This window comes from Protopterus annectens, chromosome 1.part0 (genome assembly GCF_019279795.1).
Source record: "Protopterus annectens isolate FY-2018-M chromosome 1.part0, PAN1.0, whole genome shotgun sequence".
NCBI classification, from domain to species: Eukaryota; Metazoa; Chordata; order Ceratodontiformes; family Protopteridae; genus Protopterus; species Protopterus annectens.
In genome coordinates, this window is record NC_056725.1 from 1,626,360,055 (window position 1) to 1,626,432,143 (window position 72,089).

Consider the following 72,089-nt stretch of genomic DNA (forward strand, 5'->3'; position numbering starts at 1 on the left):
CAACCGAATAATTTCTTAAATTCCACAGAGTAAAAACAAACTGTAATCCTTCTTTTGCAACTGTACATCTGTTCCAGGAAAACATGATGCCTAAAACTACAGCAGCAACTGGAAAATAAGAAAAAATAGCATTTCAACAATAAAATAAACAGCCAGAATACTAGCATTAATTCCTACAACACACTGATAAGGTTTGAAGAAAAGATGCCCAGTTCTATTTTGTCAAATGCCACATCTCAAAACCAGCCTAAACTAGAATGTGGTAAGATGGGACATTTTGCCTTTGGGTGGTCTGGAATTCTAAAAGCACTTAAGTGACGAAATATATTAAACAATAAACCAAAGACTGGCAGTGACTGAAGTTATAATAGTACATTTGAAAAAAAATGCATGCAGTTATAGTCGAGTGATGTTAAAAGAAAATGGCACATAAATCCCTAGAGGTTCAAGGATTAGAACAGAACAAGGTAAAGGGAATTGTGGCACCAATCCTGCAACAGATTTTATTTTGATGGACTTTTAAATTGGTTGTTTGAATTGCTAGCTTGTACATGCTACATCAGCCAAATAATATAAGTTTATAGGCCGTTTGGGCATTTTTTTCCATCTCTTTCAACTTTCAGGTTTAAAAGCCCACATTTGCGCTTGTTTCTCACCTTTCCTGTAACTAGTCTAGTCCAGATACAGATTTGTTGCAGCAACAGGCTAGAAAGTATGTAAAACATAAAAAATAGACAGAAATCAATATAACTAAAAAAATGCACCAAGCAGTTAAAATGGCATTTGCCCACAGCCATATTTGCTAACACTAGTAATTCAAATACTGAGAATGATGCCTATCTCAAGATAACGTTTTTGAAGTTTCTAACTAAATACTTTAACCTTCTGAGGTTTTAAAGTATTACGATAGCAGCACTGATACTACCATGTGATACTACATGCATATCTGTATCTATAGCGTCAGTAATGTGTGTACATGCCCCATATAGTGCTGGTGAGTACTTTTATGTAAAATGTCAGAAGCATCATGTTACACCTCTTCGGTTTGTGTCAAGAACCTTTTAATTTACAAAAAAAAATTCTCAGAGAAGGATAGTCCTGGGGTCATTTTTGGAGCAAGAAAGTTTCATAACAGTATTTATAGGTGCTGATTTACCATTCTAACAGACCACAAGCCACTCATTATACAGTGAAATGAGATGTAAGCTATAGTACAAATTTGGATTCCAAGAATTCAGAGATGGTCAATACTGCAGAAAGCATATAATATGAAATACTTTATATACCAGGCACAGACTGTGGTGATTCAGAGATCTTAAACAGATTATTACTCTCATGGTGTTGAATCAGTTGTATATTATTTCAGTGACAGTTGCACTATTTTTATTTCAAACGAATACAAATAAAAAGACAGTTATGTTCGGATTTTAATTTTTAAAAACAACACAGAGAAAAATCAAGAAATTTACTAAGCTTATCTTCTGCTTTTACTACAAAATACGTCAAAGATCCAGTGATGCTCAGATATTACTTTCTGAAAATGATACAGTTAAATACCGGATTGTCAATACTGAGATGTTATAGGACAGAAAAAACGATATAGTCACTGGATCACTGGACTTATTTTCCCTGCTTTCAATACAAAATAAGTCAAAAAAAGAAGTGCTAAGCTGCATCTCAGATGGTGTAGTGGTAAATTGCTCTAAGTATGGTCTACAGGGTCCTGGGTTCAAGACTTAGCAGGGCTGATTATTAACAGCTCAGATGGCTTAGTGGTAATTTGTTGTGGCTATGGTGCACAGGGTCCTGGTTTCAAAACTTAGCAGGGCTGATTATTTTCAAAATACATTTTGAATAAATTGCATTTATTTAAACTGTATTTGCTTTAATACTGCTACACACTCAAGTGTGCTAGCTTGCACTGCACTTTAATTGTTTTAGTGCTGTTTTAGCTGGTTTCTGGAAAAAAAATTCTAAGCTTGTTTCCTGCCTTTCCTGTAACTAGTCTAGTCCAGATACAGATTTTCTGTATCCAGGACTGTTAGTAAGCTTCTGAGCCCCCCAAGCCTTTCTGTGTTGGAGGGAAGCCTTCTAGCTGATCAGTGGGAGTGGTAAGCACTAGGTAGCCTATCTACCACAAGAGGAGTGGTTTCTGGCCCAGAAATTGTAGTTTATTGGCCGTTTGGGCAGTTGTTCCATCTCTTTCAACTTTCTGGTTTAAAAGCCTGTGTTTGCACTTGTTTCCCGCCTTTCCTGTAACTAGTCTAGTCCAGATACAGATTTGCTATATCCAGGACTGTTTGTAAGCTTCTGAGCCCCCCAAGGCTTTCTGGTTGGAGGGCAGCCTTCTAGCTTGTCAGTGGGAGTGGTAAGTACTAGGTAGCCTAGCTACCACAAGAGGAGTAGTTTCTGGCCCAGAAATTGTAGTTTATAGGCCGTTTGGGCATTTTTTTCCATCTCTTTCAACTTTCAGGTTTAAAAGCCCACATTTGCGCTTGTTTCTCACCTTTCCTGTAACTAGTCTAGTCCAGATACAGATTTGCTGTATCCAGGACTGTTTGTAAGCTTCTGAGAGGTGCCAAAGTCTGCTCTTCAATTTTTGCCTTAGATCTGCTAGTTCTCTCAATTCCTTTCCCTTTTACTAGCTTATTAGTTTAGCACTCTATAAGACTTCTTCTAGCAATTATTGTAGCAGAAAAAAGTGTTACCAGCACTAAACGTTCTACAAGGAAACAGCTCCAATACTTATTATTAATGCCCACCCCTCCAGGCATGTCTAAAGGTCAGTTCCCTGTGCTTTCTCCTATTAACCTGGTGAACTTGGGCATCCTGCGGCAATGTAGCAACTGCCACATGTACACTGACAACCCTCTCCTCTTATCTTCCAATACTCAGACTTGCGAGAGATGCACTTATATATTCAAATTGGAAGCCACACACTCTCCAGCCAAGACTGGAATAGCTGGTCAAGAGAAGGTCAACACTTGCACCACACCACATGGAACACATAGCCCTCCAGAACACACACCAGCACTGTCTTCACATAAAAGCACAAACTACACACCCACCTTTGCTGAGGTTCTCAATAAAAATCTACCCAAACAGCAGAGACCTCCAAGGCAGAAATGCACTCGACCACAACACAACACTAATCATGACACACATAACTCTCCTAAACAGTGTGCCATTCAACCAAAGCCCCTAAGGCAAAACAGCATGCCCAACACACTAGTCATAGGTGACTTGATAGTGAGGCACACTGATGTCCCACTCGCTAGGTTGAATAAGGAGAAAGTAACAGTCAGCTGCCTGTCAGGCACCAGGATCTGCCACATAACCCACGCACTCCGGTCCCTCAACAACAGATACAAATATGACTCTGTCATTGTACATGAGGGTGTGAATTACCTAAGATGTTCCTCCCTGGACTACATGAAAAGAGACATGGAGAATCTCTCAGATTATGTAGCCCAGGTGGATATGACCCTAGCCCTGAGCAGCATCCTACCATCACCCAGAATGATACTACAGTACAAGCAGAAAATGATTGAGTTCAACAATTGGCTAAGTTTCTGGTGTCATTCTAAGGGGATCCAGTATCTGTCTGCCTGGGATGACATGACTGACAGACCTTGATGCTTTGCCAGAGATGGCCTGTATTTGTCACCCCTGGGCTTCCGGATACCAGCTAAGGCTCTTGCCATCCCTATAGTGCCTTTTTTTAGGCGGTGTTCCAAAGACCAAATTACCACCATAACAGCTACAAACAAATGCAATCTGAGGGTCATGCTGCTCAATGCTAGAAGTCTAAATCTCAAAATGCACTCACTCGAAGCACTCCTTAAAATGGAGGACACCGACATTTGTGCTGTAACAGAGACCTGGTTCAAGGAAGCAAAAAGCACCCCTGCACTACCAGGCTATAACTCATTACACACATTTTGGCCCCAGAACCTGGACCAAAGCTCCAAAGGCAGTGGTGTTTCCATATTCATACAGGATACACACACCTCCAGACTGGTAGCCTAACATAATGCATCTGAGATACTTCAGGTGCAGCTAGCTTTGGGTAAGACAGTGATTTAGGTCATAGCCTGTTATAGGTCCTCAACCATGTCCCAAGACTCACACTCCATGTTCCTAAGCTCCCTGGAGAGTATTAGGGTTCAACCTAACACTCTTATATTGGGCGACTTCAACTACCCCTCCATTAACTGGGAAAACTACTCATGTACCAATACACTTGCCCAACGCTTTCTGGAATTCATTAATTCCAATGCCCTGGACCAGCTCGTTCTTATGCTCACTAGAGGTAGCAACATCCTTGACCTGGTCATTACTAACATGAGCGACCGTTAATCTACACCAATAGTCAACTCCTCCCTGGTTAGATCCGACCACAAACGAATCATCTTGGAAATCCACATCCCTCCCACCCACCCCCCACAAAGGTAACCACCACAAAAAACTTCTCCAAAGTTAACTTTGGGCTCCTAAAAACAGAGGTGGCTAACTTCACAATACCCATGTAAATGGAGAACAGTTGCATGACTGCCGAATCATAAACCAATGCACTGTATGAATACATACACAAATGCATGGATCTCACCATACCCAATAGAACCAAGCCACTCTCCTCAAAAAAAAGGAAGATAATATGGTGGTCCCCTGCCATAAACAAATTTTACAACAGAAGGAGGAAACTGATGCAAAACAAGGTGAAGTCCCAAGACTGGAAAAACTACCTTATCAGCCTCAACAAAAGGCTAAGATCTCTCATCAAATCCTAGCTAGCTATGAAAACAGAATTGCAGCAGATAGTAAAGACAACCATAAGGCCTTCTACAGTTATGTAAAGAATATCTACGGCAATACCCAGATTTGCTCTGAGCTACTGCACAATGGTACCTCCAATACTGAGCCAACAGATATTGCCAATATACAGGCCGACAGATTCAGTGTCAACTTTACCCCCTCAAAAGACCAATCGCAATATCAGTAAATTGCCAGGCACCCAGTATTACTGCTGCACTGGTTAAAACAGCACTGTCCACGGCCAAGAATACAGCTTCTGTGGACCTAACAATATCCTGTTGTTCTACATGAAGTACAGAGTGAACTGGTACCTCACCTGTGTGCCCTGTTCAATCACAGCCTCACCTCAGGCTTTGTCCCTACTGAACGGCGCACTGCTACAGTCATCCCTCTTCACAAGGGAGGAGCAATTACAGACCCCATGAACTATCACCCCATCAGCCTGATGAGTCTGATATGCAAAGCTATGAAACTCGTTATGGACCTAATAAACAAGGATATAGGGAATCTCCAAACTCTGGATCCTACACAGTTTGGTTTTGTGAAGGGTAGATCATGCCTGCTCAACTTGGTGGACTACTTTGAGTCAGTCACCAGAGCTGTGGATGGAGGCAAGGTGATTCATACAGCCTACCTTGATTTGGCCAAGGCCTTTGATACCATTCCCCACTCAGGAATCATAGAAAAACTCACTAAGCTAGGCATCAACCCCTATATCACTAGGTGGGTTGCAAACTGGCTCACAGCTAGAACCAACAGTGATGGTTTGGTCCTGGGTCCTCTCCTGTTTGGTATCTACTTCTCTGACGTCCAGGCCAACATGAAGGGACTCTGGCTGACAAAGTTCACAGAAAATTGCAAGTTGGGAGCTGTTATTAACTCCCCAAGCAATGCTAACATCCTACAGAAGGGCCTCAATGAGACCAACAACTGGTGCCAGAACCATGGCCTTAAGCTCAATGCCAAAAAATGTGTCATCATCCCCCTTGGGAAAAACCTGGTTCCCTTGAATTACCACATCAATGCTAGTCCATGGAACACAGAAGGTGTTATAAGAGATCCAGGAACACAGGTTGACAGCAACCTCTCTTTTGACCACCACATTGCCACTATGGTCAGAAAGTCCTTCTATGTGGCACATCTCATTCCTAAGGGTTTTGCATCCAGGAAGAAAGAGGTCATTGTCTCCCTCTCCTCTTCCCTCATTAGGCCAGTCATCGAGGACAATGCCCTATTTGGCATGTACCTCACTAGACACCTGCAACAACTGGAGAGGCCACAAAAGTACCTCACAAAGAGGATCCTAGGCCTTAAACAATTGTCTTATATGGACAGGCTGAATAAACTCCAACTATTCTCTGTCTCATCTCACCTACTTAGAGGCGATCTCTGCTTGACTTACAAAGCCATGTCAGACCCAGCTCTGTTAGAAATGCTACATCTAAAGAAATCCCAATCCCTTTGCACCACACTCTCCAAAGACCTCAATCTCATTACCCCAATCAACAGAACATCCTGGAGGGACAGGTTCATAACTCAGAGACTGCCCATGCTATGGAATAGACTTCCCATACATGTCAAGGAGAGCACCTCACTGGCCCTCTTCAAGAGGAACCTTGATGAGTGTATGGGAAATAGAAAATTCACCCCAGGAATCACTCCAGTGGCTCTACTTGACAGAGGCACTAGGAACTAAGGTCATGTGGCATGATGCCAGGGTAATCCTATGGGCTAGACTTGTAAAGGCTCCAGGGTCATTAGCCTAGTACACACCTATGAACCTATAATACATGATGAAACCGTGTTCTACAGTGAAACAGTGTGCTTTTGAGATCAGTGACTTAGTAGTGAATAATGGAAAAATATGACGAAAATTCACTTATAGGAGAAATGACAGAAGAGCTCTTTATCTAAGAGTCATCAAAGATGAAACCCCCGATGATCAAAATCCACAAACTTTAATCCCTGAAAAAACACCCACCAACAAAACGTTGTTTTTTTTTTTTTTGAAGGAGGCAAGCCTCCCTGCACTCCCCAGTGTGAGGGGCAACTATATACCAACTCCATGGCCACACCAACTCACAGAAGGGGGAAATTACCCCAAAAAGACATCACTGCTGGCACATCTCGCCAATGTTTTTTTTCTATGGAGCCAATCAGAACCTCAGGGAACTGAACCTTTGGCATTTGACACTCGAGATCTGAAACTTTATCCATCATTAAGAGTAATAATGAATACCTGTTCATAAAATACTGGAAAGAAATAAAAGATTGATGACACTACTAATGCTCTGTCTAAAACTACGTATATACATAAGGCTATAAACATTACCAATAATCTAAGGGAAGTTAGTCATGGTGGTGTTTAGCACTCCACTGAATACAACAGTGCAGACATGACTATGCTTGAATCATATGTGGTCTTCCAATTTTTAGGGGTTTAAGGAATGCTGAAAGATGTTTTATAAAAGAACAGTTGTGACTCCATTAAACTAAAGTTCTTTTATTTTCCTCTTCTAAGACTGTTTCCAGATATGCACATATGAATAATCAGTATTAGTTGGTCTCAGCCAGTTATACAGTCTGTTATATGGTCTCAGCCTGTTATACAGTTTGTTATAAGAGGTATTACTTTCCTGCGTCCAAGCTGAAGTGTGCAGATGCAGTTGCTGACTGGAAAAAAACATTCACATTTGATCATCTTCATGACAACTCTAGTTTATGAGACAAGTTAAAATCTAGAGATATTTCTTCCTGGACAACTGGTATTTTCATCTTTGTAAATCAACCCCACAGGAAAAAGTGTAATGGGCTAGACACTAGAATGCCTTTATTTCAATGCACATTCCTGATGCCATCCTGCTGCATTCTGCTTTAGGGTGTCTGTTAAGTGCTTTAGCACCAGTCTCCTTGTCGTTGGCATACATTAAGCAGGCCATCCTCTCCCTAAAGTGAAAACAGAAAACCATTGCATGCTTGATGCCAACATAAAAAACACACCATATGCACTCCAAATTCACCCCTATGTAGTTAAGTGGACTACAAATTGGCTAAAGGACAGAACCAACACAATGCATATGGTGAGTGCTTCTTCAGAGAGTATGAAGTTGACCAGTGGAGGAGTTCCCTAGGGGAACTTCTGTTACTCGGCATCTACTTCTCTGAATCACAGACGATTATCTCTGATTAAATAGGTTTCCCAATGATTGTAAACTGAGTGTTTTCTGCAAGTTTCCCTCTGAGACACAGGCACTCTAACATGAGCTACATTTGTTAATAAATGGTGTACTAAAGCAGACATTAAATGCTAAAAAGCGCAGTACTGTTGCATTGAGTAAACAAGTCCTCCCTCCAGATTATAGTATAGACAACACCCAACTTCAAAATAAGAATGTATTGAGTGATCTTGTAACATGGTAGATAGCTCCCTCTTGCTTGACCATCATCTTGGAACATGGTAGACAGTTCCCTCTTGCTTGACCATCATGTTGCAGTGGTGGTTAAAAAGTCATTTTACTTTTAAAAACTACTTTTTTCACCTTCTCAGGTTACTGCTTTACCACTTTGAACAAAAACTTCATACAATGACATTGCTGTCATTGTAGTATTAAAATGCCATTTTACCTTGCACAACACATTACAATAGGCATATGATCAAATCCTTACTCCGTTGTATTCCACACAGATAAGGCCCATCACAGAACTGAATGCCCCCTTTGGGATGTATCTCACTAGGCACGTAAGATACCTGGAAAGACCACAGAGGTTACTAACTAAAATCACCAAGGACTTAAAAAACTAAGCTACCTGGATAGACTGGAAGATTTATCCCTCTATTTGGTAGCTTGTAGATTCCTTAGTGGTGATGTGTGCCTTACTTAATGGACCATAACGAATCCAATAGTACAAGACCTCTTATACCCGAGTTCAAGCCAGACAAAAGAATTTTGAGTGCCTTTTGGCTGTCCTAGCATATAAAAGAGAAAAGTCAAGTTTAACTGCTAATTCTAATTCCTAGAGTCCTAGTGTCAGAGATGTTATCTTAGAATGTAAGCTTGCAACTTCTGGGTAGCGAAACAACAGAGCAAAGAATAATGCTGGTAATATTGCAAATAAATGTGTGTGTGTGTGTGTGTGTGTGTGTGTGTGTGTGTGTGTGTGTGTGTGTGTGTGTGTGTGTGTGTGTGTGTGTGTGTGTGTGTGTGCTTGCATTTGCACGTGTGTGTGTGTGTGTGTGTGTGTGTGTGTGTGTGTGTGTGTGTGTGTGTGTGTGTGTGTGTGTGTGTGTGTGTGTGTGTGTGTGTGTGTGTGTGTGTGTGTGTGTGTGTGTGTGTGTGTGTGTGTGTGTGTGTGTGTGTTTTTTGTACTCATTTGCTGATAACTGTTCTACAGGTATTTGGACTCAAGATGCCATAAATCTAAATAACTAAAAGATAACTTACCATGCAAACAGTGCATTTCTGATACCTCATAGGCCAGGCAAGATTTGCTGCCAAGCTCAGAAAGAATTACAACTCACTTGTAGAGCACAGTACTTTTGTACAACTGGCCATCGTAGTATTCTTTACAGTTTATTGCTACTATAAAGTAGCTTCTCAGTATCTAAATTGCATTTTTTGACAGGACAACAGTTTAATATTTTAGCATCATCAAAGGCACGTACTCAAGAAGGTTTAATACATTGCCTTTTTGAATGTTGCTGTTTCATTTGCTTAATATTGTCATGTCAGAGACAATTACTGTACACAAGTAAACTCCCAGTAAGTGTCATTTTCAAAGGAAAGAAATGGGCCTTCCTTCTGCCTGGTTACTCTGACATTTTCCATTTAATAAAGCATGATTTGTGTTGAAACAAAAGTCATCCACTCACTTGTATGGAGTGTATGTGTAGACTAGTGTTCTGAAACATAGACAGACACACTGAACACAAACAGTCATCCACTCACTTGTATGGAGTGTATGTGTAGACTAGTGTTCTGAAACATAGACAGACACACTGAACACAAACTGCATGCTCATTAAGCATCCTTTATCTCTTTAAATACCCAGTTTCATTTCAAATTCATTCCAGTATACCAGAAGGAAAAGGTTTACTGGCATGGATGCCAGCAAAGGACTTGTGACCTTTCTACATTCTAAGCCACTACCTTTTTAGAGACATAATATTCTCCAAGCCAGAGTTAGCTGCACCATTATGAAAGTCTTGCATTGACCAGGAAAACATATATTTCCGTGTGAGATTCAAGACACACCAAGGCGATAAAGTCTAACTTTGACATAACAATCAGTGGAGGTGTTCTCCCTGGGTCTCTGCTGAAAAAGGGTTTTATTCTTGTCGGACTTTTCCAGTAAACAAAGATAATAAATAAATAAATAACTAGAAAATCTAATTTCACTTTGTGAGGCTCAGCATTAGATGTTGCTGCTAGCTCTGTGGAAGATGTGGATTCTGCAAAGGCTGGCAATACATATGTTATATGAAATATGTGAATAAGTTTCTATGCTGAGTACAGTTAAAAGCATCTCATATAATAATGTGACATTTTGAGTATGTTGATATTGTTAATTATTACATACAACTTATATATTTAGAGTTGCTTGGGAAGACTGGATCTGGGCCAAGTGTTCTCTGAGCCAGTAAACGACAATCATGGCAACATCATAATCCTAACACTCAAGGAGCTGCCTTCATTTCAGACTCTGGAAAATTTACGATGGATGACCTTGTCAAAGTTCATGAGTTATAGGAGATCATTTATGCTGCAAGATGATGACAGTGCTCTTGATATTCTCTGCAAAACATTAAAGGTACAGTATTGCAGTGTATCATCAAATGTGGCTTGCAGTTACAATCACTTATACTTCTAAGCACTGTGTCTTAATTTATTACTGCTATTTGCTGTTATTTTGCCTTGAATGAAACTGACTTCCTTAAGATATGTTAACTGATGTATATGTATAATATTAAATATATGTTAACTGATAAGTCTGAATAAACTATATCTCTATATGAACCTTGTCAGAAATGTTTGAGGAGCTGGATTTCAGTTTGCATTGTCTAAAGGAGTCTTACCTTCATATTTTCTCTTTAGGGTTTGCTTGTTGACTTGTTGGCTTGGAAAAGTTTTGATTTGCTAGTAGCAGTAACTAGTACAAGTTTGCCTCGTGACAGTAACTCCACAGACAAATGGAATACACTAATGTAGCAGATGCGATTCATGCCATTTCATGGTTTCTGAAAAGAAATAAAATGAGCCCTTACATTACTGATTTTTACCACTTTTACACAGCAAATTTGATTTGAATATTTCCCTGTCTGTGCTGAATGGCCATATAATCCCACCTGCTACTACCAGTTAATATGTGACAGCCAAGGGCAACAATCTCATGATCTACACCATTGACCAGCAAATAATATCACTGGGCAAATGCCCTTAACAGCATTTGGTAAATGTGCTCAGCTGTTTCAGGTAATAGGTAATACCTGACACACCTAAATAAGTTATACATTGTACAGCTGTAGATCACCTGTCTCTGACTGAGCCCACTGCCCACAAGTGCAGTATTAACAAACATAATCCAACAGTAATTTAAACATGTCCAATATTATTTGGCTCACAAACACACAGAATATTTTCACAAAAAGAATGACTGGTATCTGTCCAGTAAAGATCCCATCTCTGTATTTACAGGAATGCTGCCAACAGTTACATTCTTCTGGCACGCCAAGAGCACAATTTTTTACCCTTAAAATAATCCAACCATTAAATATGTGTAATATAGCAACAGTTGGACACCTCATGAAAAAGGGGAAGTCAACAGTTGAGTTAAACTAGTTCATTACACATATCCTTCAGCTAACAATAAACCACAGCCACAAGCATTTACAATTAAATAATAAACTAATTTCCTTGAAATAAAATTAAGCAATGCACATAACATTAAATATAAAATCAGCTTTTTAGTTGTGCAAGGAAATATCAAAAAATGACTTTAAATAGGCTGATAGCATATAGAGCTCTAAAACTTACTTGGGCTAGTCACTGCAACTGACTCAAAATACACTTAATTTTCTATCTGAAAATTGAGGGTAACAACAGAAAAACAGAGTGTAGTCTTTCTGGATAATCATGTTTAGTCTTTTTGAATATAGCAACAATTTATATTTGAATCCACTCCATACCTGAGCAGCAACTCATTATAGTCTAGTAAACAAAATATCCTGCATACCGAAGTTAGCCAAACCAAAGAATAAAAAGACCACACAGACAAGCAATTCAATACAACTGCAAGAAAAGATGCACCCAGACTAGAGTCCTCACCGTGTAATTCCAGAAAACTCTTGTAGTAGAGTCTTATGGGATATATGGAAATGACTCCTTAAAGAATTAAAAAGCAAAAAGTCAAGGACATATCAGGGTATGGCTTATGAATGCCCACAACCTTTTACTTTTTAACTCTTTTTGGGTACATTCAGGCCACTAAAAACAATTCCCATTAGCAAACAGACATGTCATGTTTTACCCTTTTTCTAACCTCATCAGTTCAGCATAAGTTGGTCATTAAGGTATAATTACTGAACACAGTGATTAAAATCAACCCTGAGTTCCATAAGCATTAAGGTGAGTGCAAAATATTTCAACTTACATCTAGAGCACAGAGTAAAGAGGTCACATAGACAAAACTTTCATTAAAACTGTAAGAAAGATGCAGACAAGCTAGAGTATTTAGATGTAATACCTTAAACCTCTTATATATGCAAATGACTCCTTAAGGACATAACAGTGTTTCAGCTATATGGCTTCTGAATGCGCGAGACTTTTTACTTTTACGTCTTTACAGGTACATTCAGGCCAATAAATCAAGGTTTAGGGCATTGCACAGTAAAGGCTCTAACATGGCAGGGTCTTTGCAGTTTGACTGAATGTACCACAGCTTCATCCTTTGTCAACATAACTGACAAAATTATTATAAGCATGACATTTTGAATTATCTCTAAAGCTTATTACATCACCATAGATTGCTGAAATAGAATATGTATGATTTGTTGAAAATCTGTAATCCAGATAGGTAATTTATTATGCAACACTTCAATATGTCCAGAGAAAAGAAGTACCTTGTTAAATGGGCATCTTATAGTAAATAATTAGCTTTGGTAATTTAAGACCTCCTTTATTATTAGGACCCATTAGTTTGACTGAAGCTATCCTATTCCAAATAAAGGAATATAGTAATATGTTAAATCTCTTGAAGTAGTCCATAGATACTCTTGAAACTGTTCTATTAAGAATGTAAACATTTTTGGAATGGTATTCATTCTGATAATAGAAACTTTTTTAGAGAAGGTCAAGCTTCATTTTATTTCATTTATCTGTATATTGTTTTGTATAATTTATACTATTCAAAAGATTAAGACTAAAAACAACTTTTTGTCTGAACTGAATTTAATTCTTAAGTACTTGATATCCAGTTGAGAGATTGCAACCTGACAGGCAAAACAAATTATTGTTATTACTTTTTCATTTGGGACTAAGATGATAAAGAACAGACTTGTCTAATTTCAGTTTGTAGTTTAAGACTAAACTATAGTTATCAGTCAGTTTTAATATGTATTTGAAAGAGCAACACCTCAGGTTTGTCTGATTAGATTAATATGTCATCAATAAGCTACGCCACAGACATACAGGGATACAGCTCTGAGTATGGCCCAAGTGACCTGGGTTTGCAATGATCCCTAGTGGAGACTGGGAACATTGTGGAGTGGAAGGCATGGTCCCAATAGGTGGTGGAAGGAAAGGCATGACTAAGCTGCTGTGGAGACAGGTTGATATGGATCAACATCCGTCATTGGACATCCATTCATGTGGACACAACCAGATTCATCAGGGAGTGGAAGAGACATTTGGGTAGGGCATAACAGAGGAAAATACTGGCTTGGATGAAAGCATGACCTCCAGGATGTGCTTAGATATCTATATATCTATATATATCTATATATATATATATATATATTAATATCTCACCCTAACCTAATCTCAAGATTAGCCATCCTCCCAGACTCTATCAGTGACCATCTACCTGCCTTCGCTGACTGGCACCCATCTTTACTTCAAAAACAACACCACTATATTCCGACTCGCAACTTGTCTAATTTCAACCCACAAATTTTCTCTGACTGTCTAAAAGTAATTGACTCGACCCCCTTAAAAACCCTACCCCTAGACAATGCCATCAGCCACTTTAACAATACCTTTCTCAACCTACTCGACCATCAGATCCAAAATCTCCCCCTGGCTATCAAAAGAAACCATACTAACCATGCGCCTAAGAGACAAAAAGTAGAAACAATACCAAAACAATAAACTACACAGTACTCTACTAGAATACAAACAACTTCACAACAACGTAAAGAAATTAATAACTAGAGACCACAAGTCCTATTACACAAAGCTTCAATCTGAACACTTTGCCAACCCAAAAAAGTTCTGGAGTACTATGTCCTCCCTCCTCCATCCCAGTAACAAGAACAACCCATGTCCCAACTCTAACCTTTCCGACCTAGATACAGCCACATCATTCAACTCCTTCTTTGTGGACTGTCTATCCAAACTAACCTCCAGCTTCCCACACCCCCCTCATAGTACATCCCCCCATCCACCACCCTCTCTTCAGACAACACACACCACCCCCCCACTTTCACACTTAACCCCATCCCCACTAGGACAATAAAAAAAATACTCCTCCAGCTAAAACCTTGCCATAATGCACCAGATAATTTACCCACATCCTTCCTCAAATTATCAGCCAACAGTTTAGCCCTGCCAGTTGCCATTCTAATAAACAGATGTGTACAAGAATCCTACGCCCCTTAAATTTGGAAACATGCTTTCATTCTTCCACTCCACAAGGGAGGTAAAAATAATGACATTACCAGCTTCAGCCCATTGCCATCCTTTCACCACTCTCAAAAATCCTTGAGAAATGTATTCATGCACAACTCATGCCATACCTAGCTAACAATAACCTCCTTACCCCCACCAAACATGGCTTCCGCCCAGGCCACAGTACCCATCACTGCCCTTCTCTCCTTCCTAGAATGCAACATCCATGCTCGTGACTCTGGCAAACTCATATCTACCCTCTTCCTAGACCTATCCAAAGCCTTTGACACTGTCTCCCACCCCATTCTCCTCTCCCAACTCTACCATCTCAACCTGTTCTGTTCTACAACATCCTGGTTCTGTAACTACCTCTCCGAAAGCCTGCAAGCTGTAAAATGGAAATCATCCACCTCCCCCTTCCTACACACCCTCACCGGCATTCCCCAAGGCTTTGTCCTTGACCCCTTACTCTTCAACATATTCATTAATAACTTTCACCACTCCATCCCTGAGTCCTCCCTGATCCAGGACGCAGATGACTCTACCATCATCTGCACTGCTGACTCCCCCTCTGACCTGCAACTAAAGACCCAATCTGCTTTCACTAAAACAGAAAATTGGATACAGAACACTATCTTGCCCTGAATGCAAATAAAATAAAACTAATGATCTTTACTCCCTCCAGACACTCAGCAATTGATAACACTTCCTTTTCGATAATTAGCCAAAATAACACCCCCACTGAGATTGTGCCACACACCAAACTCCTTGGCATCATCATTGATGAGCACCTGAAATTCGACATCCATATTCAAACTGCCATTAAAAAACCCACCAAAGGCTAGGACACCTATACTGACACAACCGTTACCTGACTCCCTCCACCAGAAAGAGCTTAGCCTCCAACTACCTTCTCCCCTCTTTAATATATGGGGCACCCTACTCACCAACCTCCAACTTAGCTTACAATCCAAACTGGACTCCTACTACAACAAAATCTGCAAATTTGCTACGAACTCCAAAAACTCAGCCCACCATTGCAACTCCCTCTAATCTCTACAGTGGCTAGAACTTCCTAACTACCTGAACTTTCTTAAGCTCACCACTGCCCATAAACTTGTGCTCAAGCCATCCAACTGCCCCACACTCTCCTCCTTCTTAACTCCCTACATAACTAACCGCTCACTCCGATCAGAAAATTAAAATCTCCTACAAATCTACAAACCCAAGTCCCCTGGACAACTTCTGCTATCATACTCCACAGCCAGACTATGGAACTCTCTCCCCCCCTCCCTTCATAATACCCCTAAGCACACCAACTTCAAATCCCTCCTACACTCCTACCTATCCTAAAATTGGATATGTTCCTGTTCGTCTCCTACTTGAGTCCTCCCTTTACCATCCATTCAGCAGCCCAACCTCTTCTCACCACCTAGCAGCCTTCCACTCAACTAAACCACTAACTCCACTGCTAAACTACTATTTTATTTTTCTTTTAACCTTTTCCCATATTACACCTTCTTAGACAGCTGTACTTTGGAAATGGTTACTACCACATTTCTGTGAAGAGCAACTAGCCGTATTGCCACTCTAAAACATACTTACAGCCACTCTGTAACACAATGACTTCATCCTATATGCTTGCCTACTATCTACTAGACATACTTATCTTCTGCTAAATCTTTCTTTGCTTCAATCTACTTCGGAAATTTAGAAATCCAAATGTTTAATTAGCTGCAGACTGAACATATAATGTTTTGTCCACTGGTGCTACAGCTACTCTGTATTCAAATGAAATCATTTTCACCCTTTGTTTCTTCATCTTACTCTGTGCATATTGTATATACCATGCTTGATATTCATGACTATAATTGTCTATGAACATATATATTGTATTGTATTGTATTGTCTGTGGAGATTTTCTATCTGGGCCTCCGATGAAAACGGGCTCTTCTTGGCCCAGTGGACTTCCCTGGTCATCAAACTGAAATAAAATAATAACTATAAATAAATTTAAAAAAATTCACAGACACACACACACACACACACACACACACACACACACACACACACACACACACACACACACACACACACACACACACTGTGACCCCACTCACCATTTCATAGCTTTTTCATGTGCCATAGGCTGTTCCTGACATGCAAACAGCATACAGAATCAATCAGCTGCTATGCCTTAGCATCATCCAGGCACAGTCAGCTGCTATCTATTCCACCATGGACCTCACTGTTGTATTACCTGGCATCTAAGAAGACATGGAGGTGAGGGACACCATAAAAACTGGTATCTTGTACTCTGTGGTGGTATAGGTTCATAGGTAAGTACTAGGCTATCTGCCCAAGGGCATCTATAAGCCTAGCCAGAATGTGCTGGCTTTCACCGCCCCCTTAGATTAGTTCCCTGTGCCTCAGTCCAGCAGAGCCATTAGTTCCCTGTGCCTCTGTCCAGCAGAGCCACTGCAGTGATCCCTGGGGTAAATTTTCTGTTTCCCATCCACTCGTCAAGGTTTCTCTTGAAGAGTGTTAGTGAGGGACTCTGCCTAATATAGATTGAAATCCTGTTCCAAAGCATGGGGAGTCTATGGGACAGGAATCTATCCCTCCAGAACGTCATAGTTATCGTTGTTGTGAGGTTTAGATCCCTAGAGCATGTGGCTCTTGGGGATTTTTTTTTTAGGTGGAGCATGTCCATCAATTCTGGGTTGGACATGGCCTTGCATGTCAGGCAGAGATCACCTCTGAGTAAGCGGAATGCAACCAAGTACAGCTGGAGTTTCTTCAGTCAGGCGGCATATGGCATATGTTTGAGGCTAGTAATCCTCTTGGTGAGGTACCTCTGTGGTCCTTCCAGCTGCTGCAGGTGTCTTGTAAGGTACATCTCAAATGGGGAGTTGTACTCTATGATGGGTCTGATGAGTGATGAGTAGAGGGGCACAACAACCTCTTTTGTTCTAGATGCAAACCCTTTTGTGATTAGGTGGGCCGCATAGAAGGATTTTCTAACCACTTTGGCAATATGATTATCAAAGGAGAGATTACTATCTACATGGGTCCCCAGATCCCTTATTACATTTTCTGTATTTAGGGGACTACCACTTATGTGGTAGTTTGTGGGTACTTCATTTTTTCCAAAGGGGATGACTTTGCATTGTTTGCCATTTAGCTTGAGGCCATGATTTTGACACCAGGTGTCTGTCTCAGTGAGACCCTTCTGGAGGATGTCTGTATCAGCTGGAGAGTCAATTATGGGCCCCAGTTTGCAGTCGTCTGCGAACTTAGTCAGCTATAGTCCTCCTGTGCTTGCCTGTACCTCTGAGAAGTATATACCGAACAGGAGGTGTCCCAGGACTGAGCCCTGGGGGACGCCACTTGTAACTGGTTTAGAGTTGGACCTAGAGCCCACAACTCTCACCGTGTGAGTTCTATCAATGAGCCAATTTGGCAACCCATCTCGTGACATAGGGGTTTATGTTCAGGCTGGTGAGCTTGTCTACAATACCAGAATGACGAATAGTGTTGAAAGCCTTTGCGAGGTCTAGGTAGGCCGTGTGGACTTCCTTTCCCTCATCTAAACCCTTGGTAACTGTCTCAAAGAAGTCCACCAGGTTTAGGAGGCATGATCTGCCCTTAACAAAGCCAAACTGGGTAGGGCCCAATGTTTGAAGGTTCCCAATTTCTCTGTTAATGAATTCCATGATGATGCACTCCATAGCCTTGCAGACCAGGCTAGTCAGGCTTATAGGGCGATAGTTCCCGGGGTCCATTGTGGCTCCACCTTTGTGGAGTGGGATAACTGTTGCTGTGCGCCACTCTATGGGTACGTAGCCTTTAGAGAGGCTGAGTTTGAACAGTGTGTTTAGGTGAGGGGTTAGTTCATTTTTGAGCTCGTGTAAGACACAGCCTGGGACACTGTCTGGTCCCATTGAAGCTGTATTTTTGGCTTTGGATAGGGCTGTTTTAACCTGTGTGTCAGTGATTGCTGGGGCACTCCATTCTTCTGGTATGGTTATGGGCCCTTTAGAAGGTGAGAGGGGAGTGAAGTTTGCACTAAACCTGTCTGCCAGAATGTTGGCAATATCAGTCAGTTCATTGTATTTTGTGCCATTCTGCACTAACTCAGAGCAGATCTGAGAGTTTCCACTTAGGTTCTTGACATAGCTGAAGAGCGCTTTGTGGTTATCTTTGGAGTCCGTGGCAATTTTTCTTTTGAAGCTAGCCTTGGATGATTTTATGAGGGATCGTAGTTTCTTGCTGATACTAATCAGGGATGCCTTTCCTTCTTAGGATTTTACTCTTTTCTGCACTAGTTTCCTCCTTCTATATTGTATAGCTTGTTTATAGCAGGGGTCCACCAGACTGGTTTCCTTTTCTTGGAGGAGTGAGTCTTGGTTTTGCTTGGGATAGCACGATCCATGCATTCTTACAGGTGCTCATAGAGTGCATTTTTTAAGGGATTCAGCAGCTTGGACAGCATTGTCCTTTAGCATGGGGGCTGTGAACTTTTCCACCTCGGTCTTAAGTAACATGAAGTTTGCTTTTGAAAGGTTTTTCATAGTGGTTTCCTTGATTGGGGGTGGGGGCGGAATGTGGATATCCGGATATCCAGAGTAATTAGTTTATGGTCTGATCTAACCAGCGAGGGTTTGACCTCCGGTGTAGAACATGTATACATCACTTCCATGTCCACATATATGCAGATGACTGTCAAAGGCACTGTCACTGCACCCACTAGCAGTACTGTCTGAGGCTGGGGAAGGGCATGTATTGGGAGGGTCTTTGGTGGGACCTCATGGGATACACTGTCCTGAACTACATCTGGATTTGTACCACACTCCATCACTCCTTGTCAAGGCAGGCCATGACTCTCATGCTCAAATGGCAGGACATCTCTATGTGGATAGCCTGCAGACCACAGTTTTACAGTTGTACAACATTGCTGTTGAGGGTGACCACATGTCCTAGTGCAACAAGCCAAAATAGTGGCAACAGATCATGGTCATGTAGTGGCATGCCAAACAAATCACAAGAGGAAATTGTGTAGGACACAGAATACTCTTCATCTCAGAATACCTCCCTCTGCATCAGGCCATGGTGACATAATAGGAACCCATAACTTCACAGGAGGACATAGCATATGACAAAGAATGCCCACCACCTCAAGATCCTAATCTCAGACTCCTATGAAATGCACCCAACCAATGTTTATAAAACAGACACATGTTACTGTGTCCCTATTTCCCTGTACACACAATGATGACGATGACCCACCCAACATTCCCTCCTGTCTGGTAAATATGGGAATGTGTGATGTACATTGTGGCTTGACCATGAACTGATCAGCATAATCTGATTTGTCACTGTACGTATTATGGATGATCTATATAATCCTGCACTGTCTCTTTTATGCTCATCAGGCCCATGTATTTGAATTAGAAGTTGTCTTCACTACTGTGTAATGCACCTTTCACTGTCTGGGGTTTGATTATGAGGTTGCCAGTTGTCACTGCTCCACCAACCTCTTGTCAGATGATTATGTTGGTATGTCCACCCTGTTGGCTCTGGGTGTGTGATTAATTTGACTATATCAATATTTTGGGCTGGTCTGCCTGTCTCCTCACCACCATATTATGGTACATGCAACATATCTAGTAGATCATACTGAGGCTGCTGTTCCCACCCAGATATGTTGAGGCAGCAGGAGCTGGCTTTGAAAAAGCTGAAAATATGCAATGTGATGCTGTGATTTAAAACTAATGATTCTCAATGTCAATGTATTTAAATGTCTGAAAACAGTGAAATAATAAGGATATGATGTACTAGATGCAATCAGCAGTTAACATGGTCTCAGTCCTCTGCATTTAAATTTGTTTATATTACTAAAAATAACATTTGGTGTATGATGTAAGCTCAGTTAATATATATGATGCAAAGGCTCTGACAACTAGAATTACACTACCATGTATGAGAAGAGTAATGTAATTATATCCATTAGTTATTGTACTTGGAGATTTTTGTCAATGAGCATCTATTTACTATAGTACTAATTTTTAAGAAAATATTTTTGTACTTTTGTAACACAGTATGAATTTATGTTTAGGCAAGGAATCCTATTTCTTAACGTATGATATAACTGTAAGCATTTACAATACCTAATTTAGCTGATAAAAACAATAAAATGAACTTTTAGAGATAAGGATGACAGGAGACTGGGGCTGTTCTGTTTGATAACTAGTAAGGAATTTGCATTTTTCCTTTATTTGTCAATCAAATCAACAATTTTGCAAGCATGGATCTGCCTGCAGCACTGGAAGATCTGTGCATGGTTATACAACTTAATGTTTTATTATTAGTGTTACACATGGGTGGTTATTTTGGAGTTTATTATGCTGTAAATATTTCCACGAACAGAAAAAAAGAAGTTATATCTTACCAAAACATTCCATCTGTGTTGTTCATCTTCTTTCATTCATCACTGATGGGTTCGGTTCCAAGTCCTCGGAACCGAGTCGGCCTAATGCCAAGCTTGCGACAGCCAAAAACTCTTAAGCTAAGCTTATACCCACAATGCCCTTCTCCCTGTTACCTCAGATCGAGTTTGCCCATGTTGTATAAGTAAAGCAGAGGCCATTTCTGCACAAATGCCCGGGGGGCGGGAAGTGATGAATGAAAGAAGATGAACAACCCAGATGGAACGTTATGGTAAGACATAACTTCTTTATCTGATGTTGTTAATCTTCTTTCCATGCATCACTGATGGGGCAGAATCTCCAGCTACCTTGTGATCCTTGAGCAGCCCTTATGGAAGAATGTTCCTGAGTACCACTGAGCTGAAGGCAGCTCTCCCTCTGGAGACCACATCCAATTTGTAAAGATTGATAAAAATGTGGGGTTTAGTCTAAGTGGCTGCTGCACAGATATCATCCATAGAAGCTCTGGAATGGAAGGCTACAGATGTAGCCATACATCTAGTAGAATGGGCTTTAATATTTTTTGGCATAGGTTCTTTTGCAAGTGAATAAATGAAACGTATGTAATCCCTTAACCATTTAGATAACGTGACCTTGGAGACAGAATTTCCCATTCTAGGCCCAGAAAAACAAATGAAAAGTTGTTTAGTGTTACGAATTGCTTTGGTCCTCTCTAAATAAAATCTCAGTTGTCTGTGCTCATCCAAGGAATGCAAGCAGTATTCCCCATTATTAGAAAAATTCGGGAAAAATACTGGTAAGTCAATAGTATGATGGAAAATTCAGAAACAACTTTGGGGAGGAAAGATGGATTTGTCTGGAGTGATACTCTGTCCTTATGGAAGATTAGATAGGGTCTTTTGGTGCATAATGCCTTGAAGCTCAGAAATTTGTCTGGTTGACATGATGGCTAAAGGAAGAGGGATTTCCATGACAAGAATATGAGATCACATTTCACAACAGGCTCAAAAGGAGGTTGAGTCAAAGACTGGAAAACTAATGTGAGGTTCCATAGCTCTATAGGCTGTCTGACTGGAGGTCTAATATGTGAAACTCCTTTGAGGAAAGTTTTACATAAATACAGTGAAAGTAGGGGGGTACCATCCAATCCATTATGATAGTTTGAAATAGCCGCTAGATGTACTTGTATGGTAGAGGCTGCTGCTCCATCTTTGAAAAACATAGACAGGTATTGTAAAACTGCTGTGACTGGAGCTGAATACAGGTCTGGCATCTTTTCCTTAGACCAAATAGAGAATCTTTTCCATTTGTCCAGATACACTCTTCTGGTGGATGGTTTATGAGAGGCCAGAATAATGTCACGAACAGATGAGGACAGGTCATCCTGCCTGGCAATCAACGGAAGTGGAGAAACCAAGCTGTCAGCTTGAGACTGGACAGGTTCGGATGACTCAACACTTGGGGTGAGAAATTAGGTCTGGAAGAGGGTCCAGAATCCATGGTCGACATAGATGAGGCCGAAGAAAGGGGAACCAAATTTGTTGAGGCCAAAAAGGGGCTATGAAGATCACTTTGCATTTCAACCGAATGGCTTTCTTTATGAATTGGGGTATCAGAGGAATGGGAGGGTAGGCATATAGTAGTCCTGTGGACCAATCATGGATCAGAGCATCCCTCGGAGGCTCCCCCACTGGGGGCAATAGGGCAAAATAGCTGATGCATTTGTTGTTTGACGGGGAGCCAAATAGGTCGCAGCAAGGCTGATCCCAACGGCTGAAGATTTCTGCCGCTACTTCGGGATTGAGAGACCACTCGTGAGGCAATAGGATAAATCTGCTCAACTTGTCTGCAGTCATGTTTGAAGTCCCTGGGATATGTGTTGCTATCAGAAAGCAGTTGGAAGCTACCGCCCACTGCCAAACTCTCATGGACTCTTGACACAGGGGATAGGACTTGGTTCCCCCTTCCTTGTTGATATACCAGACTACTGACTTGTTGTTTGACTGAACTGCAGTCATTCCAGAAAGAAGAACAGGGTGAACTGCTTGCAATGCTAACAGTACCGCTCTCGGTTCTAGAAAGATGATATGCAAGTTGGCATCTAACGTAGACCATGTGACTTGGACTGTCTTTCCCTGGAAATGCCCTCCCCACCCCCACCCCATCAGGGAAGCATCCGTGGTCACAATGGCTTTGGGCTGAAGGGTTTGGAATGGGTGGCTCCAAAGTTCTGTGTCTGGCCTCATCCACCAAAGACGGTCCTGTTTGCAAGAATTGGTTATCTGAATCTGAAAGCATAGAGGATGGTAATGTGGAATCGATTGAGAGAGAAGAATCCATTGAAGTATTTGCATGTGCAGTTTCACCTGAGGTACTATTGGTATGGAAGCTGCCATGGATTCTAGAACCTAAATAACCTCTCCTGCTGAGACTTTGTTTTGACAGAATATCACCCAGAGTTGAAGCCTCAATCTCTGAAGCCTGTGAGCTGGGAGAGACACCAAACAAGAGCGGGTGTCGAAGACTGCTCCAATAAATTCTATCTTCTGGGCCGGAGCCAGATTGGATTTCTCCCAGTTTACACATATCCCCAAGAATTTTGCCAGTGTAAGGGTGTAATGCAGGGCTGTTACCAGAAGATGCTTGGTGGGGATGGTAAGGAGCCAATTGTCCAAATGTGGAAACACCAGGAATCCTTGTAGTCTCAAGTGAGCTGTAACCACCACCATGCACTTTGTGAACACTCTGGGGGGCTGTAGAGAGTCCGAACGGCAGGACACAAAAATGGTAATGATTGGCTCCCAGCCAGAAGTGAAGGAGGCTCCTGCTGAGTTTGTCCATTTTGATGTGGTAATACATGTCTTGGAGATCTGTCGAGCACATCCAATCATCCTCCCTTAGAAAAGGGAGAATTGACTGAACCGTGACCATCCAGAATTTGGTTTGGGTAACAAATTTGTTTAGATTGCTGAGATCCAGAATGGGTCTCCAGCCCCCTGTCTTTTTTGGCACCAAAAAGAATCTTGAGTAAAATCCGGATCCGCATTGGTCTGGTGGGACTAATTGGATGACTCTTTTTTAATACAGCTTGTTTATTTCTGCAGTTGCTTCTTCCCTTTAACTGGGTGGAATGTCAGGAAGTTTTGATGGAAGCTTTGGATAAGAGATGAGGGGAATAGTGTAGCCTCTGGTTATGATCTTCTGCACCCAATGATCAGTGGTTATTGAAAGCCAGGCAGCTTGGTGCAGAGAGAAACGACCCCCGACTGCTTTCAGAGGAAAGCAATTGGGCCGCTGTTCAGGGGCACTGAGAAGGCTGCCCAGAGAAAGAATCCCCGGGTCCCTGATTACGTGGACCCCCTCTGCCTTGATCGGGGCGTCTTCCAGAATCGTTACCCCCACTGCCCCTGGGGGTATCACCATGACCCATGGCACAGAAAGGACCCTGAGATTTTTTTGTGACACATTTTGCCACTCCTCTGATTCCTGGAAAAGGAACGTTGAGGGTTGGAAAAATGTAGACCTATGGCAGACAGGGTGTTACCATCCTGCTCCCACCTGGCCAGAGTGTCGTTCACCTTAGGGCCAAAAAGGGAAGATGCTTCAATGGGAGCATTTAGGAATGAAGACTTAAAAGGGTCCGTGAGGTCACAAAGGCACATCCAGGCATGGCATTTCATAACTATGCTTAAACCCGCAGCTATAGCCTCCCCCTCAGTTGCATGGGAGAGCAACCTCATGGACGAATTGCAGATCAATTCCAGGGTTTGCGAGCTGCAAAGCAAATTTATCCCTTGCCTCGTCAGACACCTGCTCTGCGAGTGTTCTAGAGAGTTCGGAGATCAAATCTCTTTGGAGTCTCGTAAAATGTGCCAAGTAGTTCAGGGACCATATGGTGAAGGGCGATGAAGCAAAGACTCGCTTCCCCAATCTGTCCACAGCCTGGGTCTCTCTGTTGGGTGGGTGGACAGTAGGACTCTCCTCAGTGAGATCCTTTTTCGTGGCCGCTGCCACCACCATAGCATCGACTGGTAAACCTCTGGACCAATGCAGGTTTTCCTCAGGTGGAGAAAGAATCTTGTCTGGTCTCCGAGGGATCCCCTCAACAGAATCAGGGTTGGGGGCCTCTGTGGCGGACTCGAAAGAGAGGGCATGCTGCAATGGGGGATCCTGCGGCTTGCCTGCTTGGTGTCGTGGGGAGGTGGCCTGTGACAGCTGTAGCTCAGGGGGAGAAGTCTGGGATTCTGACATTGGCGGAATGCTACCAGAAACAAGGACCCTCTCCATAGCACGGAAAGCAGGTCCGTCCAAAGAAGGATGGGAGTCCAGAACTGAGAAGAACAACCTCGGAACCAGGGTCACACCCTGCTCCATTGAACCTGCCCCCTAGTATGGAGCCTCAAGCAGGATCAGTGCAGACAGAACTCCTGGTACTGAGGATGGAGCCGAAGAAACATTCGGGGCCGTGCCACGAATCAAGGAGCCTGCAGCCCAATCACAGGCCTGAGGAAGGAACGGTTCAGCGGGAACTGAAGACCAAAGGGACAGTTCTGGAGCCCCAGTGAGATCCACTACAGGCACCGACATGGGGGGGTTCCGAAAACAATGAAGGCTTTGGAACTGGTGTGGTCAAAGGAGGAAAATAGGACAGAGTCCGTGAACAAGTCAACCCAAGTCTCGCAGGGGGATGGGTCCTGGAAGGAGTGGGTATCCCCCTAGCTGTCAGCAGCTCATCCACAAGACGCACCAAATCAAGTTCTGAAAGACTCCTGGTGGATCTAGTGGATACTCTCTGTGGGAAGTCAGGTCACTCTAGGAATGGACTGTACACCTGCCCTAGAAATGGGTCTATAGATGGAGAGTATCGGGTCTGTGGTGCGGAATCTGCCGGCACCAATGTCTCAGGTTTGGAGACCAGAAGTTGTGGAGTCAACATCGTAGTTATCGAAACCGTAAAAGGGCTCAGCGCTGAAGGGGCACTCGGAGCCGACATGGAAGGTTCAGCCATAATTGCAGAGATAGGCATCGAAGGCATGCACTGAGCCGAAGTGGCACTCGGTGCCAAAGTCATAGTTGTCGTTGTAAGGTCAATAGTCGGTGTCGGAGACAGTATTGGAACCAAAGCTGGCTCCAATATAGTAATGATCATAGCTGAAGCAGAAATGGTCGGTGCTGATGAGGCAGACTTAAGCTCCAAAGATAGTTTTGGCACTTTAGATTTCACAGGTTTGCCCTGGTCACCTGATGATGAAGAGGGAACTGAATGGGACCTTTTCTTGTCCTTAATTGGAGGGGTTGAGACCTCCGTCGCTGAAGGGGCATCTGAAAAAGGTGACTTAAGTAGGCCTTTCCAGATCAACTTATTCTTGCCCGTGTTCAAAGTGCGCTGACTGAAACTTTGACAAATCACACAGGGAGGTTGCACCAAAAGATGGGGCACCCCCAAACAATAAACACAATCATCATGAGAGACACTATTTGGAAGTTTACCCTTACAAGAAGCACAATGTTTGAAATCCGATGTGCCCTTTTCATCAGGCATCATGAAATTCACACACACACAATAACCAGAAAAAATACTATAGGAAAATTTTTGAACTCTGCTAACTCTATGTATAACACCATCTAAATACACACAGCACCTACGAAATACATCAAAGAACACCCAACTATTCAGTTAAATGGAAAGAGAGAAGAAAATACCAAAGATGGTATTCAAGGAATACCGCCAGGGTAGAGAGAGAAGGCTGCACCACCAATGGTACTTAAAAGTTTACCAACACAGGTAGAAGCAGGAAGAAAACACTAGCTATAACTGTATGAATATATAATCATGAATATATACCACAAAGGAGTGGAGAAGTGACAAAAAATCCTAAGAAATATCAAAGGTTTTCTACTTAGCTGAGAGCTTGGCTGAAACGTGGCTTTACGGCTATGTGGTAAACAAGATCTGAGGTAACAGGGAGAAGGGCATTGTGAGTAGAAGCTTAGCTCGAGAGTTTTTGGCTGGTGTGAGCTTGGCATTAGGCTGACTCAGTTCCGAGAACTGGGAACCGAACACATCAGTGATGAATGGAAAGAAGATTAACAACTTCAGATAAAATATTGAACCTCTTAGTGATTTTTAAGATATTAAAATATTTCTTTGGTGGGGCTACCTTTTATATTTGTAAGCATTTATTTGTTGGTTGCATGAAAAAGGTTGATTAAGATAAACTTTTATTTAAAAAGGTTGATTAAGGTGAACTTTTATATAAAAGATGGATTAGTTTTGTATCTTGGAACATAAATCAGTTTGTCAAGATTAGTGAAATCCGTAAGTCAGACTTAAGATGAGTTAAAGAAAAAAATAAAGCGTGACTTTCATAGGTGAAAACTGACTGTGTTGGAACTAGATCATAGGGTTTAACCTTTGTTACTGTATGCATTTCAAACATTCCCTGTAAATATTCCTGTTCATTTTTTTAAAGCAGTTAAAAGTATGATGCAAGATTGTGGGCTGCATTCAGAAAGAGCCCAGGCATGACCATTAAATGCTATAGCAAACTTGGTTGTGAAAAACAAAGATTCAAAGACACATTAGTTGCAAGGAGGAAAGACCTCATTATTGGATAATTTGCATGTTTCTGAATTGCTTGATGATTATTGCAAGTGCTAATAGGCACTTTGCTGCAGTAATCACCACTGGCTGTCCATGCATTGCATTGACACAGACACCCCCCTCATTCACTACCCCACCAAAAACATGCACACACTGAAATACAAGGGTCTATATCAGAACATTGAAGTTTTAGAACTTAGAATGTTCTAATATCGACCCGTTTTAATCTAACGCTAAAAACAGCGAAGCTGCAGAACACCAAATTCCTTCCTAGGGAAAGAATTTGGTTGGCCGGTTATGTGGCTTCGCTATTTTCAGCACTGTGGTGGAGATTTACGGGTCGGGTTCAGGTAAGTGTGCGATTGTGTGATTGTTAGGATTAGGGCACAGGTTAGGTGAGTTAGGGTTAGGGCGCGGGTTAGGTGAATTAGGTTTAGGAGCGGGTTAAGTGAGTTAGGGTTAGGGCGCGGGCTAGGTGAGTGTGCGATAGTGACGGACCTTATGGTTAGGGTTTGGGTTAAGGTAAGTGGATAGATAGTAGTGTATGTATAGTTTAGTGTAGGGTGTAGGGTTAGTTGTAGGATTATAAGTGTATGTGTGTGTATTGATGTTTTTTAGGTGTGCTTGTGTTGTGTGTATGTGTTTCAGAATAGCGAATTTTTTCCCAAGGAAAAAATTTGCTGTTCTGAATGTTCGATATTATGTGGTTTAGATATTTTAGGTTTGATGAAATAGCGTTCGCTATTTTCATCTTTCAATAACGTGATATAAACGCAAATACAAACACAAGGACATATCACCTTACCCCTAACCAAACTGCCCTGGCATTACATTTATGATTTTGCCTCTTATAACTGATCTGTCCCTCCTAACGGACCCTTGTAGTCAGTCAGTAATGCCACACATTAGTGTTTCATACTTATTATTATTCTAAATATGCTTTGTGCTGTAAAAAGTGTTGTTCTACTAACTGACTTTTGATATAAATTAGAGTAATATTTAACAGTCCCTGGTGTCTAGTGCCCCCCCTCCCAAAAAAAAAAAAACTATAGGCTTTGCTTGTTAGTTTAGAGGAGTTCTGAAATATGCAACCATGCTCCCCCTGACACACACACACTCACGTGAACACGCACTCACAAATAGACACATACACACACACACACACACACACACACACACACACACACACACACACACACACACACACACAGACACACACACCTCCTCTACCTATCCCCTAATTAACTAACCTACTGTGACCACCCAGCTGGACACACACTCAGAGACACATGCACACTCATGTGACATCACTCATATCTCTACAAACATGAACATAAGCTGCCACACACGTATGCACACACACACACACACACACACACACACACACACACACACACACACACACACACACACACACACACACACACACACACACTTCACCACTACCTTTCCTCTAAACTCCACAACACTTAACTCTAACACGGTCTCTCCCATTGAAAGTACTGAGTGTGTTATACCAGGAGACAAAATCCTCCTTATATAATAAAGCAGGCTATAGTGGCTTTGTGTTAACATTTGTTAGACTGGAATTGAAGGTTTGCAGATATTAATTAAACAAATAATTAATTAGCCATATTGATCGTGCCTACTGAGAATAATGAAGTGGTCTTGAATGGCTAAAGAACAAAACCAACATTCTACTACAAAACTTTAGGAACTTCACAATCAGGCCAAAAACAAGTAAATAAAGACAAAAATACTTCCACATTTATCTAGAAACTAATCATAAAAATAACCTCAAAACTTTCTGGTCAACTGTTGATTCACTACTTAATCCTGAATCCAAACAAAGCCCCACTCCATATCCAGATAAATCTCTCCAGTAAACTGCCTGTATATTTCATGCTTATTTTATCGACAGCATAGCCAGTCTAACCTCTCAAACCTTTCTCCCACACCCTTCCTCCTTTCTCAATCCACAAAACTCTATTCTCACTAAATTTCCTTCACCAAATACTGCTAATCATTCTCATCTATCCTCTCCTTTACCTGAGTACACCCAAGCAAAGTCCAGTAGCTATCCAAATCTCACACCGCAACCTGTCTTGACCAACCTTATAAAAAAACTTCTAAACTCAAACCCAGCTCTATCTCTGCTGATAACTTCCTAGCTGAATACATAAAAATTGCTGCAGAGGCCATAGCTTATTCCATCAGTTTTTTTTTTGTTTTACCCCATCAGCATTTTTATCAATACATTCATCTTGGAATCTTATGACTCAGTGCTCTTAAAAAAAACAGTCATCATTCCTTCCCACAATGGAGTTAACTCCACTGTGGTATCTCACTATCGGCGTACTACTATCCTCTCCCACCTCTTCAAACTGCTAGAAAAATGTGTGCATCTATAATTTTTTCATTCTCAACAATTAACTTCAACTCAATGCGGCTTTAGACCAGCTCATAGTACAACAACAGCCTTACTGTTTTGTTTTGAACACTGTCAATAGTTATTTATTTATTTAGTAAACATTTGTTTCCTGGGGAAGTCCGACTGGACAAGTTGCCCATTTTCAGTGGAGGCCCTGGAAAAAAGTTCCACATAAAATGCACAGTCTAAACAGGACAAAATTTTACAGACCAGAAGAATTATAAAGATCATAACAAAAGCATACTATACAGTTTAATTACTATTCACTAATGTTTGTCCAATAACATACAATAACATACAATTATTTTGTTGAATGTTATATATACATCAGTGAAGTAAGTGGAAAAAGAACAAAAGGGTGGGCTGAGGTGGGAAAATGTCAAGTAAGTTCAGCCTGGTGAGGAGCAAGCGCATAACCAGTTGTCATTTAGATGGGTCTTCAGCAGGTTTTTGAACTGTGCTGGGTTGGTTGTGTTTAGTATATTCTGAGGGATGGAGTTCCATGCTTTAGAGATGTTATTAGAATAAAGAGAGTCTTTGAAGTTGTTAGATTTTGAAACTTTTAATAGTAGTTTGTTGGAGGATCTCAGGGTCTTGTTGTTGAGGTGTATTTGTACTAGGATGTGTATGGCTGGACATTTGTCAGGTAGGTATACTACAGAGTGTAGGGTTACCACCTGTCCCATTTTGCAAGGGACAGTCCCTCTTTGGGCAGCTGTGTCCTGCAAAAAAATTGAAAAAATGGCAAATGTCCTGAGATTTTAGGACAAAAATATTTCCTATTTTTTCTTTAATAGTTGCATAAAAGTTATTTTGTATCTGAAACACCTAAATATTATAATAAACAGAATAAGCAACTAAAATGCTACAAGAATAAGCTTTTATTCTGGCAAAAAAAAGTGAATTTCTGTCCTTTATACTGGCCATGGGTACGTTTTGCCTTGCAAAATCTGACGTTTCTACAAACAATGTCCCACTTTGGGCATTTGAAACAGAGTGGGTTAGGATAAGTAACGATAAGAAGTTAGGTATCTCGAGCCATTTGAGTTGTTTTAGAGCAAGGCAGTAATGGGTTCTGCGAGGCAGGTTGGCAGCAAATCTGGCTGTCTTGTGGTAGCTTGATTCAAGTTTGCTTTAAATCAGTTTTCCTGAGTTTTATGAGCATAGGGGAGGCATAGAATAGGGTGGATAGTAGCGGGATCCTGGTGATTGCTTGTCTGGAAGAGTTGGTTATGTATGCCTTAATGCTATAAAGAGAACCTAATTTAATGTGGGCGTTTTTGATTGCTACATAAACCTTAATCCTATAAAGAGAACCTAATTTAATGTGGGCCTTTTTGATTGCAGGTGATATATGTTTGTCAAATTTTAAATTATTATCAGTAGTGACACCTAGTAGCTTAGCTTCCAAGATTGGTTCAATTAGTGTGTGGTTGGTTCACATGAATTTCAGTGGCCGCGGTGGTGCAGCGGTTAGCGTTGTCACCTCACAGCAAGAGGTTCTCCCGTTCAATTCTCGGCTGGAGCGCCTTCTGTATGGAGTCTGCATGTCCTCCCCATGGTCGAGTGACATTTAAAAGACATGCAGGTAGGTGCGTGCATGAATGGGTGTGCCTTCTTTGAAGGTTGGGTGTCGGGCTGGCAACTCGGTACCGTAAAAATCCACTGCCAATCATTAGCGGACTGGAGTTCCACTGTGGCGACCCCTAACCAGGAAAAGCCAAAAGACTTTCAGTGTGTGGTTGGAACAGGTGGTTTTAAAGTCCTGGCTGAGGTTATTTGTTTTGTAATAGTTGCTGGAGAATAGCATGACTTTGGTTTTGTTTGGGATTAGGATGAGCTGATATTTATTTAGGTAAAGTTCAATGACCATGAAGGATCTTTGGGTAACTTCTGGTAGCTATGGAAGGGAGAGTGTGGCATAGATGACAGTGGAGTCATCTGCCTATTGTATGATGGTAGCAAGGTTATTCACAGTGTGGAGATTATTGGTGAGAACAGAGAAGAGTAGTGGACCAAGTATTAAGCCTTGTGGAGCACCTACTGTTACAGGAAACAGAGAAGAGAGATCATCTTGACACTTGACTGCTTGCTGGCGATCTGAAAGGTAATTTTGGAACCATGAGAGGGTATTGTTAGATATGTCAAGGGATGCCAGCTCTTGTAGGAGCTGCTCGTGGGACACTGCGACAAATGCCTCTGACATATCTAGAAATATCGAAGAGGCCATTTGGCCATTGTTTATTATCTGGTTTACAGTATTGGTGAAGTTAAGCAGAGCAGTGGTGGTACTATGACCTGGCCAAATTCCATGTTGTGAGTTGGCAAGGAGGGAAGCAGGACATTTTGACCATGGACGATTTAACCCCAGTGCAACTGTATATACTTTATACGTAAATTTTAATTTATCGTCTATGAGAATATGTATTGGACAGTTTCACCCGGATAATTTGACCCCAGACTATCTGACCCCAAATAAAATTTAATAAAAGGATTTTTTTAATAAATAAATAATAAACCACGCAAAAATGAAATAAACAATTTTTCAATTACATTTAATATTTTAATCAGGATTTTTAAATAGCAATTTAATACATTATTTAATGTTTTAATATGTTAATGTTTATTTACTCTGTTATTTAATATGTAAATATTAATTTAATTAATAACAAGTTTTAACATGTTTAAAATGAAATCAATTTTGACTTTTAATCAGGAAGTTAACATGCTATTTAGTATTTTAAGCTAGCCCATTAAGAAAGGGAACCAGTAAGTGGCAGTAGCTACATTTTCCTATTTTGCTGTGATGAAACTTTACTGTAATGACTATGTTTTCTGCCTTACTTGTCGTAATGCTGTTTTAGGAAAACTAAACTAAGATTTTTTGCTGTGAAGAAAAATCACTCAGTAGTTTATGTGGTACATTTCTTTTAACAATAACAGTTTATGTGGTATGTTTCTTTATAACACTAACAAAATGTTTTCATAAGTGTCTTTATAAGGTTGTGCAAGCATCCGCACATTGGACAATAAAATGTTATTGACTGTCATTATTTGTTGACTGTTAAGCCTCTAATTTTTTCTGAAAAGTTTTAGATTTCAGGGGAGTTCTGAGCTACAACTGCAGACATTTAAGAAAATATTTTTCTTGAAGGTTTTGCTAGTTTGTAATGTTGGTGTCAGGCTTAATGATGTAGAAATAATGCTATAATGCTAATGTATGAATTTTAAGCAAATGCTGGACTTGCAAGCATTTTTTTTGGTTAGACTCAGATCTTTTTTTTTTTTTTTTAAAGATGTAATTTTGTTATCCATTAATGCTATTAACGTTAATAATATTAATACTGGGGTCAAAACGTCCTATACCCAACAAGGAGCTTATTAGTTACTAGATGGTGCATTACTTGTGAGTGGATGCATTTTTCTAAAATTTTTGAACAAAGGGATAGTGTGGATATTGGTCTAAAGTTGCAGAGTTCTAATGAGGAGGCCCCTTTGTGGACAGGAATTACATAGGAGATTTTTTTCCAAATTTTAGGTATGTATTGCTCTAAGATGGATCCATTAATGAGGATCAAAAGCGGGTAACAGATGATGACAGCTGCTAGTTTGAGGTATTCATTCGGTAGTTTGTTGGTGGCAAGAGTTGTAGATTTTAGCTTGCTCAATAATTTCTTTATTTTACCTATTTGGATGGGTTGGAGGGAGAGTGTGGTAGGGGTATCATTCCCTACAGCATGATTGATTTGTTTGGAACTATTTTTGTTTTTTTATAAATGAGAGCATAGAGTTTATGAAAAAGGAGTTAAATTTGGGATGCTATACTTTCTTCTGAGTTATGGGTATTTGGTGATGGAGTGGAAGTATGGCCTGGATGTATAAATTGTTTGAAAGTACACCAACATTTTTGTGGGTTATTTTGATGTTTGTGCTGCATGTTTGAGTAGTACTGTTCTTTTATTGGCTTTGATTTGTTTTTTGCAAATATTTCTTATGCGACAGTAGTTATCAAGGGAGGCTTTGGGTTTGTTGGCCTGATGTTGGTACCAGCATTTGTCTCTTTGTTTTAGTAGTTGTTTGGTTTCCTTTTTGAGCCATGGACAGCAAGTTGTTTTGGATCCAACATATCCTACAGGGAAAAGGGTGTTTAGTATATCTAGAAATTAACTGTTGAAGTATTCAACTGCTGCATCTAATGGGAGATATTTTAATGGGGACCAATTGCAGTTTTGGAGCAGTTGTTTAAAAGTGTCTGTCGAGAAATTTTTTGTCATGCATACTTGTTTATATGATGTAGTTTTTGTGTGAGAGTTGTAGTGCCTTAGGAAGTAGGTGGTCACTTAGGTTGTCTGGCAGACAACCTGAGTGATAGATAAGTGTGGGTTTATTTGTCAGGGTCCAGTCCAGAATTGATTGTTTATTGCTGTTTTTGTCAACCCTAGTTGGTATAGATATCAGCTGGGTGAAAGCATGTAAGTTATGTAGTTGGAGAGGTTTTCAGAGGAATAGGTTTGCCAATCAGTATTTAAATCTCCAACTATAATGGTTTCTTGACTAAATGCAGTAGATGCCCATGAGAGTAGGTTTTCTATAGTAGATGGGTTATTATTGGGTGGGATGTATACTGCTAGTAGGATTATATGTTTATTGTTGCTGATTTTCAGGCATGAGACTGGTAATTCAGTGTTGTTTAGATCTGGGATAGCTACCTGCAGCTGCAAAAATTTTAGAGAGTCCTTATACAGTATTGCTACACCTCCACCTAATTTTGTTATCCTGTCTTGTCTAAGAATGTCATAGCCAGGGGATATGATTTTGTTGTTTTTATGTGTCAGGAGTGTACAGGGATAGGGTAGCATGGAATTCATGTATCTTGTTTAACAGGCTTCTGAGGTTTATGTTCATAAGGAGGATGTCTTACTTTTTTGGGGGTATGTTGAAAAGTGGCAGGGTGTTAGTTTTTATTGTTGATTGGGGTTTCCTTTGAGCGGTGGATGTGTTTTGTTGGGTGGAAAATGGGCCTGGGTTAGGGTGTATGTCTCTGCATAAGTAAAGATTTGATTTTTTTGTGAGATGTTGAGGAAAATATTTTGTGGATGTTTGGGGGTGATTCAGTGATATGTGTGGACAGGTAGGTGAATGTAAATATCTATATGAGAATAGTTCAGTTTTGGTGGCGTTATAGATTTGGGGTGCTATATCAAAGTTGGTGTGTGCAGTTAGAGGAGGATTTGTGGATGGGTCAGTGGTAGATTTTAAGTACATAACGGAAAGGTTGTGAGGTGTAGTGAGAGTATGGGAAATTATTAATAGTACAAAGAGCATTATGTGAATGAGTAGCATGTTTGAATTTAGGGTGTGGTATAGGGGAAGTAGTGGTTTGTGAAAATGGAGGGAGGAGAGTAGATTATGAGTATAACTGTGTGAGAAGTTGTAGGAGCTGGCAGGAGATGGTTGGGATTATTAAGTGGTATGATGTATTGGTGATGTATTTTATTGTGTGTGGTTGGCATGATATAGTGGGTGTGGTGTGGTTAGTATAAATGTAATTGGTGCGGGGGGGGGATCGGGGTAGGGTAGGGGAGCAGAGTGAGCCCTTGCCTAGTGAGGGTGAATGTAGCGGGAAGACCTAGAGCACAGGAACGTAAAACAATCACTGAAGTCGTAAGTAGAAGGTATGGCTAAGTTTTGTACTAAAAATCCTATATCCTTAGTGTAGGGATCAAGAATGGTAGTAAGATATCTAAGGCAGTCTGCACAATGTTGTGAGTAAATTGGATGGACATTGTTTAGTCACAATATGTCTAATTAACTTGTCCGTCCTGTAAAGGCTTGTTGTCTAACTGTTATAGTTAGCTCAGGTAGTGGAGAGCTTAGGCATGGGTTGGGCAGGAGCATATCAAGAAACAGGGAGTTAGAGGGGGATATAATATATAATGGCCCAGCTGGTATGCACACCACTCAAGTTGACACAATAAAATAACTGAAAGCAGACAACATAAGCTGATGGAAGAACGTACTTATTCAAAATTAATTGTTCTTGTTCAGCAGCAAGGTTGTGATTTTGGAGGGACTCAGTTTGGTGTCTGCGAATAGATCGCTGCTGGACAAGGAAAAGGAAATGAGCACAGACGTATAGACCCTAAACAATGTAACACACCACTGCCAAAGTCCTATTAATGTTTGTTTAAATTTTGCTAGGGATTCTGGCAAACTAGTCTCAGATCTGTCATTGGTTCATAGGTGCTTATTAGGCTAATGACCACAAGGGCCTTTTTAAGCCTAGCCATGCATCCCAAATCTTTGACAAGTTCTGATACTCTTGATAAGTGTAAGCATGGGCCTGGGAGATGAACCATTTACAGGTTACTTGTGTCCTTTAGAGACATAGGTGCCAACCCAGGGATGAATTTCTGGTTTCCCATCCAATTGTCCAAGTTGCACTTGAGTTGGGTTAGGGAGGAACTTTGCTTCACATGGACGGGGAGCCTGTTCCATAGACAGGGTAGTCTCTGGGATACATACCTATCTCTCCAGCAGATCCTATTTATATCGCAGTCAAGGTTTAAGTTTTTAGAATGGGTGAAGTGCTCTTTGTTTTATGGATATGCCGAAGGTCCATCAGAGTGGGGTCTGACAATGTCCTGTGTGCCTGGCATACAGCTCCCCTCAATAGCCTGTAGGAGAGAGAATACAGGGCTAGGGCCTTGATGCAGTCTGCATTGGACATTTTACTTGCTTTCTGTATTCTTTTAGTGAGGTACATCTGTGGAAATTCCAATTATTGGATATCCCTGGTTAGGTATACACCATAGGGGGCATTGTACTCAATGATAAGTCTGATGAATGCCGAATACAGTGGAACAATGACTTCCTTGGACTTAGATGCCATACCTTTGGATATGTTGTTCAACATAAAATGATTTCCTCACCACTGTAGACACATGATGGTCAAAGGCTAGACTACTATTTATGTGTGTCCCTAAGTCCCTGACTACTGGGTCAACTCTAAGGGATGTGTTGTCAACATGATAGTTACCAGGGATGGTACCAGGGATGGATGACTTCCCAAAGATACAATTATGCATTTCTTGGCATTTAGATTTAATCCATGGTTCTGACACCAGATGTTTGTCTGTGTCAGCCCCTCCTAGAGAACATTTGTGTCAGTGTGAGATTCATTGACAGCTCCTAATTTGCAATCATCTGCAAATTTTGTTAGCCAGAGACCACTGACATTAGCCTTGACTTCAGAGAAGTAAATACCAAAAAGGAGCGGTCCAAGGACTGATCCTTGAGGGACTCCACTTGTGACTGGGCTCTTTGTAGAGGTGGACTCCCCAATTCTGACTTCCTGGATCCTATCTGTGAGCCAGTTGGCTATCCACCGGGTGACATACGGGTTTGTACCTAACGTCTTGAGTTTGTCAAGAATGCCTGAGTGGGGTATTGTGGCCAATGCCTTGGCCAGGTCAAGGTAGGCAGTACGAAAGATTCTGCCCTCACCCATTGCTTTGCTGACCTTGTCAAAGAAGTCCACCAGGTTAAGTAGGCATGATCTGCCCTTGACAAAACCAAACTGGGTTGGATTTTGCCTATGGTGATTTGGACATGGAGCAGCTCAAGTGCATTGCCCTGTTTGACCAGCCTTGAAGTATATTTATTTTTGCTGTAAATAGGCACACCTCAACCTTTAGTCCCTGCCTGTGAACTAGCTGGCCTAAATGTGTGGAAGGCATTATACCCTTGCACTGTTGTTGGAGGTTTACTATATCTCTGTTGATCATCTACATAATTTGTCCATGGCTTTACATATAAGACTAGTGAGACTTATGGGTCTGTAGTTTCCAGGGTCTGTAGATGGCCCACCTTTGTGCAGAGGGATGACTGTTGCCCTTCTCCATTTACAGGCACAAAGCCTGTTTGGAGGCTAAAGTTAAATAGTAATTCCAGAGGCCTTGACAGGTTAAGTTTCATGCTATTTAGAGGGCATCCTGGGATATTGCCTGGGCCCACTGATGCAGTATTCTTGGTCTTAGAGAGAGCATTAAGGACCTGTTCCCTAGTGATAGTAGGTGGATTTATACTTGATGATATTTCCTGAGGGAAGGTTGAGGGGGAGAGAGGGGTAAAGCTGGAGGTGAATTTATCAGCCAGGAGGTTTACTATATCTTCTGGCTCAGTATAGGTGAATCTATTTGCAATAAGCTCTGCGCACAATTGTGTGTTGCCTTTGAGGTTGTGGACATACCTAAAGACTGCTTTGTGGTTGTCCTTGGGATGCCAAAATTAACTCAAATTTGGCTTTGTTAGACTTTATTTGTCCTATAAGATGTTTGTTTAGTTTGATGAGAGTGCTTTTATCCTGCTGGGTGCTGTACCTCCTAATTTCTGCCATGATTTTCTTCCTCCTGTTATACAGCCTATTGATTTTGTGATTGCACCAGGGTGGCTTGTTTTTTGAGTTAGTTCAGTACTTCTTCCTGGTGGGTACAGCTGCCTCTATGCAGTTATTAACATGCTTGTACAGAGTTTCTGTGAACAGTTCTGCACAGGCAGCAGTGTTCTCAGGGTTTATGAGGGCTTGACATTTTGCCAGGTTCATCCTTAATAGTGGGAAATTAGCCTTAGAATAGTTCCCAAATATCCAGGTTTATCTGGGAATCCAGGTTTTACTTTTACTTCAAAGGAGACCATTTTGTGGTCTGACCTTACCAGACAAGGCATTACACTAGGGGGTGTGCAGCATTCTCCCATATTAGTGAGGACCAGATCCAGTATGGTTGTACCTCTGGTTGGTGTTTTGACTATCTGGTCCAGGGAGTTAGTATTTACAAAATGCAGGAATCTCTGTGCATGTACGTTTGGTGTTGTACAAGATTCCCAGTTAATAGAAGGGCAAGTAAAGTCACCCATGAATATGGTATTGGGTTGGATGGTTAGTGTTTCTAATAAGTCCCTGACCCAGAGACTCCCCAGACTCTGGAATAGATTGCCCATACATGTCAAGCAGAGCACCTCTTTGGCCTTCTTCAAAAGGGACCTTGATGATTGGATGGGAGAAAGGACATTCACCCCGGGGATCACGGCAGTCGTCCTACTAGACAGGGGTCCAGGGAAGTAAATAGTGTGGGAAGAAATAGCCAGGGAATTGTTATGGCTAGGCTTGTATAGGCCCTAGGGCCGATAGCCTAGTACCAACCTATGAACCTATGAACCTAAGTTTAAATACATGGTATGGGTTTCCTGGATCATGGAGAGGGACCTATAGCTTGCAAGGAAGTGGTACTGGATTTTGCCTATGGTGATTTGAACATGGAGCAGCTCAAGTGCATTGCCCTGTTTGACCAGCCTTGAAGTATATTTATTTTTGCTGTAAATAGTGACACCTCTACCTTTAGTCCCTGCCTGTGAAATAGCTGGCCTAAATGTGTGGAAGGCATTATAACCTTGCACTGTTGATGTGCTCTCCATGGCTTTAAACTGTGTCTCAGTGACCACACAGACATCAGCATTCTCTAGGATAAAAACAGCTTCTAGGGAGTGGAGTGTTTTTTTTTTTAGACTCCTAGCATTGAGCAATAATACCTTTAGATTTTCTTGGTTTTGATTTGCTATGTCGGAAGTACTTTCAGTTTGGCATTGCCTAAAAAAGGCACTATGGGGGAAGACAATGTTTCAGCTAATATTCAAATGCCTAGATGGGAGAGGTGCAGACCATCCCTGGAAAAGCATCATGGTCTGTTGACCATCTTCTTCCATGCTAACAAATATTGCACCCCCTTAGAATGACACCAGAAACTAAGCCAATTATTAAAGTCAATCATTTTTTGTTCATATTGTGGCATCATCCTTGGAGAAGGTAAAATGCTGCTCAATGCTAGGCTAATACCAGCCTGAGACACATATTCCAAAAGCTCTATGATGTCTCTCTTCATATAGTCTAGGCAGGTATATTTCAGGTCATTTACTCCCACATGGACTATGATTGAGTCATATTGGTAATTGTGGTCCAGTGACCTGAGTGCATGCGTAATGTGGCGGATCCTAGCCCCTGATGAGCAAATGACCATGACTTTCTTCTTACTCAGCCTAGTAAGAGGGACATCACTGTGTCTCACGATGGAGTCACAGTTGATTAGAATATTGGATTGTGTGGTGGCTTGCCTTATGGGCTTAGAGGTAAAGTCTCCATGAGATGTAGCTCTGTGTGTTGATGTGGGTATTGTTTTGAAAGAGTGTATTTGAGGTTGCTGAGGATATTTGTTATGTGTACTTTGTCTAAGAGGTCTTTGTGGTTCAGGAAGGTTGCATTTAATTGCCTCAGTATATGTGGGTTGACATGTCTGCTTTGGATTGTGCATGATGAGTGTAGCGTGTGTACTACTGACAATCTTACTGACATTAGGAGAACTTTTATGTGAGAGCTTTGCCTCCAGTGACATTGTGTAAATATACCTCTCACATACCATATCAGTTTATTTGAAAATTAACTGGTTTTCATTGCCTCAAGATGACCAAGTCAGTAATGGAGACAGTAGGAAAGTTCATATCCATAGCCACAGACCCTTTTATATTGATTAGACAGTTGGAGTGAGAATATCAATCACTGTCAGGAGTATGCGGTCTGCAACTATGCGGACAGTGCTTGTCACTGCAAACTGTCACTGCAAACTAGTTGTCCTATGTGCAACTAGGTATTGGAAAAATTTCAACTGTGCTTTTACAGGAAAAATGTCACTCAAGGTGTCTGAATCTGTACAAAGCACTGCTAAACACATGAGTGGAAACAAATACATAGACCCTGAAAATTTAAGGATGAAGTATTTAGGCAGATATTCTGAAGTTGGAAACAAATCAAGCAGTACTTAATGAAAACAAAGAATTAGCTTGTCAAGAATTATGAAAAGAGGGGAGTCGCAAGAATGGCTACTACCTGGCTGCTACTAATGCTGCTCTCACCACAGCTTCACTCTGTTAGGATACAATGCTCCTTAGCCTTTTCTCTCCCCAGAAGCAAAATGTTAGCACCAATCCCAGGATGAGAAGCAGGCCACAGCCTGTTTGGTGATCTGCACTCTTTTCCCAGATGATACAAGGGTCTGTAGGCTTGTAGCCTTTTCCTGGTAGATGCCCTGAATAGCAACCAGAACAATCAGGAATGTTAAACGCAGACACTCACTCTCCAACCAAAAATGTCAACAGCATTTAGAACTGTTTCCCACACTAAACTTCTACAGCAACTCTTTAACCTAGGTCTTTCATCTCCCTCTATCCAGTGGTTTACTAGCTATCTAACAGACAGCAATCAGTAAAATGGCAATAATCCCTCGTACAATACTCACCAAACATCACTAGCGTTCTCCTAGGGTCTATTATTGGTCCCCTTCTTTTTTGGTGTTTTTATCAATGACCTTCACACTTCTCCTGACATGGCTCCCTAATTCTGTATGCAGACAGCTCTACTATTTGTTCTTCAGTGTATTACACCTTCAACAGATAGCCCAAGAAGCTTTCACCTCTACTGAATCATGGCTTAGCAATTCCCAACTGTTACTCAACCCTAACAAAACTAAACATTTTTCTCTTTACTCCTAAAAACAGTTACGCCAGACAATCAAAACTTAAAATCCTTTCTCAGAATACTACATAAATAAAAATTGCCCATTAAGCTAAGGTCTTAGTAGTGATAATATATGAAAATCTTGAATTCAATCTTCATATTCAGAACAATAGCAAAAAATCATCAGAAATTAGAGATGCTATAGAGGCATAAACATTTTATAAATACTTCTACCAAAATTACCCCTCACCACCACCACCTACCTCTTACCTTCACTTTTATATGGAGCTCCTATTCTGACCAAGCCCCATATCTCACTAAACTCAAAATTTGAATCATGTTATAATAAAACTGCTAAATCTGCAAAGAGTGCAACTTATTGCACCCATCACTGGACTGCTGCACAATTTTTCAAATGGTTTGAACTTCTCCACCGTCTTACCTTTTTATAACTCCTAACTGCCCACAAAATCATACACAAATCTACTGCCTGCCTGGCACTCAGTTCCATACTCCACAGCTGCCTACCTAAAAGATCTCTTATATCAGAGGATAAATAACTTCTCTGTGTGTGCAAACCTAGTAAATCAGCTAGACAAAGCCTTTACTCTCATGCTGTGGCCAAAGCCTGGAACAGCCTACCTATAAATATCAGAGATATCTGTAATCTATTAGCATTTAAACTTGCACTAAAATTATTTTTTTAACAAAATCTTGGATCTGCTCCTGTTCTAAACCTGGCTGAAAATGTCACCACTTTCACTATCCTATGACATCCACCCTGAACTACCATATGGCCTGAACTCTCGTCACCTGTCTCCTAATAAAACTTCCCTTCGTCTTTCCTATTTCTTTTGCATAATCCTTCTGACTTACTACAATCCACCTCTGACCTATACGACCCCCTAATTAACTACTTCTTCACACATATACTTTTTACTGCTGATTTTTCATTCATTTTCTTTGTATTTTTCTCAAACAGATTGAACTCATATTGAACATATGATTAAAATGTATATCTTGCACTGTCACTTATATATATTTTTTTCTTTCACAATATAACCATTCTTGTAATAATGTAATCACTCCTCTCCAGACCTCCACTGAAAATGTGCACTTTAGATCCATTTGGATTTTCCCAGTAAAAAAAATGTCAATAAATAAATAAATAAAATACATAACATATGCATGCTGATATATGGTTTCAAGTCCCAACCATTCCAATTCTGAAAATAATTTATCCAAAATTACCTTCTCTATTATTTTTCCACAAAAAGAAAAGTTCTAGGCCTGTATAACTCTAGGTTTGTTTTATTTCCATTTCCCTAAAGATAGCTTTAACAAGTGCATGTCTCCAATATTGAGGAATCTCACAAACTTAAATGACCTAGTGAACAACAGATAAAGTGGTACAGTAAGTTCATGGTGAAGTGTTCTCAGATCAATGTTACTAATTCCATCTCCTCCCTGTACTTTGTTTGAGTCCAGTTTGCATAGTTATTTTTCAATATAATTGTGATGGCCGTGCCCTGGCCCAGCAATCAAGGAGCCTCAATCCTCACCACTAACACCAGGGAGGGCGTCTCATATAAGAGGAAAGGATAATAAATACACAGTAAAGTACAATTTCCCTTAAGTGCACACAGAGATCACAGTCAGTCTGGGGCTGGTTTCTCCCTTGCTCCCCAAGTCCCCAATAAGACTCCCCACTGGCACAGCTATAGGGTCCAGATCTCAGCCTTGCTGGCAAGCTAACCTCCAGTACCCTCTCTGTCCCACAAGTGCTTCGTGTCCCTGCCCAGGTAGCTGACACACCACACACACTTTGAGATAAGTATTTATACAACTTCACAGACACTCCTGGGAAAGGCTGACACATATTCTCCAGCTGTGCCCCTTTACCCAGACTATACGGTAGTAATTTCTGCCACCACCAGCTAATACTTATCAGCTACCCAAAGCCCCTTAAAAGGGTGTCCAATTATTACTGTGCAATATTATTATCCAGTTGGTAATGTGACTAATCAGTCAAAGGCTTATTAGAGTGGCCTTGTACAATAAACTCTATAAATATGCAATGTACTCTAGAGTTTACTTATCTCTACACAAACCAGCCACAGGTAAAAGGTTTTAAAATATTTAATAATAAATAATTAAAAACACAAGACAATACTACTATACCACAGTGATATCTAAGAGTTCAGAGATCACACATAAACTTAAAACAATACAGTAGGATAGTTCTGATATAACAGAAAAAATACTTAGTCTAACTTTCTTCTACGTTCTTAGCTATTACTACAAGAAAACACACTTCTAAGATACTACTTACATAAAGAGAGCATAAGGCAGTGCTGAGAGTTGGATATCAAGATCAACATGCTTACAGTCTCTCTCTCTCTCTCAACAATAGTTTTTAAAATCACTAACACATTTCTGCTGGGCCCTCCCAGATTACATCATTTTGACACTTAAGTTTTCCCAGTATACACATGACATCATTTTGACAGTCTGGAGTTCTCAGGCCAAAAGGCTACTTTATTTAACAATCTAACACCTGCTCAGGAAAGCACAACAATAAAAGACATTTCACATGTACACTCTAGTAATTATTCTTTATGTTAAGACAATAGAAAGAATATGTTCAGTTAGCCTCTTTGGCACCACGATTTAGATCAAAAGGGTATACAAGACATAATTTTAACTTAAAAAAAAACAGGTGAAATGCTTGGCTTAGTTTTCCTTACAGCAGATGGCAATGTTGCTACAATCTTGAAGTTCACATTTTACAGTGTTTTCTTTCATTTAAGAACACAAGCCTGTATTTTGCATTTATATTTACAAATGATATAATTATGTATCAATTTCTATTTGACTAGGCTGGCAGCGTTCGCCCATCTTCCCCCAATCTTCACAATAATCTAACTTAATCTAAAAAAATATCAAATGTTTCTACTACATTCTAACTGTTTTACTTGCAATATAAGGACTGCATAAGTGTGTTTTACAGTGTTTTATGCATTGTAGTTTGTTTTCCTTTCCTCTCTGTTGTATATGTCTAACCTATGACTAGTAGCCTACCTTATAAAGTATCCTCTATTGTCTTCCTCTCTCTCTCTCTCTCTCTCCATAGGATCATCACTCAATATTCCCACTTCCAAACTCTACCCACCCCCAAGAAAGGCTTGCAACGCGAACAGACTACTGTGTGTAACGTCTGCAGCATCCGGACGTCTAATCCTTAAATAGAAACTGTTAAGCAAGGAAGAAAGGTTAATATTATCTTGTAATTTATCTACTTTAGCTAGTAAATAGCAGTGTCGTGTCCTGCTCAGAAACCCACAGCACTAGCATTACCAGACCTAAGCTTTCCCGGACTTCCCCCCAACCAGAAGCTAATATAAGAACAGATAGAAGTAATTTCTAAAGGAAAGCAGGTACTCTAAATGTAACCAACTTACTCTGTATTTCCTGCTCTCCCTTGAATAGTGCTCACACATTGTCTCTGCAGTCTCGTGGTGTCTAGGGCCCCACTCCGTTCACCTCGCTCTGCTCGGCTCACTCTGCTCCCCTACTCTGACCCCATTTCCCACCCGCCCCCACTACATCTACATTTATTCCAACCCCTCATCACCTGACCTGTCTCTACACCAATCAGCCACTTAGCTATATCTACCAAGACACTTTAGTTAATTTGTGTCCCACATATACAATAACCACATCCTATAACTATTATACACTCATACCTTTATCACTCTACAATACATACCACTAACTATACCCAAGCAACACTACAACTCATTATGCAGATCACACTAATATTTCTATTCTTAACCCTCACAGCACTAAACTATATTACATCCTTACAAACAAACATACTACCAATACAAACCATCTACCATACAACACATACCTCTGCACCTTCAGCAACTCACATAAACTTCCACATTGCTCCTACATTAATTAATGACAATTTAATACTACATCTATATAACAGAAACATTCCACATTCCTACACTAGAAAAGTATAATTTAATTACCACATAAAAATAATACGCATAGCCAAATGCATACCACATAAGAAATACCTCCTAACATCAGGAGACATTCACCCTAATCCAGGGCCATGTAACATAATCCCCCCTTCTAAACACACATCAGATCTACTTATCATTAACCTTAACTCCAGAAGTATATCTAACAAACTTCCCCACTTACACACACTCATCACCCACTATTCCCCTGACATCCTGACAATAACAGAGACCTGGCTGAAACCCAGCACCCAGAGTGAAGAAATCCTCCCTCCAGGATATAACATCCTAAGACAAGATAGACTAGGTAAAAAGGGAGGAGGTATTGCAATTCCCTATATAAACACACTTACTTTGCAACCTCTACAAAGTCCTCTACCTAAATTTAATAATTCTGAAACCCTGGGCACTGTTCTACTCCTAAATAAGAATAAAAGTATCAACAGTCTCTGTGCCTATATCCCTCCAGGCAACAACTCCCTGACAATTGAAGATATCTTGCAATGGATTAATAATAACCTCCCACAAGAGACCATTCTATTAGGAGACCTGAACCTGGATTGGCTAGCATGTAACTCCAAAAAACCCACTAACCATATCAATTTATATGTTTTTTCTCAACTCATAAATGAACCCACTAGAGTAAATAAAAAATCCCAAAATAATTCTATACTGGATTGGACACTGGTAAACTACCCTGAACATAACTATAAGACAGGCTGTCTACCAGATGGGCTAAGTGATCACCTCCCCACATTTCTCCTTCAAAAACACTCTAACATACCCAAACCCATAGTTTTTAAACAAATCAGAGATGATCGTAATATAAATGTATCTCCAAACACCATCATATTGGGTGACTTCAACTACCCGAATATAGACTGGGAACATTACTCAAGCCCTAACTTTCTAGCCCAACGATTCCTGGAGTTCATAAATTCAAATGCCATGGAACAGCTAGTCACTGTTCCCACGAGAGGAGAAAATATACTAGATCTCATTGTCACAAACATGGGGACAAAATGCTCCACACCAGAAGTATATCCCTCATTGGTGAGATCTGATCATAAACTAATCTCACTGGAAATCCACATCCCGCCCCACCCCAAACAAAAGACCATAGTGAAGAACTTCTCTAAAGCAAACTTCACACTACTCAAGACTGGTGTAGTATCCTTCAAGGCCCCTGAGCCAGAGGAAACCACAACCCAAGCTGCGGAAGCCCTTACAAATGCCTTCTATGAACACCTCCAGGACTGCATGGATCAGGCAATCCCAAATAAAACCAAGACTCTTTCCACAAAGGGCAAACGTCCAGTCTGGTGGACCCCAGCCATTAACAAACTTTACAATAAGAGGAGAAAGCTATTACATGATAGAACAAAATCCATAAAAGGGAAGTCACCCCTGATCATTATTAGTAAAAAATACGAGCACTCATAAAATCAACTAAGGCCAATTTTGAGAGAAAAATTGCCATGGATTCAAGGACAATCATAAGGCCTTTTTCAGCTATGTTAGGAACCTGGGTGGAAACTCCCAGATATGCTCAGAATTAGTCCAAAATGATACAAAAATCACTGAACCCACAGACATTGCCAACATACTGGCAGACAGGTTCAGTGCAAACTTCACCCCTCTCCCCTAAAGGAGAGATAACTATTCCAGCCGAGTGTAGCCTCCCGGACATCTCAAATGCGCAGGTGAAAGCTGCTCTCTCTAAAGCTAAAAACACAGCATCAATGGGACTGGATGGTGTCCCCGGCTGTGTGCTACACGAGCTAAATGAGGAATTAACCCGCACATAAGGCAGCTGTTTAATCTCAGCCTTACCACAGGATACGTGCCCAAGGAGTGGCGTACGGCAACTGTGGTCCCACTCCACAAAGGCGGCGCCTCTACGGACCCTGGTAATTACCACCCCATAAGCTTAACAAGTCTAGTCTGCAAAGCTATGGAGAGGATCATAATGGAGCTCATAAACAAAGATATAGGGGACTTGCAGACATTGGACCCGACCCAGTTTGGCTTTGTCAAGGGAAGATCATGCCTTTTGAACTTGGTCGTCTTCTTCGAAACAGTCACCAAGGCCATTGATGAGGGAAAGGCAGTCCATACAGCCTACCTTGACCTTGCAAAGGCTTTCGACACAATACCCCACTCGGGTATTGTAGAAAAACTTACCAGCTTAAATGTAAACCCATATGTCACAAGATGGGTTGCAAACTGGCTTAAGGACAGAACCCACAGGGTTAGAGTTGCTGGCGCTGTGTCAGACTCCAAGCCAGTTACAAGTGGTGTCCCACAGGGCTCGGTCCTTGGCCGCCTATTGTTTGGCATCTACTTCTCAGAAGTACAGGCCAGCATGGGAGGACTTTGGCTGACAAAGTTTGCAGACGACTGTAAACTGGGCCATAGTGGAAAGTGCATCGGACACGGATATCCTTCAGAAGGGACTCACGGAAACAGATAGCTGGTGCCAGAGCCATCGCCTGAAGTTAAACGCCAAAAATGTATAGTCATACCCTTCGGGAAAAACAAGGTAACCCCAAGCTACCATATAGGTGGCAATCCACTAAGCACAGAAGAGGTTATCAGGGACCTGGGGACCCAGGTTGACAGTGGCCTTTCTTTGACACTCACATTGCTAAAGTGGTTAGAAAGACCTTCTACATTGCCCACCTGATCATGAAGGGATTCACATCCAGATCTAGTGAGGTCATTGTTCCCCTGTACTCTTCACTTATCAGACCAATGATCGAGTACAATGCCCCATTCGGGATGTATCTCACCAGACATCTGCAGCAATTGGAGAGACCCCAAAAGTTCCTCACCAAAAGGATAAAGGGACTCCAAAATCTGTCATATGCTGCCAGATTGAATAAACTCCAGCTCTATTCAGTCGCATACCGTCTGCTCAGAGGTGACATGTGCCTGACATACAAGGCCATGTCCAACCCGGAATTAATGGACATGCTCCACCTCAAAAATCCAAATCCACCAAAACCACTAGAGCAAGTGACTTAAACCTTAGCACGGATATAAATAGGACGTGCTGGAGGGATAGATTTATCACTCAGAGACTCCCTATGCTGTGGAATAAAATCCCGGTCCATGTGAGGCAGAGCACCTCGCTGACTCTGTTCAAGAGAAATCTAGACCTGTGGATGGGAGATCGTAGGTTTACCCCGGGAATCATCTCTGTGTCACTGCTGGACAGAGGCACAACAAACTAATGGGCACAGTATTTTTTCATATAAGGGGTGGCGTAAGCCACAAAAATTTGGGCTAGGCTTATAAATGCCTTAGGGCAGATAGCCTAGTATAAACCTATGAACCTATGAACCTATAAACCCACATGATCTTAACAATTCCCTAAAGAAATGTAACTGGAAACCATTACACATCCTTGAACTAGACCAAGCTGCTGACTATTTCAATAGTACTCTTACTAATATCCTTAACCTAATAGCCCCCATAAGAAAGATTAGAGCTAAAGTTAACTTTGCTCCATGGCTTAGTAGGTCCACTAGAGCCTTATTAAAGACTAGAGACAAAGCATGGAAAACCTGGAAAAATATAAAACTACCCTATCCAGACAAACCTATAAACAACTCAGGAATCAGGCTAAAAAACAAACAATACTTGATAAGCAAAACCACTTCTTAAATATCCAAACCAAACACTCCAAAACCCCCCAGAAGTTCTGGCATGCAATTAACTCCCTATTAATACCTGGTAAAACCACCACACCAGTTCCCACCTCCACTAATGATAATAGTGATATAGCCTTCCAATTTAACCACCACTTTACTGGATCAATCAAGGCACTATCCACTCAACTATCTAAAAAATAGCTATTCACCCCCACCAAAATTAACTCCAGATACCTCACCCCATTTTATGCTGTCATCAGTTCCAACCTCCTCAATCAAAAAATATCTCTTAAAACTAAAACCCACTTGTCTTGCAGCTGATGGAATACCAGCTTCCTTCCTAAAAATAGCCGCTGACTCCTTATCCTACCCAGTCTCCATCCTTATAAACTGCTCCATCCAGGAAGCCTATATCCCGCAGTTATGGAAAATCTCCTATATTATTCCCCTTCATAAAGGTGGCAACTCTCATGATTTCTCTAACTATCGTCCCATTGCCATCTTGCCTCCCATATCTAAGATACTTGAGAAATGTATCCATTCCCAGGTCATGTACTTCCTAAATACAAATAACCTTCTCTCCAGCACACAACATGGCTTCCGTTCATACCACAGTACAACTACTGCCCTTCTCTCTTTCACTAACCTTTTTAATCAACACAGAAATAATAACAACTTTGTATCTGCCACATTCCTAGACCTCTCAAAGGCATTTGACATGATCTCTCACCCCCTACTAATAGATTCTCTTACCTCCTTATCCTTTGCCCCTAACACTATTGCCTGGTTCACAAACTATCTGTCCAACCGACAGCAAGCTGTCCAATGGCAAGGCACATTATCACCTCTACTTCCCACGACCATAGGCGTACCCCAAGGCTCCATACTAGGTTCACTTTTTTTTTCCATTTTCACCAACAATCTGCATACCTCTACCCAAAATGTCTCACTCATACAGTATGCAGATGATTCCACCCTAATCTGCTCAGCCCCATCACTTACCACACTTCAACAACTCACCCAGAAATCATTTACCTCAGTGGAAAGCTGGATCTCAGATATCCAGCTTATCCTCAACCCCAGTAAAACCAAACTACTCCTGTTTACCCCCAATAAATCCCAAACCCCTCTACTCTCCTTCTCTGTCACTTCCACAAATGGTACTGTAATCTCCCCTTCTCCACATACCAAACTACTAGACATTGAAATAGATAACAACCTCCACTTTAACATCCATATCTCGCAAACAAAAGGTTCACAAAAAAATTAGTATACTACATAGACACAAAAACTTTCTTTCAGATCAGGCACGAGTCACCCTAGCCCAATCCCACCTACTGTCCACATTAATGTATGCCACACCAATACTGACCCACGTCAAAAAAACTGACCTTGACAAACTTGAGTCTTGTTATAATAAAGTGGCCAAGTTTGCTACCAGTTCCACCTACAGAACCCATCACTGCCTACCACTAAGGGGACTTCAATGGCTGGAATTCTCACAACTACTAACTTTCCACCAACTAGTCATCACATATAATATTCTAAAATATCCTGATAAAATCCTAGCACTAAAGCAACTACTAACACATTATACAGCAAACCGTCCTCTTCATTCTGCCAGTAAATCACTTCTCTATATCTCCACAGCTAACAACACTGCAGGCAAAGCTCTTTTCTCACACTCTATAGCTAAAAGCTGGAATAACCTCCCCTTATCTGTGACTTCTGCTCCAAATACCTCACAATTCAAAAACCTACTTAAATCATATCTTAGAGGTTCATGGCTGTGTCCAAGTATTATACTTTATCTGTACTTCCTTCCTCTTTTTACCTCTCTCCTACTACCTTCCACTCTATAAACACAGCATCTTTAACTGAAACCTATCTTTACCTGGTACTATCTTTGTAGTTAACTTATGTATGTATATGATTATTTTTAAAATTTTTTTTTCTCAATGTAACTTTTTACTATTGAACAAATGTAGATAATTTTTTGTTGATAACAATGTTTTGTATTTTATGTAAAGTTGTCTTGCATGGTTTTATATTATGTGGAGCTTTTCTCCCCGGGCCTCCGCTGAAAATGGACCTCGTCCAGTCGGACCATCCTGGTTAACAAATGTAAAATAAATAAATAAATAAAATAAATAATTTCAGTCTCTGAAGTCACCTGTATGTTTCTAGGACAATTTACCACCACTTTTGTGTAAGTAACTCTTTTCCATTACATTTTGTAAATATATCTACACTCCATTGTGCTTGAGAATAAATTTTAGACTCTACATGCACTTTATCAGTCTGCATATCTTTACTCCTACAACAACTTATGTATCCGCAAAATGGTTTCTTGTTATGCTCAATATCTTTATATAACTTTTTAAAAAAATTTATTTAATCTTGACCCACATTGTTTTTCAGTTTTCAAAGTTATAGTTCAACTTCTTATATTTTTATCTCTCACCTTAAATTAAGTATCTTTTTCTTATGGAAATATATCTTCTTGACCTTGTGTATTTAGATCCCAAAGTTAAACATTTTCTTTTAGATTTTTTTGCATTATAGCATCTTAGGTTTACTAGGCTAACAAACACTGGGGCCTTTACAAGCCTTGCCATGAAACCCAAATATCTCCTGCAAGTTATTGCACTTTAGAGGTTATTTTAAGGGGTGTATGTTAGCTACAGCATGACTGATTTAACTACTGCCTCTGTCCATCAAAAACATAGGTGCCAGACCAGAGGTGAGTTTCTGGCTTCCCATCCACTGGTCCAGGTTATGCTTGAATAGGGTTAAGGAAGGAACCTATCCTGTTTATATCAAGCAAAATGTAAGTCCTTGGATGTATAGTTCTGACACTGTTTGTTTTTCAGATAAAAAAGATCCATCAGAGAGGGGTCCAAGGATGTCAGGCATAGATCACCTTTCAACAATCTGTAGAAAACAGAGGACATAGATAAGGCTTTGTCATGATATGCATAAGACATTTTGTTTATACTCTGTATTCCTTTTGAGATGAACCTATGTGGACGTTCCAGTTGTTGAATATGGATGGTCAGGTACATACTGAAGGAGGTTTTATACTTAATGATGGGTATGACAAGGGCCAAATAAAGTGGCACAATGATTTCCCTGGACCTGGATGCTATGCCCTTACTTATAAGTTGAGTGACACAGACGCATGTTGGACAAAAGCCAGGTTACTATCTACATGCAACTCCAAGTTCCTGATCAGAGGGTGTACTGATAGGTGTGTTTTGTCAATGAGATAGTTTCCCCTAGGCGGCCATCTTCCCAAAAGGTACTGTTATTCATTTCTTGGCATTGAGTTTTTAGCCCTGGCTTTGGTAGCAGTTATATTTCTTTGTTAGATCTTCTTGCAAGATATTTGTGTCTTGGGGGATTTAATGTCTGCTCCTCATTTGCAATCATCTGCAAACTTGGTCAGCCAGTGGTCCTTGACATTGGCCTTGACTTCTGAGAAGTAGATGCCAAAGAAGAGCAGACCTAGCACACAGCCCTGAGGGACATCGCTGGTGACAGGCCTCTTAGTGAAGGTGGAGGTGGTCTTCTTGGGTCCTATCTGTGAGTCATTTGGCTATTCAACATGTTACATAGGGATTTATGCCTAATTCCATGTGTTTATTAACAATGCACAAGTGGCATCTTGTATCAAATGTCTTAGCCAGGTCAAGGTAGGCAGTATGCACCATTCTGCCCTCATGCATTGCCTTGTTGACCTTCTTAAAGAAGTCTACCAGGTTTAGTAAGTATGACCTGCCCTTGACAAAACCAAGCTGGGTTGGGTCCAAAGCTGTAGGATTTCCTATGCTATTAGTAATCATTTTTAGAATAATTGATTATCTGGCTTTACAGATGAGACTGTTAGACTAAAGGGTCTGTAGTTTTCAGGATCTGTTGATTGTCCATCCCTGTGCAAAAGGATAACCATTACAGTTCTCCATATGCATGTCACAAAGCCTGTTCAGAAGCTATGGTTAAAAAGTGACTCCAGTGACCCTGATAGGTCACATTTCAGACTATTTAATAGGCATTCCGGGATATTACCAAGGATCATAGAAACTGTGCTTTTGTGGTGAGGTTATGTTTGTGGCATTTCCTGGAGGGCAGTTTGGGAGGAAGTTGGAGATGAATTTATCAGCCAGTAAATTTTATATATCTTCCAGCATTTTATGAACATGGCTCCATTTACTACCAGTTTGGCACACTGTTGTGTGCTGCCTTTAAGGTTTCAGACATAGCTAAAGAAGGCCTTATGGTTCTCCTTAGCCTGGGAAGCTATCTTAACCTCAAAATTGGCTTTATTGGCCTTAATTTGTCCTCTTAGCTATCTTTTCAGCTTGATGAGAGAGTTTTTATCTATGTGGGTGCTGCATTTCCTAAAGTGGTTAGCGTTGTCACCTCACAGCAAGAGGTTGTCTGGTTCGATTCTCGGCTGGGGTGCCTTCTGTGTGGAGTCTGCATGTCCTCCCTGTGGTCACGTGGGTTTCCTCCGGGTGCTCCAGTTTCCTCCCACACCCCAAAGATTGGTGGTGGATTGGACACTGAATTGGCCCTAGGCGTGAGTGCGTGCATGTGTGTGCCCTCTTTGGAAGGTTGGGCGCTGGGCTGGTAACTTGACACTGTAAAACTCTACTGCCAGTCTTGAGCGGACAGGTGAGCTGCTGTGGCGACCCCTAACCAGGAAAAACTGAAAGAAGAAGAAGAGCTATGACTTTTTTCTTTTATTTTGCAACCTGTTTATTCTTTGATTCCACTAGGGAGGCTTCTTTTTAGAGTTTGATTTGGGCTCACTTTATACTAGACACAGTAGCCTTTATGCCACTATGTGGCTATTAGTACAGTTGTACAGAGTTTCTGTGAAAAGTTCTGTATGGGCTGCTGTGTTATCAGACTTTGTGGGAGTGTGACATTTTGACAGGTTATCACTTATAATATGATGCAGTTTCCCTTGGAATAGTTTCTTACTGTTACAGGGTTTACTGGGGTTACAGAATTGATTTTTATCTCCAAGGAGACAGCTTTGTGATCTAATATCTGACCTCACCAGTGAGAACATGACACTTTGGGGAAGGGCTGCAGCATTCTCCCATACTTGTGTGTACCAAGTCTAATATGTCTGCCCTGCTAGCTGGTGTAGGATGTTTGTATTAACAAAGTTCAGGAACCTCTGTGCCTGCAAATTTTGGGTCATGTAGGATTCCCAGTCTATGAAGGGGTAATTAAAGTCACCCATAGGTATGGCATTCAGTTGAATGGTTACTGTCTCCAATAGATCTAAGTATGAGCTATGGATTTTGTCGGTCATGGAGGGTGACATGTAACTTACTAGGATATGGTATGGGACTTTGTCAGTGGTAATTTGTACATGGAGAAACTCCAGGGAATCATCCTGTTTAACCAGCCTTGAGGTATGCTTGTTATTTCTGTAGATCACCTTTAGTCCCTGCCTATGCATTTGCTAGTCTAAATGTGACACAGGCATTGAAGCCTTACCCCACTAGGGTACTCATTGCATCTTTAAATCATGTCTGGGTAACTGCGCAGATGTCTGCATTCTCCAAGGTGAGAAGAATTTTGGGAGAGCGGAGCTTCTTGCTTAGACTCTTGACATTGAGCACTAATACCTTTAGATCACACTGGATAGAGTTCACTGTGTTGGAAGGTTTGTCAGTTTGGCATTGCTTTAAAAAGGCTCAGTAGGGGAGGACAATGTTTTTGCCAGTATTTGAAAGCCTAGAGGGGACAGACGCAGTCCATCCTTATCAGAGCAACGTGGTCTGTTGATCATATCCTCCCATGCTGACAAATATTGTATCCCTAAGCCAATTATTAAAGTCAATAATTTTCTGTTCATTTTGCGGCATCATCCTTGCTGAAGGTAGAATGCTGCTCAATGCTAGGCACATACCAGCCTGTGACAGTCTGAGAGCTCCATAACGTCTTTCTTCATATTGTCTAGGAAGGTACATCTAAGGTCATTTACACCTACATGGACTAAGACTGACTCATATGGTACCTGTTGTGCAATGACTTGAGTGCATGCGTAACTTGTTGGATCCTGGCTCCTAATAGGTAACTGATCATTATTTTTTCCTTGTTCAGCCTAGTGAAACAGTCATCAGTATGTCACACAATGGAGTCCCTGTTGACTAGAGTCCAGACTAGTGTGTTGGCTTGCTTTATGGGCTAAGTAGATGAGGCTCCATTTGGTATGGCTGCATGTATAGTGTTGATTTTGTAGAGTGTTTTTGGGTTTGCTGAGGAAGGTTTTATAAGTGGAGTGTCTGGGACATCTTTTGGGTTTGGAAAGATTGCATTTAAGTGCCTCAGCATATGGTAGTCTTTCTGAGGGGTACACACTATGTGTAATGGGTGTAGTGTGTCTTTTTCTCACAAACTGGTTGTTATGAGTGCCTGTATGCTACAGTTTTGCCTCCAGTGACAATGTGTATGTATGTACATCTCTCACATAATGTATTTGTTTCTTAAGGATTAAATGGTTGTCAGTGAACACGAGGCAACTGCTATATTTTCTCAGAATGCCCATATCCACCAAACTGACTGGTGAGAAACTGGGAAAGTGCATATCCATTATGACAGGTCCTTTATTAGTTACAACCAGGCTACCACCTACTGCCACTAGATGGAAAATCCTCCGACTTCTTAATGTAAAAACACAGAAAAAGCTTGCTGGAGTGCAAAAATACACTCATTTATATAACACCTAGCTTGATAACAAATTCAGAGCAAGGTAGTCAGCAGAACAGCCAGTAAAAGGCAAAAAGCATTTTTTTTCAAATTAAGAACAAGGAAAAACAACAAATATTTCAAGAAATCAACAGCAGTGTACTATAAATAACTCACAGAAGTGTGATTATTCAATAATACATACATTTCATTTCAAAACCTGTAACATTCCTTTTGCTTTCTTTCCACTGAAAGCATCACTCTAATTAGTTTTACTTAGTGATTGTTTTGCATCCATATATTCTAGTATTAACCTTCTGTGCACTGGCTTAGATTTCAGTTTGGCAAAATTATCTAGCATAATTTTACCTTTATAACCACATGATAACTGTACATCAGCATTGGTAAAACCTGAACCGAAGTAAGAGTCTATTTCTTAGGAACATAAACAATGTCCAATATGTTCCGCCCCTGATAGTTTTTTACGGTCTACAGCAATTGCTGTTCCTTAACATAAGTTGGAAATAATGTCCTTACTAATGTTGTTGAATCAATATTATTTCCATCAGTTTCTGGTAATAAGTCCCCAGCCACTATCATTTGTGCCTTCAGTGTTACATGCCAGAAATGTATGAATTCCTCTAGGTCATCAGTACATGATTTTGGTATTTTGGTAGTATATAGACTCCAAAAATTGTTATCTGTTCCAGGGTTTTCTTTATCATCACTTGTACACGATTTAAGTATTGCTGTTATCATCATGCATGTAATGATCACAGGTCTCAAAAAAAATTTAATCCCTATCATAACACCTCCACCCGACTTTTTTGTTTGAATGTCTCTCGTAGTAAAACATTCATACCCTGACAGAACTGGTTTCGAGTCATTGTTCTTCAACCATGTTTCACAAACAATAATAACATCAGTCTTGTGGGAACATAGCAAATTTTCCAGTTAAAAAAATATATATTACTAATGTTCAATGCATTAACAATTAGTACAGATACATCAAATGTTGCTGTCTGTAAACTGCTAAAATTTCTGACCTGAAAAAAAATCTTGTCTTGTGTTGTTCAAATATTGAAATATATCTGCTACAAAATTTGCTTCCCTTGTCTAGAAAAGTACATAGCATCCTGTGTAAGTATGCATGCCCAAATTTAGGTTAGAATGTTGTACGCATTTACACTTTTTAAAATGGGCCATTTTTCATGTATTTATCTACCACAAAATATTTTCATTCATGCTGACATCTCCTTTCTATAAGTAATTTGTGAAAGAATGTCCTAACACCTGTACAAGCTATGCTGTCTAAGAATGCTGTAAGTTCCCTAATGACAATCAGATATTACTTGAAGATGAGATCATTTGTACCAGCTTGAATTAAAACCAGCTCCATACTTCCTTAAATCAAGATATTCCAAGACCCTCCTCACATACTGTATTTTTTCTCCTGGTAAGCATAACACTTCCTGATGTTTAATATCTGCTCTGCATACTTAAGTATTAGTTCTTATAATAATCAAATCTCCAATTACTACTATCTCATTTCTGACTAGATCTGAATAATCTTCCACTTCTAGTTCAGTAATATCTGCTCTATCAGTCCTTACAAAGGAATGATCTTCATCACTATTAGTCTAATTAAGCTCACTGTTTTAACTGCGTATTTTATTTGCAAGCATACATTTCTCATTCAGCTGGCTTTGTACGTCCACAGCTTATGCCATGTTGTACAGTTTTTTTTTCTTTTTTCTTTTCAGTAATGTTTTTCAATCATTCTGAGTTCAGTTTTGATTTATTCCTTTAGCTTGCCCCTTTACTCTTTTTCTACCCTCTCTGTTGGAAAAATTATAACATTTTCTGTAGCCTCAATGTTTCCTGATTGAACAATATCATCATTCCTTGTTATCTGTGTGTCACATAATAAAGCAGTGTCCTTCTTTGTATGTATTCTCTATGCATTATAGACATCAATCAATTCATTTTCATCTGCAAATGATTAAAGAATTTTAAAAGAAAAGACTAATCAACATGGGTGGCTACAGAATTAAAAAATAAATAAATAAAACAATTAGTAATTTAAGCCAAATTGTATGAGGAAATCACACAAACAATATGCAGTGAAGTATTAAATTAAGTGCACTGAGTTAACTTTGTACAAGGGGAAGTAATTCATAAAGTTGTCACTGTGACCTACTGTACCACTTGTACCAGTCACACTAAAATGCTGGATGTTCTTTACAATAGCTTCTCCTCACTATCGTTTGCAGTTGTATCTCATTGTAACAGCAAAGGATGAGGTAAAAAATAAAATATAAATCAAAATAAATCTTCTCTTTGCAAGCAATTGCACAATAAATCACAAATCAGCACTGGACCATTTCAGATAAGCTCTGGATTGTTTTGTCTACAGACAGTGTGAATTTATAGCTGACATAGCCTGTTGGGATGACTAACATTTCCCTGTCTACAATATATCCCTTTCTACCAACAAATAATGAAAATCAGAGGTAAGCAATGTCTTTCGACCTTTCCCAGTTAGGGGTTGCCACAGCGGATCACTGGTCTGCTTATGACTGGAAGTGAATTTTTATGGTGCCGAGTTGCCAGCCCGGCACCCAGCCTTCAAAGAAGGCACACCCATTCACGCATGCACGCACCTACCTGCAGGTCTTTAAACATCACTCGACCACAGGGAGGACATGCAGACTCTGCACAGAAGGTGCTCCAGCCAAGAATCGAACTGGAGAGCCTCTTGTAATAAAACAAAATATAAATCAAAATAAATCTTCCTGTCTACAAGCTATTCCTTTCTTCCTACAAACATTGAAAATCAGAGGTAAAAAATAAAATATATATCAAAATAAATCTTGTTTCCCCATGCTGTTGCACAATAAATCACAAACCAGTATTGGATTGTTCAGCTAACCTGCGGATTGTCTTGTCTAGAGTTTGTGTGAATTTATTAATGACGAGGCTCCTTGCAATGGTTAGAGTTTGTCTATCTACAATCTATTACTTTCTAACAATACACAGGGAAAAAAATCAGAGGTAAAAAAAATGTAAATAAAAATAAATCTTCCTGTCTACTACTGATCCCCTTCTTCATATAGGAAGTGAAAATCACAGGTAAAAATAAAATACAAATCAAATACATTTTCTTACCAACAGTTGCAAAATAAAATCATATACAGCACTGAAGTGTTTCAGATAAACTCTGGTTTGGAGACAATAAGTACGGCATGACATATGTGCTGTGTTAAAAGGTGAGTCAGATGAAGACACTTGGAAATGGATTTGTCTGTTAATGAAATATGCCTCCAAATCTCTATGTGGTTTAGAATGTTGTCTGTAAATGTTTGTTCAACTATTCTTATTTGTACCTTAAGTCTGAGGAAGATGTTTCAAACTTCTGTTGCAAGTGTGAGATGGAGGTTGTACTTGGCAAGTGACATATTTTCTGGTCATGGTCAGATTTAACTGTGTTCAGGGCTGATGCGAAGGATCTTGTGATAGACATTTTAAGGGTGGGGATAATACAAACAAAAATGCTTTAGGTGTTGGAAAAAAGCAATATGACAAAAACTGTAAATTATAACTTGTTCTAATTCAGAGTGGGAAAAGTTATTTCTATTGATGCTACAAAAAAAAAATATACCATTTTCTGTAGCCTCAATGTTTCCTGATTGAACAATATCATCATTCCTTGTTATCTGTGTGTCACATAATAAAGCAGTGTCCTTCTTTGTATGTATTCTCTATGCATTATAGACATTAATCAATCCATTTTCAGCTGCAAATGATTAAAGAATTTTAAAAGAAAAGACTAATCAACATGGGTGGCTACAGAATTAAAAAATAAATAAATAAAACAATTAGTAATTTAAGCCAAATTGTATGAGGAAATCACACAAACAATATGCAGTGAAGTATTAAATTAAGTGCACTGAGCTAACCTTGTACAAGGGGAAGTAATTCATAAAGTTGTCACTGTGACCTACTGTACCACTTGTACCAGTCACACTAAAATGCTGGATGTTCTTTACAATAGCTTCTCCTCACTATCGTTTGCAGTTGTATCTCATTGTAACAGCAAAGGATGAGGTAAAAAATAAAATATAAATCAAAATAAATCTTCTCTTTGCAAGCAATTGCACAATAAATCACAAACCAGCACTGGACCGTTTCAGATAAGCTCTGGATTGTTTTGTCTACAGACAGTGTGAATTTATAGCTGACATGGCCTGTTGGGATGACTAACGTTTGCCTGTCTACAATATATCCCTTTCTACCAACAAATAATGAAAATCAGAGGTAAGCAATGTCTTTCGACCTTTCCCAGTTAGGGGTTGCCACAGCGGATCACTGGTCTGCTTATGACTGGAAGTGGATTTTTATGGTGCCGAGTTGCCAGCCCGGCACCCAGCCTTCAAAGAAGGCACACCCATTCACGCATGCACGCACCTACCTACAGGTCTTTAAACGTCACTCGACTACAGGAAGGACATGCAGACTCTGCACAGATGGTGCTCCAGCCAAGAATCGAACCGTAGAGCCTCTTGTAATAAAACAAAATATAAATCAAAATAAATCTTCCTGTCTACAAGCTATTCCTTTCTTCCTACAAACAATGAAAATCAGAGGTAAAAAATAAAATATATATCAAAATAAATCTTGTTTCACCAAGCTGTTGCACAATAAATCACAAACCAGTATTGGATTGTTCAGCTAACCTCTGGATTGTCTTGTCTAGAGTTTGTGTGAATTTATTAATGACGAGGCTCCTTGCAATGGTTAGAGTTTGTCTATCTACAATCTATTCCTTTCTAACAATACACAGGGAAAAAAATCAGAGGTAAAAAAAATATAAATAAAAATAAATCTTCCTGTCTACTACTGATCCCCTTCTTCATATAGGAAGTGAAAATCACAGGTAAAAATAAAATACAAATCAAATACATTTTCTTACCAACAGTTGCAAAATAAAATCATATACAGCACTGAAGTGTTTCAGATAAACTCTGGTTTGGAGACAATAACGGCATGACATATGTGCTGTGTTAAAAGGTGAGTCAGATGAAGACACTTGGAAATGGATTTGTCTGTTAATGAAATATGCCTCCAAATCTCTAAGTGGTTTAGAATGTTGTCTGTAAATGTTTGTTCAACTATTCTTATTTGTACCTTAAGTCTGAGGAAGATGTTTCAAACTTCTGTTGCAAGTGTGAGATGGAGGTTGTACTTGGCAAGTGACATATTTTCTGGTCATGGTCAGATTTAACTGTGTTCAGGGCTGATGCGAAGGATCTTGTGATAGACATTTTAAGGGTGGGGATAATACAAACAAAAATGCTTTAGGTGTTGGAAAAAAGCAATATGACAAAAACTGTAAATTATAACTTGTTCTAATTCAGAGTGGGAAAAGTTATTTCTATTGATGCTACAAAAAAAAAAAAAAAAAAGTGTGACAAGGAGACATGGAAATCGCACATGAGTTTGCCAGTGAAGGATGTATTAGAAATGGTGAATGATCTGGACTCAAAAGTGAAAGTCATAGGGCTACAAGGACTTCATGGGAAAAGTATATTACCAGGTGATTTCCATGGAAAATGTGTAAGGAAGTAATTAGTGGCTAACATAATTAGTTTGTAATGGTTATATGTTCAGAAGCTTTAATATGACATTATGATACATCACTTCTATAATCTTTCCTCAGGATTGATTTACTGTTTAAAATTAAAGGTTTGCAATGTGTACAGATCATATACTTTTTAATGTGTAATTGTAAGAAAATAATTTCCCTATCTGATGCTTTATGTACAAATGTGTTATCAGGTCCATGCATAGTTGTGTGTTATGGTTTGGATCATATTAGTCATGTTTTAGTTTTTCATAAGTGTTGATTGTGTATGCACTTGAGAAGAACATGTATATAAAACTGTTTTAAACTGAGGTAATTGGGTCAATGTGGTACAGAACTCCATTGTGTGTGAGGGAAAAGGAAGGTTTACTTTAGATTGTATATGTAGTATAATGTTAATATGTTTTGAGAAATTTTTAATATCTGCAATAAATAATTAAAAAAATAAGATTTTGCAGAGGACAGAAATACAAGATTATAGTTGCAAGCACATGAAGATGAACTGAAAATAGACAGGTCTTGTGGTATTTCATAGAAGGATCACCTAGAAATATAGAATGGATCTCATCCAAATAACAAATAAATTGCAATGATAAAAAAATTCACTAGAAAAAAATTTGCATTCTCCCAAACATATATGACTAAGTTCGCATGAGGGGGCACAAGAAACCCCCATTCCTACACCTCTAACTTGCCTGTAAACTTTTCCATTAAAACATATAAAATTGTTTTCAAGAATTATAATCATAAAATCCATAAGTATCAAAATATACCCTAGGTTTGGTGCCTGGGAGATCACATTGGAATTTAAGGAAACAGTGTGGCAGTGTAAGTTGAATCCCACTGTTTTTCCTGGATTAAATGAAAGCATTTCTATTTTACCTGTTCTTAAATTGAAGGTAGCTAAAGGGTGAATTTCATACATTATATATGCTATTAATATTACAAATTAATTTTATGTACGTATTATAACCAGCTGTTATGATGAATGTATTCTTAAGGGATCCCCTTCTGAAGTTTGAAATCCCATATGATCGAAACTCATTTTCATAAGACAAAAAAATGTGAAACCTTGAATGCCTTAATGGTGAATTTTACCCAGGGTAAGTAAATACATGCCTAACATGCCTTTTTCTCCACTGCAATGCGATCCCAGAGCTGGTATATATAGTTAGGAGGGATGGGGAGGCACAGCCCCCCACCTAGGTGGGTTTTATTTACTATGGTGTGTGTTTTGTTTAAGTTTGGGCAAGTGTTTATTTACCCTGGGAAAAATTTGCTATTTGGGTATTCAAGGTTTCACAATTTTTGTCTCACGAAAATGAGTTTCGATTATATGGGATTTATAGGTTTAGAAGTAGATCCATTCTTAAGGTTTACTTTGTTTTTAAGATTTGATTATCGGTGATGTCATTAATTAAGTTTTTGTACAGGGTTGTATGTAGTTGATGCTGTTTCTGATGAAGTATATACCTATGTTAGATGAAAGCAAAAATTACAACTCATATTGCTAAAATTATTTAGTCACTTATGTAGAGTTTTTTGTTTGACTCTGTCAGCTGCTACTTACTTTTTTTCACTGCCTGCTGTGGAGCTTGGTACACTTTTTATGCTTCAGAGTTTCTTTGGTATTGAGTGGATTGAATGTATGTCACTATCCTTTTTCCGTTTGGTTCTTAAATTAAAGAACTGACAAGAAATAATGAATGATTCAGAAGTAAGAGGAAAAGACAGGCAACTCAAAAAAGTGAAGAAAAATTGGAGATTTAACAGTTAGACAACGAAAGAATAAAAGAAAGACTTGTAAATAATGTAAAATTGAAAGCATGAAAGTTACAATGTGCAAGAAAGAAAAGTGCTGACTACTGAGTAAAGACCACTATGTATGTCAGAAAGAATCAGGAAAATTAATAATTTAGGGAACTTAGGCTACTTTCACAAAAATACATGAGTTTTTAGCAGAAGGGAACATAAGCGATAACAGTCAACATTTAATAATGCATTATAATTAAGTGCAACCCCCTTGCCCCATATTTATATCAGATATAGTATTTGCTATGGAGATTCAAAATTCAAAAAAGTTTCATAGGTCTGATTCTGCACACCCCTGCCATTGCTACAGTGAGGATAAGCAAAGTGCTATTAAGAATATGAATCTGTGACTTATGATTCTTGAATAGAATTATGTCTGATGGAGCGTCTAATACACCCCTGTGCATTATACATTAAAAGTCACTATACAGAGTAGCATGCCACCTTCCTTGACTGGTGTCACTCATACTATTTCAAACTTCAAAGGAATATCACCAGCTTGTGGTGTCTACTTCAAACAAAGCCACAACCTAATGATTAGAGACCCTGTGTACTTCCTCCCAATCCCAGTGAGTGGAATTCTCTATCTACCTCTTCCATGGTTTGGTAGCTGTCAGTCTCCTGTTGCCTGTTTACACCTCCTCATCCATGCTGACAGTGATCACAGTCTACTGCCAACCTCCATCAGCCTGTCAGAAATAAGTGCTCTTATCACAGCCATCACAACTCCGCTGCCAAAAGATTCCTATGCAACATCAGTCTGCAAGTTCAAAAACTTCTAAAAGAATTTATATATATATATATATATATATATATATATATATATATGAGTGTGTGTTTGTGTGTGTGCACACTTATAATAGAAAAAAGACAGAAGGGATGTGTATGTGCCTGTGTGAATGTATGCGTGCATGCATTTACACATACATGTGTGTTTGCATCTGTAGGTGTGCATGTATGTACGTGTGTTTGTGCATGTGTGTATATGTATGCAAGTTCATGTGCACGTGTGCATGTATGTCTGTGCTTGTGTCTGTATGTATGTATGCATGTGCAATCATGCATTCATGTGTGTGCCTGTGAGTGCTTGTTTTTGTGTCTGTGTGTATGTCCGTGTGTGTGTGTGTGTGTGTGTGTGTGTGTAAGGAGGGTATGGGCATGTGTGTAAGAGTGTGTGTATACAAGTTCATGTGCCTGTTTGTGCATGCATGCATGTGTGTATGGACACACTTATAGCAACAGAAGAAGCAGAAAAGGTGTGTGTGTCTGTGTGTGTGTCTTTGTGTCTGTGTCTCTATGTGCATGTGTATTTGTGCATTTGTGTATATATTTTTGTAGTGGTGTGTATATGTATAAAAGTGCATGTGTGTGCATGCGCATGTGCATGTGTCTGTGTGTATATATATGTGTGCATTCATGCATACACGTGTATCTACAGGTGAGTTTCTTTATGTCTGTGTATGTACATGCACATACATTTGTGTTTATGCATGTGTATGTATGCATGCAAGTACATGTTTGTGAGTGTGTGTGTGTGTGTGTGTGTGTGTGTGTGTGTGTGTGTGTGTGTGTGTGTGTGTGTGTGTGTGTGTGTGTGTGTGTGTGTGTGTGTGTGTGAAAATCTGAAGACATGATGACCTAAGTGTCACATATTCATAGTATGCTCACATGTGCTTTCTGATACTGCTTGTATCTCTTTGATACTGTTGCTTCTTGGATTTTTTTTTCTTGTTTTGTTAAAGTCAGTCAAAATGACAGTGACAGGATGAACTTCTGGAACTTCATTTATTTGGAGGTTAGTGTATAATATCAAACAGAAAATGTATACATGATATTGAGTATACTTTTAATATAACAAGACTGCATCCTCTAACCCTACTGACATTAGTTACTTAATGATGTTGGTTAGCTATTCTTCAATATAGACTAAAGCTCCAAAAAAAAAAAAAAATTAAAAAGTATGTCAGAGTTCATGATTCCTATGCATGGTGTTCAGTGTCCAGAGTATTTAGCAAACTCATATAAACTGAATGAGCACTGGCATGTCTTCCTTTGCTGTCTACATCTACTCTTAAAGCTGTGATCCACTATACACTACAACCCCCTTTGTATAATAAATATGATTGTTATATTGCATATATCACTGCTTGAAATATAATAATTAATGTGCACAGATTTTTTTGAAAATTCTACGTTTATATGTTATGGCTACATAATTCAAGTCATATGATACACACTGCAGTCATGGTTTTTGCAGTTGGGTAGAATACATACACATGTCCAGAGACTGCACTGCATGGGCTTATGGATTATTCTTCCTTACCTTATCTTCAAAACATCAGCTTTCTTTTCCTCCAGCTTCCCATTAGTCCTTTCCTCTGATGTCTCAATAGAATGTCTTGGATAGTCTAGAGTTTCATGCACTAACATCTTGAGTAACTTCTGCATTTTTCTCACACTAAGAAGATGGCATGATATTTTTGATACAAACATCTTCCTCTGTACTCCATTCACAACATTGTAGACTTCAAATCTTGACTGAATGCCTTTTAGTTCTCAATAAGACCTTTTGATTCTGACCTTCAACTAAATAAGACCTTGGTCCTTTAGCTTGACCAATTACAATGGCTTCTTACTGACTTTCAGCATTGCCTCTCAAAGTCTGTATTGTATTATCCACTTTCAGCAAATTAGAGAAAAGTCTGTCTGTTTTCTCATAATATTGATTCTCTCTTTGCTGATGACCACTTATCAAATGTGCACTCTGCAATTAGTAAACTAGCAGTAATAGGGGATTTGCTTCGAAACCTGTTCAGGAGTTGCTGTGCTGCAGAAAGACCTATTCCTTCAAGCAGATTATTTCTGCATTCCAATATATACAATTAACAGTCTGATTTTAAAGTTTTATTTCATTTCACCACCAGGACTGTGAATTTTTGTATCATGCTTTTCGCCTGACCTTTGTTCTATGAGGATCTTGGATTACTTGTAAAATGTCTGAATTCTCAGCAAACCTTCTGAATTCTTAGCTACAAGACTGTAGACCATTATCTGAATTATGTGTCTAGGACAACACTTCTCAACACTGCATTACTGTTCAACAGTCATTTGTTCAGATCTTATGGATCTAAACAGATTTTAAGTTGACTTTACTTCACAACTGAAACTATACTATTAACCTACTCTGTAGCTTCTGACTGATTAACAATAATAGCAAGATCCTCCATTGTTATGAGCTCTTTTTGTGTCCCTCTTCTTAATGTAAAAGGCATTTTTCTAGGTAGGTGAATTACTAGTATTCTATCAGTCTTATTATGTGCTTGCTTAGCTCTCCATGATGCTGAAAGGACTAGATTGCATTTAGTATTAACAGGACCTCTGCAGACAATACCAAAAGGTACAGCCTTGAAAGCATTCATGAGATAGCATTAAATGTACAGATGTATTGCACATATATACTATAAATATATTTAACCATGTCAAAAATCTTACATGCAAAACAATCCAATATAGTTCATTATTTTGTTGAATTTTTCAAATCCAAAACTCAAAAAGCACATAGCAACTCTTTTTAGTTTTGTTATTTTTGTACAAACACATCAATAACAGCTGACCTGCAGGTTTACTTTGTGCATCTAATATGCTAGAAAACTACAAGCTGACTTACTTATTTTGTTTTGCAACTTCAGTGTTTAAAATCCAGCTCTAACAAAGTACTATATTCTGCCTTTCTATCAAACTCAGAAATAAGAGCTTTGACATTAATGATCTGTTTCAGTCCAACTACAGTTCTCCAGGGTCTATATTATTAAATCAACAGTTGATTTGATCGAATACACAAATGTTGACACCAGAATGTCGAACTGCAACTTGATCGAGAACTGAAAATCTTGAAAATCAAAAGAACGAAATTCCATAGTTGGCCAAACGATGTACAATAACGTCCTATGTCAGCCGTACATACCGTAATTATAGACTACTATTGTAATCGTATAGAATGTAGACATATACTGGAATACATTTAATTGGAAAGTATACAAATTAGAACATACCACATGTGGAGGAAATAAAGGTTTAAATGTTGATAGGATACAGTACACGTTTGCTATAAATAAGATAATGATGACGTTACCAGCGTGCGTTCGACTCCGTGTCATTTCCAAAATGGCTAGCATTTCGCCTGCAGCCCCTGGCACTCTAGGCAACTACTATGAGACAATACGAACTCAGAAAAACAGGGACATGTTACATATAGATGGCTATCTGTACACATTAGAAAAGACAAGTAAAGATAGATGGTACTGGTGCTGTAAGCTGAAACTACCATGTAAATGCAAAGGTAGAGCAATTACTGTCAAGCAAGTAGATGGTGAAATGTTACTGAAGTCTGTTTTACATTCACATGCATCAGATGCTAGTGAAGTAAAACGTTATATAATTTGCCACCAATTAAAGGAGACAGCTCGTTTGTCTAGAAGTACACCAGCATTAGTGGTAGATAACATAATTAGCAACTACATCTGTTGAAAGTACGCTGATACTGTCTTCTAGACGTTCCATGTTGTAAATGGTGAATTGTGTATGACGTAGACAGATGCTTACTTATACCATTGCTTCAACACCTTTAAGTAAAGTAAATGTTACTGAGTGTATGTTAAAAGAAGGTTCTGTCATACAGAAACGCAAGGTTGACCTAAGTAACAATTTACATGTTTTGGTGTTCTCAACTAAAGAGAACTTGCAAGATATGTGTACATCCACAATCTGGTTCATGGATGGTGTACATTTAACAAAATGTCAGCTTTGCCGTCAACTATATTCTAAACATGGTATGGTAACTTTAGGTGGTAACAGTAAATGTTTACCGTTGATCTACTGTTTAATGTCCAAAAAGTTGTATAAAGCATACAACTACTTGTGGGACTGAGTATATGAGCTGTTATCATCTGTTGATCTAGAGGCTACAGTAGAATACGTATTGCCTGACTTTGAGATGGCAGCTATTAAAAGTGTGAGACATAACTTCCATAAGATAATACCTAAGGGTTGTTTGTTTCACTTTGCACAAGCCGTTTGGCGAAAGGTACAATCCCTAGGCTTGTCTACGTTGTATGGAACGTCTGTACAAGTTGTATGGAACATCTGTACAGTTTCAGTTAGCTGTTAAGAAACTTATAACTTTAGCTTTCGTACAGGAAGATGATGTGGTCAGCACGTTTAACAGTATATCAGAAACATTTCCTATTGAAAGGAAAGAACTATGGTCGTATTTTGCTGAAGTGTATGTGTTAGGACATGTATGAAAGCAGCACACTAGATCTGCACACATTTCAAGGTTCCCGCCAGTGTTTCCAATTTCATTTTGGAATGTCTCCTGTTTAAATGATTTGTCACTTCCCCGTACTCAAAACTGTGTTGAAGGCTGGCAGAGACATGTCAAGTGCCTATTGGGTAGACGTGTCTCAGATATTCCAGCCGTCCTTAATATTTTGGTATGTGAGCAAAACAGGGTAAATGAGTTAAGGTTACAGTTGTTGTCAGGTTGCCCACCGTCACCTAAGAAGCGGAAAGTATTGACCCTCAACTTCGTATGCAAGCAGTTTCGCAGAGAAAGAATGAATACTCTTCAACTGATTTTGTGTGAGCTATAGCTATGCTGTTAAAACTGTAATTTAACGGTGTACAAATCTAACGCACCACACAGTCTAATTATTTCAGTTTGCGTTAGGTGCTATTTCTTTAGTTAGATCATTATTTGTTATGGTAATGGACATATTCCTCTCCTCACTTACAACACGGGTGCTTAAAGGGTGATCACATTTCTTTCATTATGCATTACACACGAGGGGGTGAAGCTGGCCAACTATAAAAATCCGATGTTTTCATTTTCAACGTTTACAAACCTCGATCAAGTTGCAGTTCGACATTCTGGTGTCGACATTTGCGTATTCGATCAAATCAACTGTCGATTTAATAATATATACCCTCTCAGGGGTCTATATTATTACATCGACAGTTGATTTGATCGAATACTCAAATGTCAACACCAGAATGTCGAACTGCAACTTGATCAAGAACTGAAAATCTTGAAACTCAAAAGAACGAAATTCCATAGTTGGCCAAACCACGTACAATAACGTCCGTCAGCCATACATACTGTAATTATAGACTACTATTGTAATCGTATAGACTGTAGACATATACTGGAATACATTTAATTGGAAAGTATACTAATTAGAACATACCACATGTGGAGGAAATAAAGGTTTAAATGTTGATAGGATACAGTACACGTTTGCTATAAATAAGATAAGGATGATGTTACACATGTGCGTTCGACTCCATGTCATTTCTAAAATGGCTAGCACTTTGCCTGCAGCCCCTGGCACTCTAACAACTAAAATTTGACAATACGAACTCAGAAAAACAGGAACATGTTACATATAGATGGCTATCTGTACACATTAGAAAAGACAAGTAAAAATAGAAGGTACTGGTGCTGTAAGCTGAAACTACCATGTAAATGCAAAGGTAGAGCAATTACTGTCAAGCAAGTAGATGGTGAAATGTTGCTGAAGTCTGTTTTACATTCACATGCATCAGATGCTAGTGAAGTAGAATGTTATATAACTTGCCACCAATTAAAGGAAACAGCTCGTTTGTCTAGAAGTACACCAGCGTTAGTGGTAGATGACATTATAGCAACTACATCTGTTGAAAGTACTCTAACACTGCCTTCTAGACGTTCCAAGTTGCAACAGGTGAATTGTGTACGATGTAGACAGATGCTTTCCTATACCATGGCTTCAACACCTTTAAATAAAGTAAATGTTACTGAGCGTATGTTAAAAGAAGGTTCTTTCATGCAGAAACACAAGGTTGACCTACTTAACAATTTACATGTTTTGGTGTTATCAACCAAAGAGAACTTGCAAGATCTGTGTACATCCACAATTTGGTTCATGGATGGTGTACATTTAACAAAAGGTCGGCTCTGCCATCAGCTATATACTATCCATGGTATGGTAACTTTAGGTGGTAATAGTAAATGTTTACCGCTGGTCTACTGTTTAATGTCCAAAAAGTCGTTTAAAGCATAAAACTACTTGTGGGACAGTGTATATGAGCTGTTATCACCTGTTGATCTAGAGGCTACAGTAGAATACGTATTGTCTGATTTTGAGATGGCAGCTATTAAAAGTGTGAGATATAACTTCCATAAGGTAATACCTAAGGGTTGTTTGTTTCACTTTGCTCAAGCCGTTTGGCGAAAGGTACAATCCCTAGGCTTGTCTACGTTGTATGGAACATCAGTACAGTTTCAGTTAGCTGTTAAGAAACTTATAGCTTTAGCTTTCATACAGGAAGATGACGTGGTCAGCATGTTTAACAGTATATCAGAAACATTTCCTACTGAAGGGAAAGAACTACTGTCGTATTTTGGTGAAATGTATGTGTTAGTACGTGTACGAAAGCAGCACACTAGATCTGCACACATTTCAAGGTTCCCGCCAATGTTTTCAATTTCATTTTGGAATGTCCCTGTTTAAATATGTCAGTTCCCCATACTCAAAACTATGTTGAAGGCTGGCACAGACGTGTCAGGTGCCTATTGGGTAAACGTGTCTCAGATATTCCAGCCGTCCTTAATATTTTGGTACGAGAGCAAAACAGGGTAAATGAGTTAAGGTTACAGTTGTTGTCAGGTTACCCACCGTCACCTAAGAAGCGGAAAAGTATTGACAGGCAACTTCGTATGCAAGCAGTTTTGCAGAGAAAGACTGAATACTCTTCCACTGATTTTGTGCGAGCTATAGCTATGCTGTTAAAACTGTAATTTAACGGTGTACAAATCTAATGCACCACACAGTCTAATTATTTCAGTTTGCATTAGGTGCTAATGGGCGGGTCTACTTTCATTAAACGAAAGCGGAATCCGTCGAATACGAATCCGTCGACACGTAAACAGCGAAATGCAGAAATGTCGAACGCACTAAATAGTGAAATCGGAAATGTTGAATTGTCATAGTTGGCCATCTGCAATATAGCTCCGTAAGGTAAGTGTGCGATAGTTACGGACCTTAGGGTTAGGGTGCGGGTTAAGGTAAGTGCATAGATTGGTAATGTATGTAAGGTTTAGTGTAGGGTTTTGTTAAGTGTATGTGTGTGGAATATTTACTTTGTGTGGGTATCATACCTCCCAACTGTACCGAATTATTCGGTTTTTACTGACTTTTGGGGTCCAAATAATGGGGTGCCACGATTCCCGAGTGGCACCCCTTCATTTCCGATTTTTTTTTTTTTTTTCTTTCGTGCTTTTGGAGCTGATGTCATTACGTGCGCGATGACGTCAGCTCCGTCAGCCTGTCGGAACTGGGCTCAAGGGCACACATTTCCAGCTGGATGAAAGCTTTCTGTTGTGAACTTCAGTGCATGGCTTTGTTAGGAAAAGTGCTTTTCTTTTTTCTCGCTGCGGCTTACTTACTGCA